This window comes from Physcomitrium patens, chromosome 25 (genome assembly GCF_059467195.1).
Source record: "Physcomitrium patens ecotype Gransden chromosome 25, ASM5946719v1, whole genome shotgun sequence".
NCBI lineage: Eukaryota > Viridiplantae > Streptophyta > Bryopsida > Funariales > Funariaceae > Physcomitrium > Physcomitrium patens.
The window spans coordinates 11,324,291-11,396,379 of record NC_143434.1 but is presented as its reverse complement, the minus strand read 5'-3'; the positions used below and the strand labels follow the sequence as shown (position 1 = coordinate 11,396,379).

The 72,089-nt window shown below is 31.0% G+C and overlaps 2 protein-coding genes across 4 annotated transcripts; both read right to left on the bottom strand.

Moving 5' to 3' along the window:
* Positions 1-28,281: 28,281 nt before the first annotated feature.
* Positions 28,282-32,879, bottom strand: LOC112277118 (secretory carrier-associated membrane protein 2). Of its 3 annotated transcripts, none has more exons than XM_024509115.3 (14): positions 32,745-32,879; positions 32,340-32,541; positions 31,940-31,999; positions 31,333-31,440; positions 31,102-31,164; positions 30,795-30,828; positions 30,434-30,556; positions 30,119-30,184; positions 29,900-29,993; positions 29,708-29,753; positions 29,335-29,402; positions 29,148-29,196; positions 28,954-29,019; positions 28,282-28,663 (listed from the first exon to the last, which is right to left on the bottom strand). In XM_024509115.3, exons 2-14 carry the CDS (start codon positions 32,394-32,396, stop codon positions 28,577-28,579), a joined length of 921 nt encoding a protein of 306 aa, XP_024364883.1. In that variant the 5' UTR covers positions 32,397-32,541; positions 32,745-32,879; the 3' UTR covers positions 28,282-28,576. The 3 variants fall into 3 exon arrangements, with proteins under 3 accessions (XP_024364883.1, XP_024364882.1, XP_024364884.1); XM_024509114.3 differs by having other exon boundaries at positions 32,340-32,519; XM_024509116.3 differs by having other exon boundaries at positions 32,340-32,486; positions 32,745-32,871.
* A 2,632-nt stretch (positions 32,880-35,511) lies between these two features.
* Positions 35,512-37,090, bottom strand: LOC112277300 (uncharacterized). Its single transcript, XM_024509435.3, has 2 exons — positions 36,486-37,090; positions 35,512-36,115 (listed from the first exon to the last, which is right to left on the bottom strand). Exons 1-2 carry the CDS (start codon positions 36,917-36,919, stop codon positions 36,112-36,114), a joined length of 438 nt encoding a protein of 145 aa, XP_024365203.1. The 5' UTR covers positions 36,920-37,090; the 3' UTR covers positions 35,512-36,111.
* Positions 37,091-72,089: the final 34,999 nt, after the last annotated feature.

The window sequence follows — 72,089 nt, the reverse complement described above, 5'->3', positions numbered from 1 at the left end:
TTTGAATTTGAATTTTTCTTCCTTTGATTTTACTTGGACCTACAATTCTTTTTTTATCATTCTCGTAGGAGATTTCTTATCCGTAATCGCTCCTGTCTTTCTTTTGCTTATCGATTAATTCTTTGATAATCTTTTCCTTCATGATTATCATTCATAATCTTTCATTCTTCTTTACAAAATCAATACTGCCTTGAATTATAACTTACATATTTGTAATCCTAAAACTGGTTTTTCTCACATTTTCATTCAACATATAATTCCATCTCCCATACAATCAATTTCTAATATTTTGTAGAATAGATATTAATTCATTTTTGAAAGATATTGATAAAATATATTAATAGTTTATATAATAAAAAATTCAGGAGGACGGATGAATGATTTAGTTCTTAAAAGCAGTTAATTATAGAATTACGATTAGAAACTAGAGAATCAAGAGAAAGTATATAGGAATTGTAGAAGTTAATTAAGGTGCCATCGATGTGATAGTGAGAGCCGGGGTAAGCTTGGTACTACCTCTTTTCTTTTGTTTGTTATTTTCTTTGAATAAGAGGATTGAAAGTTTCTGAATATTGTGAAGTGAATTATGGAATGGAAATGTGATTGGTATTATTTGAGAAGAAGAAAGATTGAATGCTGAAATTTAATTGTAGTTCAGCAAAGAGAATGAGTTTGTGTTTGTGTGAAACACTGTAATGTGAATGGTAGTTCTGTGTGAAGAATTCCAGTGATTGGAATGAAGGTAATTGTGTACTGAAAGCTGTGAGGGCGTAGTATTACAATTGGAGATTATGAAGGTGAATATATTGGTGGAAATAGCAGTTATTGGTATGACTAAATTGCTGTGAGGAAGAGACCGATAAGGTGAAGGAGGAGATTATAGTTTCCTTGTGTGTTTAGATATTAGAAATAGAGACAATACATTTAGGAGGTAATTGATTGTATGACCCTAACGTGCACCCTTAAGCAACTAGTCATTCCCCGTGTTCGAATCCTCCTATACGGATTTATTCCCATTAGATTAATTTAGAATAAGTAAAACGAGCAATCACATTTTGGCGCCACTGTCGGGGAGTGATAATAGCTTTGAGTGTTAGGAATTAATTACCAAACATGTGAAAAAATTGGCAATGGAAGACGATTTCAGTAGTGTTTGAAGCAAGATTATGGTTAATAAGAACGAGAGCATTGCATCGAGGAAAATAAATTAGTTGAAAAAAAGACAGGAAAGAGCGCAAGGAAGGAACTTACTTAGAGAGGAGCAAGAACGTAATCTTAAAAAGAAGTATCGACAGAATTGGATTAAACATGGTTACAAGCTTGTTGATGCATCCAAACATATCAAGAATCGAACTATTAATTCTGCAATCGTATGTACCATTAGAAAAATTATCAAGAATACTTGCAGAAAATTTTGTTAACATTCCAGTGGAAATCTTAAGGCCGTTAACAGAAAGAGAAGGAGGCGTAGAAGAATTTGGTACTCCATTGGGTATTTTTTCAGTAGGAGGTACCGCTGAAATGAACAATAGTGGCTCTTCAGATTGACACAAATTGGTTGCCAATAAAGATAACTATATTATATTTCAAAATCTGACATTTTCATCTGTAATTCAACCAATAAAACTAATTATAGAAAATAACAATAAATCGAGGAGCACTGAGAGCTCGGAAATTAGAATAAAAGAAAGCAGAGATTATTTTAAAATGGAGTTTAGTGAAACAAGAAATTCAATGGCGTCAGGAAGATCAACTGTTTCGATTGCAGTACAAATGGATACAATATGCGATCGTATGACTAGTGTCACGTCATAACCTACTTTTTGGGGATTTCCAGACGTGGATCTTGATTAATATTTATTTCAATTTTTTACACCATGTATAGCTAATAATGGCAGAACTGAAGATATTTGGTTACGATGGCTGCCAGCGACCTTAAAAGATACGGCGTTTGAATGGTACAACCGCCAACTAGTGGATCAATTTTCGAATTGGGAAGCATTGAAGAATGTATTTTTATCTCATTTTTGATTAATTGGTTTTGACGATCGCCTTTGAGAGAGGTTAATGAATAACAAAATGATCATAAAAGAGGCGATGGAATCGTACTATCGTCAAGTGGCTGATATACTCAATAAGTGGCCGAATCACCAAATACCTGAGGCATTTATCTTATCCATATTAATCAATGGTTTGCATCCACCAGAGCTAAAAATATTTGTAACGGAAGCTCAAACCGTTACGGTGGCTGCATCCTTTAATAGAGCCAAGGTTTGGGAAGAATGCCATTATGATCAATTTTTAACTGCAGGAGCCACGATGATTCCAGTTCAAGATAGATATCAAAATTTGACTTAGAACAAATCAGTAGATAGTTATCCACGGATGTTAGAAATAGGAGCCAATTCCAATACCAATATTCAAGGACCAATTAATGTCACCCCATTGCAAGCTATACCACTGAATGTGACAACAACATATGCTCCATATTTTTCGTATCAACAATAAGCGTTAACTACGGCAGAGATACCAATAATGCCAACCCTAAAAGATTCTAATGAAACCTTGTTATTAAATTTGATGAAGAAAATGGAGGAAATGGCTTTCAATATGGCCAAAGATAAGGAGAAGAGATAAAAGCCTATCAATACTAAGACCAATGTATGGTGCAGTAATTGTAAGGGCTACGGTCATTTTGTAACATAATGCCCTTCACCCTCACAAATAATGGGTCAATGTACATTTTGCGGAGGAAAGCACCTAACAGCAAATTGTTGGAATTAGCAAAGACAACAACAACAACAATTTAGTAATCAGACCATGATTCCACCAAGCTAGTGGAACGTCAATCAAGTACAAATAAAAAATACGTTTGGATGGAATAAAAATTGATTTAATCGATAAAATCGAGCATTCAATAACTTTCAAAGTTCCAATTTTAATCAGGGGTCTACATCAAATTCCCAGAACTATGATAAAAAGCAGCAGAAGTATCAACAATATGCTCCATTGACGTCATCAAACCAAGTTCCCTCAGTACCAACGGGACAACCAAGATCATTTTTTAACCCTACATGGAACAAACCTAGTAGGTATATACCAGTGGAGACACCCAATATGCCTGATGGGAGTGCAAGAAGACCACTTCATTGTTTTCGTTACAGACAGATTGGTCATTATGCCAATGAATGTCTCAATCTCAGAGCCAATGACGATTATGCACCAGTTTGTAGGAATTGCGAGCAATAGGGGCATACGTATCAGCAATGTACTACTCCATTCAATTTCAATAATCGGGATCAACAGATCCAAAGCCAAGAAAAAATTGAGGAAATAAATCGAGGTTCTCAAGTTTCTCCGATAAATTGGGTAGAATGTGTCGAAATCGTTCTTACCCAGAGTCAGCAAAAGAATATCTTACCTCACGGAGTTAAACTCAAACCAATGAAAAGAAAGAGGACATTGGGAATTACCCTAATATAGAATAAGTAGTTATTTTCAGAATGTAGATACCTAGTGTATAGTGTAAACAGGGATAGATAACTGCTGAAAAAGTGGTTCAGCTGGTAGAATAGATGAATAGTCAGAAAAAGTAGTTATCATCTGTAGTATAGGAGTTGGTATCTCGGGGTAGTATAAGGAGGATGGGAGAGGGGAAGAAAAGGCCAGACTATGAGAGTCATAAGCCGAGGGCCAGACTGTGAGAGTTGTGAGCCGAGGTAAGTTTGGTGCTACCTCTTTTCTTTTGTTTGTTATTTTCTTTGAATAAGAAGATTAAAAGTTTCTAAATATTGTGAAGTGAATTATAGAAATGTGATTGGTATTATTTGAGAAGAAGAAAGATTGAATGCTGAAATCTGATTGAGAATGAGTCTGTGTTTGTGTGAAACACTGTAATGTGAATGGCAGTTCTGTTTGAAGAATTCCAAAGATTGAAACTAGGGTAATTGTGTGCTGAAAGCTGTGAGGGCACAGTATTATAGTTAGAGATTATGAAGGTGAATATATTGGTAGAAATAGCAGTTATTGATATGACTGAATTACTGTAAGGAAGAGACTGATAAAGTGAAGGAGGAGATTATAGTTTCCTTGTGTATTCAGATATTGGAAATAGAGATGATACATTGAGGAGATAATTGATTGTGTGATCCTAACGTGAACGCTTAAGCAACTAGTCATTTTTCATGTTCGAATTTCCCTACACGGGTTTATTCTGGGAGATCTCTTCCGAAATAAGTAAAACGAGCAGTCACATTTTGGCGCCGCTGCCGGGAAGTGATAATAGCTTTGAGTGTTAGGAATTAATTACCAAAAGTGTGAAAAAATTGGCAATGGAAGACGATTTTAGTAGTGTTTGAAGAAAGAGTATGGTTATTAAGAATGAAAATTTAACAGCAAAGAGAATAAAGCAATCAAAGGAAAGAATAGAGCGATCATAAGCAAGAAATTTGTTGCGTAATGATCGAGATCACAAATTAAAAAAGAAGCATCGACAAAGTTGGATTAAGCTGTGGTTGCATGCCTGTCGGCATATTTGATCGTACCTAGAAGACGATCGACCTCTAATATTTCAGAAGTACATACCATTAAAGAAATTACCAAGAGCACTCGCGGGAAGCGCTACTAATAGGCCAGCAAACCTCTCGAAGCCATTAACGGAAAATGAAGAAGGCACAGAGGAATTAGATACCCCACTGGGTATCTTCTCAATTGGAAATACGTCCGATCCTAACAAGACTGGTTCTGAAGATCAGCAAAAATCACTTGCCAATAAAGACCAATTTAGAGTATATCAAAACATGTTGTTTTCATCTCATATTCAACCAATAAAATTATTTGGAGATAATAATAGTCAATCGAAAAGGCCCGAAAGTCCAAAAAAGACTTTTGCGAGAGAGAGTTCTTATTTTAATAAGAAATTGAGTGGAACACCGGCATCTTTAATGACGTCCGGAGAACCAACAGTTCCGATTGCAGTTCAAATGGGTGCAGTGGGCGATCGAACGACTAGCATCGTGCCATTATCTACTTTTCAAGATTTGCCAAGTGTGGATCCAGATCAACATTTGTCTCAATTCTTGACGGCAAGTGTAGCCAATAATGGAAGAACAAAAGACATTTGGTTGAGATGGCTGCCAGCGACATTGAAAGACATAGCATTTGAGTGGTATAACCGCCAACCTGTGGGACAATTTATCAATTGGATGGCATTGAAAAATACATTTTTAGCCCATTTTCGACCAATTGATTTTGAAGTACGTCTTAGAGAAAAACTAATGAATAGCAGAATGGTACCAGGAGAAGCAGTACAATCATATTATGGTCGTGTAGTGGATATACTTTGAAAATGGCCAAATAACCAAATGTCGAAATCATTTGTGTTGTCCATATTGGTTAATGGACTACATCCACCAGAATTAAAAAAGTTTGTAAAGGAGGCCCAATCAGCCACCATTGCATCATCTCTTGAGCGAGCAAAAGTATGGGAGGAATGTCACTATGACCAAAACTTAATAGTTGGATCTACGATGATTTCATCTCAAGGAGGTTATCAAATGATAAATTGGAATGATGCATCGGGAAGTTATCTGAGAAGGAATGATTATGGTACAATTCCACAAGGAATAGTGGATGTTGTTCCATTGCAAGTTGTACCACCATCATCATCACACCTGTATGTGCCTTATTCTGCATATCAGAAACCAATACCTATAAAGGAATTGCCAAATGCATTGGTATCAAGGGATCCTAATGAGTCATTGTTGTTAACATTGATGAAAAAAATGGATGAATTGGCTGTGAATCTGGCCAAGGATAAAGAAAAAAGCTATAAACCAACCAATATGCGTCCCAATGTCTGGTACAAAAATTGTAAGGGACAAAGTCATTTAGTAACAGAATGTCCTTCACCACCCCAAATGATTGTACAATATACCTTTTGCGGGGGCAAGCATATTACCACCAACTGTTGGAATTTATGGAAGCAACAACAACTCAGTAACGAGATAATGACTCAACCAACTTAATGAGATGTCAATCAAGTATAGACGAATAATAGGTTTGGTTGGAATGAAAATCAAGCGAATAAACAAAATAGGAATTATTCTAATTTCTTCAACTCTGAATTTCACCAAGAAGGTATATCCAATACTGACGGATTGGCGATGAACCAATCAGGATACCATCAATATCCACCCATGACGAAGCCAATGCCAGACTCTATAGTAACAATGGATCAATCATGATCCTTTCCTAATCTGACATGGAACAGACCTAGCCATTATATACCAATAGAGACATCCATTATCCCTGAAGGAAGAAACAAGAGACTACTTTGTTGCTATTGTTGAAGACAAATTAGTCATTATGCCAATGAATGTACTAATCCAAGAGCCAGTGATGACTATGCTCCAATATGTAGAAATTGTAAGCAGTCTGGTCATACTTATCAGCAGTGCAATGCACCCTTTAATTATAATAATCGGGACCAACAAATGCAAATAAGCCAAGCGATGGAGGACAAAGGCCTTGTTCAACGAGACTCACGAGTACATCGTGTCGAGGTCGTGAACACAGTGCTTACTAGAGGCCAACAAAAAGATAAGAATCTAATTCATGACATGGATGAACCAATCACAGGAGAGCAAGTAGCATCGTCTACGGGGCTAAATAAACCAATATCAGTATTGGAACGTATCCCAATATTGAGACCTCAACAGACTGAGGAACCCAATTCAGTCCCACGTACCAATTTGCTGGGACCATCAAGATCGATCCCAACTGACCAAGTACTAATACTTGTATAGCCCAATAAAAGATCTTACGCATTAAAGGAACCTTTAGTAGTAGACAAGTTAGTGAAGTTACCAATGGCAATCCCAATCGCTAAGAAGGAATTACTGCGGAATGGAGTAAAATTGAAACCAATGAAACGCAAAAGAGCATTGGGAATTACTCTCAATATGGAATCCTATGACATTCTGAGGGATTTGGATGTTATTCAGCCTTCAATTACAATGAAGCAACTTTTGGCTGTAGCACCGGAATGTCGATCTACATTGAATTCAGCGTTAATATGACGAAGATCTCGTACTAAAGAAATTCATGAAATTAGCTTAAATCTAGATCTGGGAGCACCAACAATCGATGTATTAATCGATGGCATTTTATTTCCAGGGGTACATGTCGATGGTGGCTCCAGTGTGAATTTAATGAACGCGGATATAATAGAGGACTTAGATCTAAAGCAATTGCTACCTACGACATTGGTATTACGAATGGCAGATCATAGCTGGATTAAACCAATGAGTATCTTACAGAGTGTTCAAACTATGATTGCCGGTATTGCATATGAAATCAAGTATATCGTCTTTCGGTTACAACGTTCGACTTTATTATATCCAATTTTATTGGGATGACCCTGGTTGTATCAAGCAAAGGCCAAGAACGATTGGGGTTGGAGTACTTTGATAATTGGCAAGGACAGAGACAAAATGGTGTTACAAATGTACCCAATACACTATCACAGGGAGTCTCAATTACCAGCATCTGAATTAATGTCGGACAATGAGCTTAGCTCCGATGACGACTCAGTAGCACCAATTACAGAGGCGCTCGTAGAAGCAGCACTACACCTTGGAATGGTATACCAATGTAGAGGTCCAGAGGAGTACTTGATATACCCGACGGTGTCATATTACGTGTTAATTTACTTGAGAACGCGTCAGGCGTCTGGCTGTAGGAAGTAGTATGGTGTTTGGCTAGTACTCAAGCAGTCTATCGAGTTCTTGACTATCCAAATACAATCTATATCAGATTACAATGTAAAAGCTTAATTCCAATATAAAACGCCTATATAACCCTATATAACTTCAATCTCTTTTGTTATTTTTATTTTATTTTATTTATTTTATGTTTTTTTATTTTATCTTTATCGTTAATTATTTTAATCTTAGACCGTGAACTTCGGCAAGCTGTGATCCTCAATCTGTCCTTCCGACTTGTTATGAAATATCTATCGCTAGTATCTCTGCAATCCCTTTCCAATGCTTAAGAAGTTTCAGTTCAACTCCGCTTACAGATTGTGAGGCTATGCTGCAATCTGCACTGATGTTCCTTGGCTTTCAGCAATGATTGCCACAATCTTTTCAAAACCCTATGAAAAAAAAACTCCAACTCTCTGTCTTTTCAAGCGTGAAGCTAGCTCTCCGACCTTTAAAATCCTGCTTCTCCCTTCTTAAATCCTAGCCTCTGAATTTCTTCAATCTTTTGTCTTGGATCTGAAATTGGCTCCACTGTCAAAGCTTTCTCGTTTATTTTTTACCTTTTAAAAGGTTCTTTTTTCAAAAACAACATTCCTTGAAACGGCATAGAAAATAGGACATCCTGAAATGGAATCGAAACCCCCATAATTGAGACCACATTGAGTTGTCCAACCAAATCAGGTCTTATATTGGCTAAGAGGCCCGTAGTAAGACCTGGATGTTTTCATAATTGGGTCAAATTGGTCCTTCGCGTCAGGCTCGCTCAGTCATCAATTTAGTCCTTTCAATTCTGTTGATCCCACTATTGGACTCGAACGAAGCATTTCGTTACTGGTAAGTATGCCCTGATCGACTGTGACGGGGTGTCTGAATTGGCCCCTGAATATTGGCACTAAAATTGGTCGTTGCTCCCAATATTCGAGGTAACTGAACAATAATAAAAGTCCCCTTTTTTTATATCTTCATGATATACTCGTATTACAACACGACATCCACCCCCTCTGAACCTGTGCATCTTCCGATATGTATCAATTAACTTGTGAACCTCTGTTAAAGAATCACAATCCTCTTTCATCCTTCCAATTGCATCAACTTTAGTCGGATCTGGTTTTCTTCCGTAAGATCCACATAAATGTCCAACAATCACAACCTCTTGTACTCCAAATACAGACTTCATACCCGATAATGTAAGATGAACTTCTCCAAGCCGAGTTAAAATCTTTTCACAATCTTGTATATGATCAACAACATATTTGTGACACCCTATTATCTAAAGTTTCATCTTTGTCTCCTTCTCTGCACCCTTTTATAGGAACATCATCCAAAAAAGACATAGTCTTCTTCATAATAAAATCTCTCAATACCTTATTCATCCCATTCATCATATGCGCAACTGAGTTGGTCGCGCCTTGAGGAAGAGTGCACATTCTAACCAATCTAAGTGGTGTCCTCATCGTTGTTATATTTCTACTTCCTTCAGCAAGTTGAAATTGATCATAACCTGAATACAAGTCACCCATTGGATAGATCGCCTTTCTTATAAACGCCTCAGTAAATTCATCCACAATAGGTCTAATTCTTGTATTCTTGACAGTTACTACATTCACCAGTTGCATATCTTGAATAAAACGTAGAGACTCATTCTTCTTAGGTATCATAAACCATTGACTAAAATACGGCACAAATAAGGGTTTCAATATTTTCATCTTCATCTTTTCCTTTAATAGTTCCATCAATGTAGGTAAATGTGCCCTCGTTACTGAAATCAGTCTTAGATTCCAAGGTACATATGATACAATGAAGATAACCATAGATGTTATAATATTCGGATCCACACACCTAATTTCATAAGATTCAAAGGCAAACGATCTACCTTGTTTAGCCAACATCTTTTTGAAGCAAGTAATTTCCTCCGACAATAAAGAACCATCAGAACCAATCTTCAATTTTTCAAAAGTCTCTTTAGTATACTAATGTCCAATAGCCATTGAATCTCTTAAACTTGCTTCTTTTGATGCTTCTCCCATTTGTTCCTTAAAATCTTTTGATAATGGTCCGGCAATAAGCTTTACCTTCTTATCTATCGTTTTATATCTCGTCTCTATAGTGACTTCTGGTGCTTGAAAAGATTCAAGTATGGTATAAATCTCTCTCGAATGAATCTCAACAATCTTATCATTATCCTCTAATCCAATAGATGTAATCAATTCCAATGAATCTTCCAGTCTATTTTCTTCATAAACACCTAAAATCCTCTCATCATCTTGCAATGTACCTAACTTGCGTAATTCTCCTTCAATATTATATAATCTTTTTCTTTCTTTTCTTTTAAAATCATCAACTTTTTTATACATAATATTTCCATTCTCTAAAATACCAATAAAACTTGCATCAAAGGTACCTTCATCTCGCGAGAGTACCTCCTCTTTTGTACCTCCATAATCTCGCTTTATAGTGGTACCTCTCCAAAATCCTTAAATCCTTCAACAATCTTTGGCAATGGTTTCTCCCTCAACCTATCTCGATTCCGTTCAGGGTTAAGAGGTACTATTAGAAATTGTACAGCTTTCCTCCCATCTTTGCTACGTATCCTTGCATAAGCAGAACCATCATCAAGTACTTTTGTTTCCATCCGTGTTTTCGTAATATAAGGTTGTCATAAAATCAATGGATAAGATGTTGTATCTTAAACAAAGAAATGTTGCTCCGTCGCAACATCCCCAATCCAAATTTTGACATCTGAATAAGCTCCATATAATTCGTCCCATGTGTTATTAGCTGCTCGTATTGCCCATCCATGTTCCATATCAATTGGCTATTTTTGCTTCTTATAAAGATCTTTAGACATAAGATTTATTTCAGAACCATGGTCTACTAAAGCAACAATTGGTTCTTCTATATCTCCTACTTTCATCAATACCTCAGTAGTTGCCCTTGCCCAATGCTTTTGAGTATAATGGCTCAAAGTTTCCATTTTCTTATCACTATAACCTTCAAAATGTACTCGTTGATTATATCCATTCTTTTCATTTGTTGGTTGCTTGTAACCAATATCAACCTCTTCTTCATCTTTATATATTCTTATATCAATAGCATGACTCATTTTGGCACTATTTGCTTAGGTATCCCTTTGTCTTTTATGCGGATCATGATGCCCTCAAATACATGATAAATAAACCTCAATTGAATGGATGAATTGCTCGATGAGTGTTACTTCTACAGGAATTCAACTTTACAATTAACGTTCGACCCAACAAGAAACATGCCAATGCGGATCACTTATCCCTTTTATCTAATATACTAGATAATGAGCCGATAAACGATGCTCTTTCGGATGCACAATTATTCGCTGTGGATGTCATTACACTCGAATATGGTGAATTGATCCAATATCTAACGTTTCAGATTTTTCTCATTTCTTATAATGAAAAACTAAAGAAGCGTCTAATTTTAAAAAATGCGCCGTATACCATGATTGGAAATGCCTTGTACAAACAAGGGCAGGACAGAATTTTATGCCGTTGCATCTTTCAAAGTGAAGTTCGTACAATTTTGGAAGGATGTCATTTGGATAGTTGTGGTGGACATTTTGCGGGAGACAGTACTACTCGCAAGGCTTTAATGGTTGGATATTGGTGGCCCACAATGTTTTCTGATGCGCACCAATTTGTTCGTCATTGTGATCCCTGTCAACGAATTAGTCGACCCACGGGTACTTCAGCGATGCCGTTAGTACCAATCTTGGCACAGGCACCATTTGAAAAATAGGGAATTGATTTTGTTGGACCCATTGCACCAGCATTGAGACATAGACAAAAGTAGTATATTTTAGTCGCCATAGACTATGTAACAAAATGGGTGGAGGTTATTGCTATCCGCAATGATAATGCCAATACGATGGCCACATTTCTATACTAGAATATTATTACTCGATTTGGGTGTCCAAAGGAATTGGTTAGCAATCGTGGCACCCATTTCATAAATACAACCATAGCAGCCTTGACAAACACATATGAAATCAAGCACAGGAAGAAAACACCATATCATCCTCGGGCCAATGGGCAGACGAAAAAGACCAATGGTATTCTATGTAAGATTTTAACCAAAATAATTTCGGGCGCAGGAACGGATTGGGATACTAAATTGTTTGCGATATTGTAGGCGTATCATACTGCATATAAAGTGACTACCAATTCCATACCATTCCAATTGGTGTATGGGCAAGAAGCAATATTATCCATTGAATTGGAAGTTCAGAGTTTGTGCATTGCGTTGGATGAACGTCTTGGAGATAAAGAATCACTTCAATATCAGTTGGCAGAGTTGAACAAATTGGATGAAATATGGGCTACAACTCTCTTCAACAAGGAAGCAACTCAAAAATGATGGAAGAGTTACTATAATAGTAAACTCCATCCGAAGAGTTTTATGCCCAATGATTTGGTATTGTTGTTTAATAGCAGGTTTAATCATTTTCCAGACAAATTTCAAGTTCGTTGGCACGGGCCATATTGTGTAATTGAAGGGTTTTTCAATGGGTTTATTCAATTGGAGGATTTTATGGATCAGTGATTCAGTACCCACATTAACGGGAACCGATTACGGTTATATCATACTTAAAATCCGGGAGGGGTTTTCAATTTCTGGAAGAGGTCACGTCGAATGTAGGTAGGATAGACCTAATTAAGTACGTTAGGGTGTAGAGGTGGCTGAAAGGATAGTTAGTAATTATTAATGTGTCAGATGGGATGGGGATGAGAACCAGACAATAAGGGTAACATGTTGTCGTTATCACCACTAGGTAAAAGAATAGGAGTGGCGCACCCATTTACGATCATTCTCAGGTGTCGCATTCTGTTATTGTTTCTTTTTGGTGTTACAATTTTGGATGTTTCGGAGTATTGGAGCGTAGTATTGATGGTTAGAGCTTGAAAGAGTGTGCGTCATGGCGATGGAGAGTGCAAAGAGAACTACGGACAGAGAGAAAAGTGGCCGAAATGTAAAAGCTAAACGTAATTTAGGACCACCATCCATAGTAATCGTTATCAATATGGAGCCTACGAAGCTGGAGATTTACTGGATGCCAAGGAAAATACGAGATTTTTAAAACGTACAAATGTTTCAATTTTTGCGAAAATGAGATAATTTACCTTCAATTAATGTGGCATTAGTGGAAGAATACATCGCAAACTATGACCCACATGATGGATCGAGCATAGTACAAGGGTGCGTTATCGGTATTGATGAGAAGATCCTCAAAAAAATATTGTTTCTTTCAGTTGGAGAGATTGCGGTGGGTACTGAGGAGTCTAGTGACTTCCGACCGGAAAGTTATTTCAAAAGTAGCATGTCATCGTTTGAGAAGAACCAAGGTTGGCGGACGGCTGAGGTAATTACACTAGAGCTCATGGAATGGTTGCGCTTCATGCTGAGGCATCTAGGATTGTATCGATACAACACATATATGTCAAAATGGTTAATGTTTGCAACAGTAGGGACGTTTGAAGGGACGGTGTTCAATTGGGTAGCTTATGTAGCGACCCGTATTCATGCGGAAATGGGAGCCCAGCACAAAATAGTGAAGTTTATAGCATTGCTATGTTCCAATTATGTGTATGCTGTGATCGCGTACACATTGCGGCAAACATCACCAATAGAGGAAAGTTCTGAACCAATACCAATGCCTCCGCAGCAAGAACGGAATTCGTTGGTATAGAATGTCAATACAATGAAGGTAATACATGAAATTAGGGAATCCAGTCATCCAGTGGTAGTGGAAACGGATCCGATTCGTTTGGTGGTGGAGGAAGAGAATGAAGTCCCGATGTTGTTAGATATCAATCAGTTAGCGTTTCTACAGGGCATATTGTTGGAAGGCGTACATCTTAAAAATTCTTTATTGAAGTGTATTTCGCAAATACATTGTATGGTACGAGCATTGGATATAGAGGGCAGTGGTAAACCGGAATTAGAGGCAAGCAAAAAGGTGATATCAGAGCAGACATGAAGAATTGAAGAGCAAGAACGGATTATCCAAGCGAATGCGGAATCCAAGCTGCTATTGGAGCGGCAAATTGGAAAACAACAGGAAGCTTGGGACAAAGAAAGAGTGCATGGTGGAGATCCACAGGCAAGAACTATTTCAGGCTCGCAGTCATTCAATTTTGGAACTGGAAGAAGTGAAGGGTCAGTTGGTAATAGAACGAGAAAAGACCGAGTTATTGGCGCAAGAGAAATTGGTATTGAGTGACCAATACAGATGTGAAACGGAGCGGTTAAGGGCTGAAATTGAGGCCTTGAATGTCGAGGTGACAAGATTGGCAGAGGATTTAGTCAATATTGGTCAAGCACAAGTATCGACATTGCCAGTTTCTGAAATTCTAGAAGAGAGGAGTCTTTTTCAGCACCAGTTGGAATTGAGAGATGCCCAGATCCTGAAATTGGAAGCTCAAGTCCGTAAATTGGATAAGTACAATGAAGATCTTTCAGCTCAGTTGAGGCAGGAACCGATGGAAGAATTGGAGTAGGATGAAGATTTGCAGTTGGAACTGGAATCGGTGGAACCAATAACAGATACAGCGGCAATTGATTAATTAGATAGGTCAGAAGGATCGTAATTTTTGTAGAGTTTTGTTAGATAATTTTTAAATAGGTATCAATTGAATATTTGTGAGGACGTTGCATAGTTAGGAGTGGAGCTATATAGAATAAGTAGTTATTTTTAGAATATAGATACCTAGTGTATAGTGTAAACAAGGATAGATAACTGTTGAAAAGGTGGTTCAGCTGGTAGAATGGATGAATAGTCAAGAAAAGTAGTTATCATCTGTAGTATAGGAGTTGGTATCTCGGGGTAGTATAAGGAGGATGGGAGAGGGGAAGAAAAGGCTAGACTGTGAGAGTCGTAAGTCGAGGGCCAGAATGTGAGAGTCATAAGCCGAGGGCCAGACTGTGAGAGTTGTGAGCCGAGGTAAGTTTGGTGCTACCTCTTTTCTTTTGTTTGTTATTTTCTTTGAATAAGAGGATTGAAAGTTTTTGAATATTGTGAAGTAAATTATGGAAATGTAATTGGTATTATTTGAGAAGAAGAAAGATTGAATGCTGAAATCTGATTGTAGTTCAGAAGAGAGAATGAGTCTGTGTTTGTATGCAACACTGTAATGTAAATGGCAGTTCTGTTTGAAGAATTCCAGAAATTGGAACGAGGGTAATTGTGTGTTGAAAGCTGTGAGGGCACAATATTATAGTTGGAGATTATGAGGGTGAATATATTGGTAGAAATAGCAGCTATTGGTATGACTGAATTGCTGTAAGGAAGAGACCGATAAAGTGAAGGAGGAGATTATAGTTTCCTTCTGTGTTCAGATATTGGAAATAGAGACGATATATTCAGGAAGTAATTGATTGTGTGACCCTAACATGAATGCTTAAGCAACTAGTCATTTTTTGTGTTCGAATCCCCCTACACGGGTTTATTCTGGGAGGTTTCTTCTGAAATAAGTAAAACGAGCAATCACACCTAAATATGGAATCCTATGATATTTTGAAGGATCTGGATGCTATTCGGCCTTCTATTACAATGAAGCAACTTTTGGCTGTAGCACCAAAATGTCGATCTACATTGAATTCAGCGCTAATACGATGAAGATCCCACAATAAAGAAATTCATGAAGTTAGCTTAAATCCAAATCCGAAAGCACCAACAATCGATGTATCAATCGATGGTGTTTTAATTCTAGGGGTAAAAGTTGATGGTAGCTTCAATATAAATTTAATGAATGTGGATACAACAGAGGACTTGGATCTAAAGCAATTACTACCTATGACATTGGTCTTGCGAATGGCAGATCATAGTCAGGTAAAGCCAATGGGAATCTTACGCAATATTGCCACTGTAATCATGGGATTGACATAAAAAATTGATTATATTGTATTTTGATTACAGAGTTCTATATTATTATATCCCATTTAATTGGACAGACCTTGGCTTTATCAAGCCAAAGCTAAGAACGATTAAGGCCGAGGCACATTGACAATTGGAAAAGGCCGTGACAAGATTGTTTTACAGATGTACTCGGTACAATATCATGGAGAATCTCAATTGCCAAAATCAGAATTTACATTGGACAACGAGAGTCAATCGATTGAGGAAGATGCTGATGTTATAGGTTCACCGCAATTTGGGGTAGGATAAAACACTTCAACAGTAAAGACAGGAGTCTACCAATGTGGAGGTCCCAGCGAATATTTACTACGTCAGGAGGATGCGACTAACTCGGATCATACTATTGCCAAATGAATGAACAATTCCGCAGTCAATAGAGTCAGCACATTGAAACCAGATTTGGGTGGTTCACATATGTCAAATAATACAAGATATTCAGATCAGGAGAAGATAATTAAATCAGAGGTTGTTGAAGACCCTATGTATCAATCCATTAACCTGGTACCAACGAAATGCCACAATTAATTAAAATATATGCCGGTATTATCCGTACAGAATTGGATGCTTGGAAATAATTTTTTGTCCATCACAAATCTACCTTTGCATGGTCGTATGCAAATTTGAAAGGGATTCCAATTGATGTGTGTGAGCACCAGATTATTTTGGAGGAAGGTGTTATGCCAATTCGTCAAAGACAACATCGGTTTAACCTAAAATATTTCCTTTTAGTGAAAGAGGAATTGGATAAACTTCTTGACGTGGGTTTTATTTATCCTGTTCTACATAGTGCATGGATGTCGCCAATCATGATGTTACTGAAGAAAAATGGAAAAATCACGATATGTCAGGATTTCTAGAAATTTTATGCGGCCACCAAGAAAGATTACTTTCCATTACCTTTCACAGGTAGTATGGATAACATGTTGTCATTATCACCAAGTAGTAAAAGAATAGGAGTAGGGCACGAGTTAAAGTCATTCTGTGGTGTTGTTTTGGGTTCGCTAGAGTGCCATTTTCTTGTATTTCTTGTATTTTTGAGAGTAGTAGTTCCAGTTAAGAGTTAACAATGAGGAGCCAGTCACAGGTATCGATTGAAGATATTCCAGAATGGATGAGTCAGCAACAACAACAATTGGAACTTTAGGATGTCTAGATCTTGAAATTGGAAGCTCAAGTCCATATACTGGGTGAGTATAATGAAGATCTCTCAAACCAATTGAGGAAGGAGTCGATGGACTAGAGAAAGAAGAAGAAGATTTGTAATTGGAACCAGATTTGGTCGAACCTACATTTGATAATGCAGCAAATGATTAATTAGGTGGACCAAAGAAACTAGTAACTTTGTGGAAATTTTTTAAGTAGTTTTTAGATAGGTATCAATTGAATGTTTGCAAGGATGCTGTACATATAGGAATGGAGCTATGTAGAATAGATATTAATTCATTTTTGAAAGATATTTGTAAAATATATTAATAGTCCATATAATAGGAAATTCATGAGGACAGATGAGTGATTTAATTCTTAAAAGTGGTTAATTATAGAATTATGGTTAGAATCTGGAGAATCAGGGGAAAGTATATAGGAGTTGTAGAAGTTAATTAAAGTGCCATCGCTGTGATAGTATAAGCCGGGGTAAGCTTGGTGCTACCTCTTTTCTTTTGTTTGTTATTTTCTTTGAATAAGAAGATTGAAAAATTTTGAATATTGTGAAGTGAATTATGGAAGAAAAATGTGATTAGTATTATTTGAGAAGAAGAAAGATTGAATGCTGAAATTTGATTGTAGTTTAGTAGAGAGAATGAGTCTGTGTTTGTGTGAAACATCGTAATTTGAATGGCAGTTCTGTGTAAAGAATTCTAGTGATTGGAATAAAGGTAATTGTGTACTGAAAGCTGTGAGGGCACAGTATCAATCTTTTCTATACTTGGCTTATGTCCATATGAACCACACATGTGTCCAACCACCAAAACTTCTTTTATTCCAAACATCGATTTTGTCCCAGATAAGCTCAAATGAACTTCTTTTAATCTTTTCAAAAACTTCTCACAATCTTCAATATGATCTACTACAAACTTTCTACATCACTTTGAGTTCAAAGTCTCATCTTTTCTTTCTTCTTCACATCTTAATTGGTACATCATTTAAGAAGAGTATTATTATTCTTGGAATAAAATCTCTTCATATCTTATGCATTTCATTCATCATATGTGCTACAAAATTTGTAGCCTCTTAAAGTAATGTGCACATTCTAACCAATCCTAATGGTGTCTTCATAGTTGTTAAATCCCTACTTTGTATTGCCAATTGAAATTGATCATAATCTGAATAAAGATCATCCATTGAGTAGAGAGTTCTTCCAATAAATGCTTCTACAAATTCATCTAATAATTAGACTTCAATCCATATTTTTAATAGTCACTTTATTTATAGATTGCATGTCTTGTATAAATCTCATTGTTCCATTTTTCTTCAGCATTGTAAACCATTGATTAGAATAAGGTGCCATAGATGGTTCCAAAATTCCCATTTTAACCTTTTCATTGAGTAAATCTACTAACTTAGATAAATGTGCTCTTGGTACTGGAATTGGTCGCAAATTCCATGGTTCATGAGGAATAGTAAAAATAATCATGGATGCTACAATACTTGGATCAACACATCCAATTTCATATGCTTCAAATGCAAAAGCCTTTCCATGACGTAAAAGTATATCTTTAAAATATTTTTCTTCACATTTTGTCAAAAATCCATTGCATCTAACATTTAATCCATCCAATATAACATCTATAAATTTATGCCCTATCTTCTTTGGATCCCTTAAATTTGGTTGTGTCGATGCTCCACTTATCTTTTCTTCACAATCTGATGGTAGTGGCAAAGCCACTAGTTTGACCTTTCTTGCTACTGATTTATACTTAGTTTCAACACATACTTCTTGGCGACTTAAATTTTTTATAAATCCTTGAATTTCATCATAAAATTCTTTAGAATACACATTAATAACTCTATTTTTTACTTGTAATCTACATTGTAATAGATAATTTAATTTCCCCATAGTATCTGCAAAACCTACTTCTTCATATGCTCTTGAAATAAATTCATTTTCATCCAATTTTCCATTTTTCTTTTAATTTTTGCTCAATATTTTTAATATAATATTTATCCATTCTTTTTATCTTATCAATAGTCTTAAAAGTCAATACACAATCTTGTGTCATCTCAATAAGTCCGATAGATAATATTTCTTCTTTTAAATTAAGCAGAAGCATTTCTTTCTCTAATCCATTGCAATCCCGCCTTATAATGATGTACAATAAAAATCCTCAAGGCCTTCAAATTTCTCATTTGATAATGGCTTCTCTCTCAACTTATCATGATTTTTTTCATGATTAGCACAAATAGTTAAAAATTGAACTACTTTCATCCCATCTTCGCTTCTTATTCTTACATAGACTCAACCACCACCTATTACTTTTGTTTCTATTCGTGTAGCAATAATATATGATTGTCCCAATATAATAGGATATATAGACATGTCTTGCACACAAAAATTCTATTCATAAATAACATCTCCTATTGTCATCTTGATATTTGGACATGCTCCATACAAAACTCCTTTTAAATTATTTGCTGCTCTTATCATCCACCCATGTTTAATATCAATAGGCCATTTTCTCTTGTTATACAATTCTTTTGACATCAAGTTGATTTCAAAACCATGATCAATCAATGTTACAACTGGTTCTTCTAAATTTCTCAATTTTATCAAAGTTTCCATAGTAGCCCTTGTCCAATGACTTCTAGAATAATAGCTAGAAGCTTAAATGAAATCTTTTTTTTTTACAAATCTTACTTGCAAGACATCTGTAAAGTTTTATATTTCATCTTCTTCATCTTCATTGCTTTCCATTGCTCTTATTCCTTGTGCATTTGATGTCATAGACTCTCCTACAAATTGTTATTTTTTCTTTATTGTATCAATAATAACTTAATGAAATTCATGCTTTGTAATTCTTAGAATTTCACCAATTGTGATTTCAACCTTTTCACTTAAAATCTGCTCCTCCAATACCTTCTTCAAATCTATAGGAGCTTCAATATCTGATTGTAAATTATAAGTAGGAGCCTTTATTTATTTTTTTCAATTTTCCTTTCTTTTGTGGAAATGTTCTCTGTTATCCTTTCATGTATAGGATTCTTTTTTTGTTGTGCTTTTTCTCTTCTTGTAGTTCTTTTTGAAGGCCCTTCATTATTTTCATTTGTCTTTCATTTTTCTTCTACTAATGCTTCATATTGACTCCTTGCAATATGAGCATGCACAAATAATCTATCTACTGGATCATCCCACCCAATAATTTGTCAAATGTTATTACCAACACGTTGTCATAATACGTGAAGTCTTGCTTGAGAATGCTCTGGGCATGTGGCTGTGGAAGGTAGAATGGAAATTATAACAACAAAATCTTAACTATAATAAAATACTAACTAAATTCTAATTAGATCATAATAGTGCTAAGCAAGCTTTAATCAAATTCAAAGAAACTTCAAAGAAATTTTAAAGAAACAATAAAAAATCTTCAAGAAATATAAGAATGATTACAAATATCACTTAAATACATCTCAATTCAATCTTAATTTAATTCTAGTTAAAATCCTATTGGACTTCATTCAAACTTCAAGCCAAAACTAATTTAATATTAAACCCTTAAAAAATCCTAATAAAATCCTAAATCCTAAATCAAACCCTAAATTCTAAACCAAATCCTAAATCCTAAATCAAACCTTAATCAAATCCTAAACCAAATTCTATCCAAATCCTAAATAAAATCCTAACCAAATCCTAAATCCTAAACCAAATCCTAAACAAATCTTAAATCAAATCCTAAACCAAATCCTAAATCTTAAATGAAATCCTAACCAAACTCTAAATCTTAAACTAAACTTTAACCAAATTCTAAATCCTAAACCAAACTCCAACCAAATCCTAAACCAAATCCTAAATGAAACCCTAATCGAAATCTAAACCCTAAATCAAATCCTAAACCAAATCCTAAACCAAATCCTAAACCAAATCCTAAACCAAATTCTAACCAAATCCTAAACCAAATCCTAAAGCCTAAATCAAACCCTAATCAAATCCTAAAATAAATCCTAGATGAAATCCTAACCAAACTCTAAATCCTAAATCAAACCCTAAACCCTAAATCCTAAACCCTAAATCAAATCCTAGTAATTTCTACAACAAATTTATATCTCAATTAGTAATGAATAAACCATCTATCTTAATTCAAAATTTGCATGATTTTTAACAATTAAGTTTATATAAAGTACAAAAAAAATTAAAAAAGATCGAAATTACCAAATAGACGTTAACTTCAAAAACATGCTTGGATATTGGCTAGCCTCCTTCTCCGACCTTGATACCAATCTCCCAGAGCCAATATCTCTTTTTTTCACTATTTGATTGATTTTAAAATTCTCATACATATAGGAAAATAAGCCTAATATCCTGTCACATAACTTTTACTTCAATTCAATAAGTAGATTGTAAGAAATCTTAAAAATCCTCACTGGACCTGAAATTCTACTTTCTTAGATCTTGACCAACTTAAACCTCAATAATCCTCAATTCAACCATTAGATCAAGCTAAGATTCACAATACATATTAAGCACAACTATGACCATTAATTCACAAAATTTCATCTATAGATCAATTACAAAACTCTTGAAATCACTAGAAACGTCAATACTATTTTATTTCACAAAATCCAAGTCATCCAAAAACAATCTTGACTTTGTAAAGCTCTTATAAAGTCATAACAACTCTTAATTGTCCAAAACCAATGCTCATAGAAACCTTATTCAATTTGCTATCAAATTCCACTCTTTGATTTGTAAAAGAACTCTAGAGTCATCATCGAGACTTGGTTTTGTGTCTCAGGGTCTGATTTCGACCCTGGTTCATAATCGACCCTCTCTGGATATCAATACCTAGTTTTTCTAAGTAAATTTTGCTAGAATTTACTCTTAACTTCCTTGTAAAGATGACTATATTATTTATTTTTCTAATATATTTTATTTTGCCTTATTTATGGTACTACAAAGTAAATAGAGGTCACCATTCTAAAAAGGCAACATTGGTACCTTTTAGTTTTACTACCTTTTTTACTATTAACTATATTTCTAAGATAATTTGCTCTAATACTTTGAACTAAGATCTCTTACATTATAATAATTTCCACACTCTTTCACCTATTAGTCATGTTACATCACGACACCGTTTGTATATTATGTAGATGATGATGCCCTTAAATACATGATTAATAAGCCTCAATTGAATGGACGCATTGCTCAATGGGTCTTATTCCTACAAGAGTTTAATTTTATGATTGTCATAAAACTTGAGAAGAAACATACAAATACTGATCATTTATCTTGATTGTCTAATATTCTCGACAACGAACCTGTCTCTAATGCTCTTTTCGACCCCAAATTATTTGTAGTGGATGTAATTTCTCCTGAGTATAGTGAAATCATTTTATTTTTGACCTTCCACACCTTTCCGCTAACTTTCATCAACAAGCTTAAGAAACAACTCATTCTGAAGAGTGTCCCATATATGATGATTTGCAATGCTTTATATAAATAAAGCAAAGATGGCATTTTAAGACAATGTATCTTTCCAAGTGAAGTACAATCGATACAAGAGGGTTGCCATTTAGATAGTTGTGGTGGTCATTTTGTGGAAGATAGTACTGCTCACAAGGCTTTAATCGTCGAATATTGGTGGCCCACAATGTTTTCTAATGCGCACCAATTTATTTGTCGTTGTGATTCCTATCAACAAATTGGTAAACCCACAGGCACTTTAGCAATGCCGTTAGTATCAATCTTGGCACATGCACCATTTAAAAAATGGAGTATTGATTTTGTTGGTCCCATCACACCAACATCAAAGCTTGGCCAGAAGTGGTATATTTTAGTTGCCATAGACTATGTAACAAAATGGACAAAGGCTATTGCTTCTCGCAATGATAATGCCAGTACGGTGGCCACTTTTCTATATGAGAATATTATAACTCAATTTGGATATCCAAAGGAATTGGTTAGCGATTACGCCACTCATTTCATAAATACTACCATAGCAGCCTTGACGAACACATATAAGATCAAGTATCAAAAAACCACTCGATATCATCTTCACGCTAATGGACAAATGGAAAAGATCAATGAAATTTTGTACAAGGTCTTGACTAAGATAATTTTGGGAACGAGTATCGATTAAGAGATCAAACTCTTTACGGCTTTGTAGGCATATTGTACTACATGTAAAGTAACTACCAACTCTACTCTGTTCCAACTAGTTTACAGGCAAGAAGCAATTTTATCCATCAAATTGGAGGTTCAAAGTTTATTGATTGCCTTGGATGAACGATTCAATGACAAAATATCATTACACTCTCGGTTGGCAAAATTAAAAGAATTGGATGAAATACAAGCTATAGCTCTTTTCAACATGGAAGCAACTCAAAAACGGAAGAAGAGTTATTATGATAGTAAACTGTGTCCGAAGAGTTTTATGCCCAATGATTTGGTATTGTTGTATAATAGCCGGTTTAATCATTTTTCGGACAAATTTCAAGTTTGTTGGCATGGGCCATATCACGTAGTTGAAGGTTTTTCCAATGGGTCTGTTCAATTGAAGGATTTTATGGGCCATCGATTCAGCACCCGTATTAATGAGAATCGATTATGATTATATAATATATAAAATCTGGGACGGATTTTTATTTTTTTAGAGGAGCTGACTTTGAATGGACTCAAGATAGACCTAATTATAATATAAGTGCATTAGGGTGTAGAGGCGACTGAAAGGATAGTTAGTAATTACTAATGTGTCAGATAAGAGAGAGGTGAGAAATGGACAATATGAGTAACATGTTGTCATTATCACCAAGTAGTAAGAAAATAGGAGTGGGGCACCAGTTAGAAGTGATTTTGTGGTGTCATTTTAGATTGTTTTTTTTGAGATTGCCATTTCTTGTATTCCTTGCATATTCAAGAGTAGTAGTTCCAGTTAAAAGCTTGACAGAGGGAGGGTCATGGCAATTGAAAGTGCAATGTGAGCTACAAACAAAGAGGACAGTGGCGAAAATGTGAGAGCTCAACGCGCATCAAAAACACCTTCTATGATAACTGTTACCAATATAGAATCGATAGAAGGATTAGAGGAGGAGGAAGATTTATAATTCGAACCAAAATCGATTGAATCAATAACAAATAATCCGGCAATTGATCAATTGGATGCGGCAATTGATCAATACTTTATTAATTATTGAGTTATACAATGGTGAATTGAAAGAGAATAATTGGAAATATTTGTAAAGAATGGATATGAATGGAAGGATTATAATACATTGAATATTGGAAATTGAGAGTGATTCATCAGAAGGAGTCTGTAGAATCTGGAATTTTGTGAAGAAGTATGTTGAGAAGGACAGTTAGTGGTAAAGGATTCCAGTGTTTGGATTATGGAATGATTATGTATTGTTTTTTAGGATAGTACGGGATTACACGTTGTTGTTATTAGTGATGGCGGAGTACTATTAGGAAGTGGAAAACATTGTGGTGTTCTTTGGTGTTTTCAGTGGTTTGGCATATAGTTAATTGTGTGATCCTAACAAGTAGAACTCATGTGCTTAGTCTTTCTTTGTGTTAGAATCTCCCTCTATAGGTTTATTTTGAAAAGAATTTATAGAATAAGTAAAACAATAATTACAATAATCCTATAGCAAATAAATTTGACAAATTCCTTATCTGAGCTACATACAATAATAAAGGTACAACTAGGTTCAAAACAAAAGAATTTTTTTACTATGAATTCAAGAACATCAAAGATCTATACAGATGTCTATTGTAAAGAATAATTTTAATTCTACATTAGCAACAAAATATAATTACTTTTTCATATTATTGAGACTAGCTACATTTGTGAAAAATTAGATTATCTTAGGCTTGAATCATTTCATATTTGAGAGCAAATCAATCTAGTTGCTTATTAATTATATCAACAAGAATCTATGATGATCAATTATATATTCCACGTATCTCTTCTTGAGCCATATAAGATAGTGAATATCTCAAAAAATAAATAAATGCCACCTCCTCCTATAAAAATAGATAATAATCAAGAATTTGAGGTAGAAGGAATTTTAGACTCAAGGCAGTGCCAAAATAGGTTGGAATATCTTATTTATTAGTACAAATATAATATAAATAAATACACATAGAAGCTAGCTAAGAATCTAATATATGCAAGAAAGAAAGTTGATATTTTTCATTCATAATATCCATCAAAATTAAGATGAAGAATATAAAATCTTTGCTATAAAAGAAATATAGTTCATAAAAGATTATATTTTGTTTTCTATTTGATTATAATTTATGTATATTTGTGGTACTAAAGAAATAGAGAATTAACAATCAATAGATTTAACTCAAAGATTATTATTTGTTGACTTACCAAATGAGATATTATGATTGTTACAACCTTCAAGACAATATAATCAAGATGAAGACTTTCAAGAATGATAAGTTCTTCCTAAAATAGATGGCAAGATATAATATTGTCATATAATAATATGACTATATGGTAAAAAATTAAAAAAATAGAATTTGAAATTAGATGGTAAAAAATTAGATTTAAAAAAAAAAAATTAGATAGTAAAAAAAAAAAAAAAAAAAAAAAAAAAAAAAAAAATGTAGATATTAGACTTGATTTAGGTGAAATTAAATAAATTTAGGTAAAATTTAGAAGCAATTCAATAGTTCAAGAAAGAGATATTGGCACTAGAAGTTCAACATTTAGATTAGAGTAGGAAGCTAGCCAACATCTAAGCAAAATCTAGGATTGATCTTTTATTTGATAAATTTAATCTTCTTCAAATTTTGTGTCCTTAATTTGATTTATTTTTCTTCTACCTTCCACAACCAGATGATTGGTGCATTCTCAAGTAAGGCTTCACGTTTTACAACAATGTATTAGATATCACAACCTAAGAAGAGATTCTCAATGTTTATTAATTTTATTAGAGGTAGGAATGACTCCTGATGGTCTTACAAATATTTTATTTAAAAGAAGTTACGAACACCTCAACAACAACCAAATAATAGGATAATCTTTTTACTACGGAATATGACATTATCGATGAGTGAGAGGACCTATCAACCACCTTTAAAAAGAATAAATATCAAAGTATGTGGCAAATATAATTTGCCATATTTTAGACTTCATCAACATATGATGACCACTCCTCATGGAACTTGTTTCTAGAAAGAGAGATAATATCATAGACATATATATTTACTTACATAAGAAATATATGTAGATTTGATATTATCTTATGGCATAGGCTCTTAGAAGATTCAAAGACACATATTTGAATTTATATATGTTTATGATTGATTGATAGATTAGAAATTTGGTCAACAAGTTAACCAAGTATCACATGTGTAGATAGCTTATAGTACAAGCTAACAATGTGGCAAACATTTAAAAAACTTGTCTTGCAAGTTAAGACATGTGTCTTGCAAATTAAACATGTATTTGAAGTCTTACAAGATGTTGCCATGTAGCTCTTAGTTGGATAGTATATGTGGAAAAAAGAATGAAGTCTTCTTCATTCTTATTAACAACTTTTTAGTCTTTAGTCTTGTTTCAAAACTTTTTAGTCTTCTTGCCTTTGGCAATAACCATTTTAGTTTAATATTATACCATCTTTGAGTGATTCTATAATCTTTTAAAGTGATACAAGAATGTATTGATCTTATAGTTCTTTGAGACTAATGTCCTTGACATTTAAATGTATCAAAAGTTATATTTCAATAGCAAAATATTCATATACATAGTAATAATAGTATGAAACAATGGTTTTTTAGGTATCATCTTACTGTTGTATCTTAGCCTCTTCAGTCATTAGATTTGAATACTAAAGAAAATCTTTGGTCCATTTTAAAAAAGAAATTAAATCAATATGATACACCTCTAAAAGGAATACTTGAATTATGATATTGTATAGAAGATACCTTCTCTTTTATTATTGTTGATGATTACAAGAGACTTTTAGAAACAATGTCCATACAATTAGCAATTGTATTGAAAGCCAAAAGAAAATAAACAAAGTAATGAAGAATTTCCATGTTGGACCTTTAAAATTATCCCAACATGGAGAGTAATTGTAGTATATTTTTTCTTTTTATTAAGTGCTTAAATTTTGTTGGAATTTTTGTAAAAAACTAATACATTGTATGTATTATTTTAATACATCTACTACATTCTATTCTATGAATTTTTCTTACTTACATTATTTTTTAAATGTATCTAGTATAAACATTGAAATAGTTTTGAAGGTCACTATATATTAAAATGAAGTTGGTAATGAAATATGCAGAGAGTGATTGCTAATCTTTGAGTAATAGTGTTGCTTAAAAAGAATTTGTAGATTCAATAATTGTTCTTTTTTTGATAAATTAATTAGAATTTTTTTATATTTAGAAATTATAAATTTCTACAAACAAAAATAGAATTTGATTTGCTATTGAAGAAGTAATAGACATATACCATTTATTTATTTTTTAATGTCATTAAGGATTTTTTTTTTTTTTTTTTTGTATTGTATAATTTAGTTTAGTTTTTTTTTTTAATTTATTTTTTTATTTGTAAATAGGTTTTTTTGAGATATTACTAAGTAGGTTTCTATCAATATCTATCAAAAACTCATTTACAAATTTGGATAATAGGCTTTTGTAAAAAAAATCTTTTTGATATATAAGTGATTGTATTTATAAAGTATTTCTAAGATCTAACCTTTTATTTTTGTAAATAAATGTTGATTGAAAGTTGTTTATAATTTATATTTTCTAAGTATTTATCCATGTACATATTCTTTGCAAAAAAAAAATTCTAGCAATTTAATATTACATGTTCCTACACAATATTGTAATTATTTGAAAGTTGCTAATAGGTTATAAGATACACATAATATAAACTTGTTTGGTAGATTTATTATACTTTTTATGTTAAATTTATTAGAAAACTTTTGATGATGAATTCTTTTTTGAAAAGATTTAATTCTTTTTTTTTAAATATGAAATTTAGTATTAAATAAGTAGTATAAATGTTTATTATATGTAACCCTTTTTCTACTATGCACCACATAAATTGCTCACTGGAATAAGAAGTCTACAGAAAGTCTCTTCAACCTGGCTGAGAACGAGTGGACCCTTAGAATGCTACATAATTTTGAGCTTCGTTTCAGTGCAATGACTTATCTGCTAAGGTCACGTGCACAAAAGATAATTGATCTGATTATGCACCAAGATGAACTTGAATGGTACAGCACTTGCCTGTTGGAACAGGACCTGGTGACTGTAAAGGTCAAATCACTTAACATTACCCATTCATTGGAAGCGTGAAGTACTCGTCAAACTAGTTATTGAACTAGTAGTTATCCAACTTATTAATGTGGCGAGAAAACTAAACATTCGTAGTTGATAACACAATGAGACCCCGCTGAGCGTAGAGTTAGCCGCTACCATTTCCAATACAAATTTCAAGAAATTCAGTTAGGGGAGTTTGAAGCTGAACCATATCAGCGTACGGAAATACAATTACGAACAGGTAAATAAAGCATTGGCTAATCACACTATTAGTTTTACCTTGTACTGTTCACTACAAAATCCTTAGATACACTGCAAAACTCCCCGCCAGTCAGTTTAATTTGATGGAAACATCTAATCAAGATCAATGACGAACTTACATCCAATATACACGAAATACTTCGGACCAGTCTACTTAGATGTGTCAAATCATATAGCAGCTCTGAAAGCACCACCTGCAGCTTCTCGCTTAAGTTGCGCTGCTTTACCGGAGCCTCTGAAGTAATCATACACTTCCTGGGAGACAGAAAACCACACATTTTCATTGGCTACACTGGAAACATAATTTTTAAAGTTACACCACTTCAACTTTTGAAACGAGAAAAAGCAAATCTCAAGCCATTCATGCTCTACAAAGAAGCTCATGAGTCATATGACAGTTCCCCTTCCGAAAAGGGGGATGGACTGAAAACGTAACATACCACATAATATCGTACACACAAACTGTCAGATATGACACTAATTAAGCGTCACATGGAAAGATCATGGGCTTTTCTTAAAATGTAGGAAGTATAGAGATAAATTACCTTAATAACCCAGATACTCAACAACAACTCAAGTGAGAAAAAGACGCAACCCAACACATAAAAAATCTGCGCAGAAAAATCGTGCAGTCAAGTTTCTGAATACTAGCATACAACTATTTACAGATTGTTCAAGATCATTTCAAATTGAAGGATCGCTATTAGAGCATCAAGTTCAAATTGAAGGGCAAACTCACAGCAACTAGAACGTTATCTCCAAATAAGCCGATGGCAGGCCACAGTCCCCTGTATTCATAAAGCCCAACTCATGCACTTGAGTAAAAATCTACGCTAACCTGACCTTCTCAAAGAAAAATATTTACAATTCCACCTGGTCATACAAATAAAAAGAAAATCTTTTTAAACGGATCCACGGAAACTCACGCAAGAGATTTTCCCTTAAAGAAAATTGGTGGAGCAACTGCAGCCAATCCAACGAAACCAATATGGAGCTATACAAAGTCAACACAATCACATGTTTAGAGCACTCATGATCAAAACTACATTCAAGCTAGAAAAAAAAAAAAAAAAAAAAAAAAAAAAAAATGCATAATTTCCGAAGACTCCCACACAAAATAATAAATAACAAAAAATTGAAAAATTAACATGCAACTTCGTTGCTCTAGGTAGGAGCACATAGTAATAGATAAAAATTGATCCACTTGATACATAGTATAGCTGGTCCTGTTCAAATATGCCCCTAAATAAAAAAAATAAAAAAAAAACCCTTACTCAGCAATTAATCGAAAACACTTACACAATAGAAGAGGAAGAACCAACCGAACTTCAGGGCACTGTCAGACCTGCCAGAGTATACTATCCATTAGAAATCAACTCTCGTGATGGATAGACCCCAACTGTGTAAAAATTATAATCAGACATAGTAATTGTGCATTATGAATCTTCACAACAATTTCAGATGAGATTCCTGAAGTCACGTATTGCTCACCTCATCGCACGATAAAGTGGCCTATACCACAAGAAGTAAGAACCAGGATAGCCAGCTAACACGAAGATTATACCCATAAGCCATATTAACACGTCTGCCAACACCAGAATATATCAGCTACAGACTTATCAAGCACGTCAAGTAGTATCACACACACATACACGTACGACAAGCATAAGACAAATATAAAGAGAAGATTTAAAAGCAAAGTTAACTCACCACCAGGTCCAGCAATCCAAGCTACTGTTGTGCAGATGAAGTTCCACAATAGGCAAAATAAAATTCCTAATGCAGTGACAAAAGCATGTCAATGGGAAGCGAAATGGGTTCATTTGGTAGCTTCATTTCAAATTAAATACATAAAAGGAATCCTATGATCTACGACCGTGCTCAAACTCATGTTTAAATCGTTATCAAATCTTCCCGAGATGAACCAGTTACAAATTTAAATCAAATTAAATCGATAGCAGGAAGATCCTTAGCAAGGAAAAACCAGGAACTGTTGCCTATCTGTACTGCGCCAAAGCTCCATACCTAACCAGCTCCAATAAGCGTGGTACTGTAGTTGCTGAGTATGTGCTGGTATGTCATTAGCAATGTCGTGATGAAGAATTGGAACAAACGGTGGCCAATTTTTGTCCTCAATGAGAATACCAGCTGACCAAAGCCCACCAAAAAGAAACAATCAATACCATCCTGCTTGATGTAGGGAACCATCCACATTAGACAGTGGCATGTCAAAATGCAGGTCCAAATTTAACATCAATTCTATTCAAGAACCCACATATAACAGAAGTTCATAACACGCAAAACTTTTTCAGCTCGCTATAAGATACATTCTGGTCATGCTACTGAAAATGGTGAACCAAAGTAGTATGGACAAGTCACTACCAACCTTTTGCTGCAGCTTCCTCTCTGCGTTTTAGCTCCTACGCAAGAGCAAAACCTCCGATTAGTAACTAAAAACCCCTGGCCAGTGCAACATTCTTCATAAAACTAACACAAACGAAATGAAAAAAATCAACATCTAAATCATTTACTGGACCCTACGATTCTTTTACAACTGTTGGGGGGTCAAGGTATTAAAAATATTTAATTCTTTTGAGGTGACTTTGGATAAATAAACTTGAACTAGGAGGCACCACACAAAAGTGCACATGTAACTAGCCTCCCTAACAGAACTATCACTGTCCATTTCGCACCTTCTCTCTTTTCTTTAGTTCTTCCTCCTTGGCCCTCAACTCTCTCTCCTTCTGCTTCAACTCCTGTCAAGAAGAAGGAAAACATCTGTTTCATTAGAACCATGTAAGATCATCCCTATACTGGAATAAAAAGTACTCTAGAAGTGTGAGGAAGCAACTAATTCTCAGTAAACTATCAGAAGGAGCATTAAATCAAGAAAATAATGTCGAGAATCACATGGTCAAACGTACTTTCGAACCACCAAGGGGTATATCTACTGTTGCTTCATTTGAAGCTACTGAGCCGGAAAAAATTGGCTCATGCGGAAGTGGTGACATTGTGGTAACCTGTGGCACATTCTGGACATGATACGGACCCAAATTAGCAAAGTACTTTCGCCAGAACATTACAACCTCGAGCCCACATTTGTCAGCGAAAAAAGACTCGTATTCAATGCTGAGCCGTTTATTATTGAAGATAGACAACTTCCAGCTTAACGATGACAATAATCTGAAGTAGAAAATGAATAAAGGTTCCGCACTGAAGCACGTCCTTGCAAAGGTTCTAATTAGGACAGAAGTCTTAATTAGTTATCCAGAGTTGAAAGCTGCCTCTCACTCTCACTGCAAAAAGTTTGGCTTAAGATTTCTAACAGTTTTTTATCAACAGACTTCATACACGCAGTGCATGATAATATTAAAAACAATCGAGAATCCTACTGTACAACAGATAAAAAAAATTATGTCATCATAAATACCAATCTAGGACGAGGGGCCGAACTGCCCCAAAACACGTGACCAAGAAATCAAGATGCTGTAGAAAACAATAAAAACTACTAAATACTGCAAAATTAATTACCTTGTCGAAAAAGCCCCCGCCATAAGATGATTTCCCGGCCTGAGCTCGCACCACTGGATCCTGCACAATGCCCACAAAGTTCAATCACATCTGCTCCCACCATATTCGCCACGACACTCTCAGTATCAACGCAAGTGTGGCTTAACAACTTCTTGATGTCAAGAACAATGTTGGCTGAACCTGCTGGCTCAACCAAAGGTTAACCTAATCCCCCAGAGAATTCATACATTAAAGAGTGGCTTACCGCGTTGCTAACTTCTTGGAAGATCTCAGAAAATTAGTGTCGAAGCATAAGGAAATCCAGTTCTGAAGCGGATTTTCTGAACCATCACAAACAACCATGTGCACAAAGAAAAGGTCCAAAGCCACAGACACACATACCAAGCTGCGTTTTACTTACAGAGAAGGGATTCACTTCGTCTTCGTCGAACGGATTACTATCATACCGTCCCGCCATCTCCACTCAGCAGCGATTTTTGGATGCAAAAAAATTGTCGCCACCAATTCACTCCGCAACGCCACACAATGCTCTCCCACTCTCCTACCCCTGCAAGTCCCGCAAGAAAAATGACTGGAAAACCTGCGCCAATATCCGTTTACAGCTGGTAAACCCACGATACACACAACACAAAAATCAAAAACCCTTTCAAAATTCCCACGCGCGACCACCCCCATCCGATCCAGCGAAATCACGACCTCACCAAATGCACCAAGGAAAAAGGGTCTAGTGTCTATTCCCAGGTAAAAATACGGGTATAAAAATTTCCCAAGGTATCCAAAAAAATTGCTGATCGAGAGAGCTTACACAGAGAAGTGCAGACGAAAACGCAGACGTAGACGCAGACGCAGAAAATACAAACGAAAACTGGAAGCCAAAACAAATGAGCGTTGCTGATCCCGCGCAGACTGTGCATTGAGCTCGCCGAGGGGCCCTGGAAACATACCGACCTACGTGTAACCTTTGGATGCACATCTCCGTTCTCATCCATCTACTGCAGTTCATCATATTGCGATTCTATTCATCTGTTGTTACCGTAGCAACCGCGAAAGTCTATCCATCCCTACGCGTTCACGCCGCCCGTTCCCCACGTCTGTTTCCACTCCAAATGCCTCGTGATCCCCGCGGGGTCGAATCCCTGCTCACACCTTGCGTTGCGTAATGACAATATGCAACCTTTTCCAGTAATGCCGCGTGGGTGCCCTTCTGTAATGAACCAAACTGGTTATAAAAATGCACTCCTAGAAGTGATAGGTTTTTACTCGTCTAATTTTTTTTTTATACTTTAAAAAAATTTACACTTTATTAGAATTCATAAATTAGTTGCATGGAATTGTTTATCAACACAGGGATAATGTTTTTTCAAGTAACCACTTTACCATGCCAAAACATTTTAATTTAGAAATGATTAGAAACATTTGAACATTGATTTTGATATGTATAATCAATTATAAAATGGTGAAGATGTGTAGATGTTTCAATGCAATGGTTTGACCAAGTAATCTTAGTAGTTTCAACTATGATGTAAGAAAGTATAAGTTTAAATATCATTACTATCCTGGATTATCGCATAAGTATGAAGGTAATATTCTCTCTTCACCCCAAATTACAAAATGGTCTCAATCAAGAGATTGTAATTAGTGGTGTAAAGTAGAAGAAGCAAAAAGAAGAAGAAAAAAATAAATAAAAAATAAAAAATACAACAACAACAACAACAACAACACAAAACAAGTGGAATAAGCACAATCAACAATTGCACTTACAAAATTAGTTACAATGTTTCACTAGATTTTTATCTAGTAAAAAAATAAAAATAAAAATAAAAAATAAAAATAAAAAATAAAAAATATATATATTTTTAAGTAGCTAATTTTTATCTTTCCAATGATATAAAAAAAAACATGTAAATCCATGTTATTATAAGTAAGTTATGATAGTTTAAAGATAGATAATAAAAAATTAAAAAATTAAAAAAATTATTTTCACATCAAAGATAACTTTCTTACGTGATTAAGAGTTTGAGCTTTATCAAGGCTCACAAGTAGTGCATATGAGTGTCCTAGAGAGGCCACAAGGCATCAAATATATCTTCTTACCTACATCTAAGGTGCTACAATCTATATAAAAATTGTGCACCTTCCTACAAAAACTAGAGTAGATGCTAGTCCTCCTATTATCTATTAGTAAACTAATGATTTTTACATTTTTAAACTCACCATGGTATTTAAAAACAATCAATTAGTTTAAGAACCTTGTAGAACCTTCAAATCTTTCTTTATTTCTTTAAAATGGCTCAAAAGGTGGTAAAACTTATTTTCACCATATTCTTGAAAATTACTCTAAAAATTCATAAATAATTATAAATAAATTATAAAAGTTCTCATATTACTTTTATGATACTGATATCAATTTAAAGCTGAATTTTTATCTTATTGATTTTTTATAGTGATAAAATAAATTTAAATCAACTATAATTTTTATATAAATAACTTAAAAGATATGAGGTTCTTTTTCATAATTCTATTAATTACTAAATAATATTTATAGATTTTTTATAAGTAATATATATAGATAAAAGGCCAATATAAGCATACTTCTCAATAACTAATGATTAATATTTAATAATAAGAAAAAATATTAAATTAACTAAGATAATTGTTTTTAAGACTTATTAAGATTCCATTTAATGACTTTATTTCTAATAAGACTCTTGTATTTTCTATGCACTTCTAAATTCTAATAAACATGTAAATAATCAATAATTTCTTTTAATTCTTATATTTTTATAATTAAATAACTTAAAATTATACTTTTAATAATTATACCAATTAAAATCTATTGGTGGAGCTCACAATTGAATAATCATTCTATTAATATTCATTAGATAATGTTTGATTTTTAAAATATAATATAAAATTATTTATAATCACATCTTTATTTAAAATATCATAATTTTTTAAAATTTTGAATACTATATATTTCTCATATAAAAAATGAATAACAATGGAAGAGGAAGAGGTCTCAGACTTAAGACAATGCGAAGATAGATTGAAAATCTTGTACATTAGTGTAGATATGATATTAATAAATGCACATAGAATCCATCTAAGAATCTTTCAAATATAATAGAAAAAATTGATATTTTTCATTGGCAACTTCTATTTAAATCACAATGAAAAGTCAAGAAATTCTCTACTGTAAAGAAAAATAAATTCAATGAAGATTACATTCCATGTTTTATCCTTATTTGAAGTTTCTTTATATTTGTGTCATTTTAGAGTTGAAGAATCAACAACCAGCAGATTCAATTTAATAACTATTATTTTTTAAGTTATTAAACAAGCTACTGAAATTGACTGAAACAATACTAAAATTATATATATAAGGTAGTGGTACTACAAAACCACCAAATTAGCCACTTACTCAACATAATTATTTTGTGTACTTTACTTATTTTTAATTTTTATTCCAATCAAAAAAATTATTCAACCAAATGATTTTAAAAACATTAAAGAAAGAAAATTTGATTCATTTAATAGACATTAAACAAAAGCAGCATGTGTTTGATAGAAAATTGTGGTGGCTATAGCAAGAATTTGTGGTATCATTTGTTATACTTTGTATATATATATACATACATACATTTGGCTGTCCTGGCACACACACTCTTATGTTGTTTTTAACAAATTACCAGTCATTGAATACACAAATCACATGCCCTTTTTTTGAATTTTTTTAAAAAAGAAATTGCAATTATTGTCTGTGTTTGTCAAACATCGACTTAATCATTTCCTTCAGGTTTTGAAGCAGCAATTCCACCGCATCATCTGCAGCTAAAACCCAGGGCGACAGAGGAGCATCCGAACAAAACCTCGGATGCCAGCAGAAATGGCACCGAAGGCTTGAGATCAAGACATGCAAAAGAGATGTAAAATGTGGGTGTGTGCAAGTCTGAACAGCAAGGGATCAGTTTGGTGTTTTCTCGGGATGTCTCCGAAGGTGGGTACGGACGATAAATGTTGAGGAATTCACACATTCACTGTCTTGAAGTCTCACATAGCACCCCACCCTCACAGCCACACTGCACTTCAGAAGGCCAGCATCGCACCATAGGATCGCCTCGATTGTGAGAACTGATGCTGTCTCTCTCTCGCTTTCTATATCTCTCAACAGGTTACCTGACCATTCAAAGGTGAAACTGTCAATAGGCTGGAATAACTTGGTGATCAACTCTCGTCTAATGGAGAAAGGTCATAAGAAAGTAGGTTTGTGACATTCTCAGTAATCGAAGAAGAGGTCACGAGACTCTTTTGAATATTACATCCAGAATAATGAGACGGTAGAAGTATCCAGGACTGCCGATGTTGGTGGTAATTGCTAAGTGGGATGTGGCGCCAACGTTTTAAAGTCCAGCGTTTTGTTGAGTGCTACATTAAAAGCTTCACCGACGTTACAGGTATGGTTCATGGCGAGGATTGTAACAGGCAAGGTTGTGAGCAAGATGGCGAAATCAGAGGGAGTGGGAAAGTAAGAGAATGGTGGTTGTACCCATGGCTTTCCCACATGCTAAGGAAGTAGGGTGCGGATCGAATAGCTGCCACCCAAAGCGCGAGGACAGCCAGATGTTTTCTTAACTGTTGCAGGGCCTCGTCATCGTCGTCGTCATCGTCGTGTCCTGAACCGAAAAACGAACTGCCGTCTCCTGATCTCCCGCTGCCCATGCCGAAAAACTTCATGGATAATAACCGCTGTCGCCACAACCTGAGCTTGTTGATTGCAGCCTTGAAATACAGACCCCTACGTCGAATCGCCCGAACTGCAACCCAAGTTTCCAGAATTGAAGTATCAGTTGTGTTTCGGGATGCTTTAACCTGACCGACTGATACATGTATAGCGAGAAAATCGAACACATGAGTATCGTAGCACAAGGTTGGTAGACTAGACACGAAGAAGCATGAAAAGGGGCCAGTCAAAGGATGCATCCTTTGGCTTCTGTGTATCGATCCAACAGCCACCGTGTCGGATATCCATTCCTGTACTCAGAACTAAGACATATCAATGCCACTGCAAGAGATCAGTGGCCGTATTGGCACTCCCTCTGATGTAAGTGCATTTCCCGCAAGGCTCTAAAATCCCAAACCTCTACATCGTCAACGAACACGACGCGTCATTGTTGCCGGATCGGTGTTTCAGTTTTCTAGACATGAACGATCAGGCGCTTGTGTTGCTTGATCAGAACCACCATCCCCACACTGGCAGTTACGTCTGTTACCAATCCCACCTGCACCGCCACATGTGTCTTTATTTTCAAGTTTGTTGATGAAGGTGTTCTGTCTCTCTTATGCACAAGCAGAGTGGCGATTTGCAACTCTTCACTAGTAAACAGAAGAAGAAGCAGTAGAAGTTGATGACAAACTTTTCACCTTCCTCTACTAACTCTTGAATCTCTCTTCCATTCTGAAAAGTCTTGTTAATTTCATGATGTTTACTTTAGTGTGCTGTAATATTGGGCAAGCAATTCATTGCAATGTATTGACCAGATTCAACCTTTGTAAATAAGAATTTGTTTGCAGATGTTTACTTCCAAAAGGGTTGCAGCTTTGTAAATGATTGTAAATGATGAAGTGTGTGTAGGTTTATGTAGCAAGTGTAAGAAGTCAGCTTACAATACACTTTACAAATGTAATTATTGGTGAATGAAGTGTGTAAATAAGAACTTTTGCAAAAGATAATGCAAGATTGATGGACATGAAATGCAAACAAATTGCTTGGGTCTTTCTTTATGTTGATTTAATATATAACATGGCCAAACATACTAGTGCTTAAAAAAACTTAATGTTGAAATTCATAGCTACAATTACTATCATATAATCTATTGATATTGTTGCATGATGGACACAAACTAGATATGCAGTGTGATCAACATTGGAAGAGAGAGATGTATTAGCAGAACAAGGGATATATATATATATATATATATATAATAGACATGAATTTTGAATAAGACTAATTTTTTATTAGGATAATATAAATTAATTTGGTGATGTAGAAAATTGATGACAAAGAAAAAGTATAAGAGTGATTTATCAATATTTTCTTTCAATTTATACTTCTTCACTTCTTAATGTCTTGATATAGGATTATTTCTATAGACACTCTAAAAAGATTGTAATTGTTAATGGAAGAATTCTCTATGATACACAACATATATACATATTTTAATTTAAGTATATTTTAATAAAACTCTCTCAATCTTTAATTGTCTTAACCTTCCAATTCCAAATTATTCTCTTTGGTTTATGATTAATTGATATGGTATTTCAAAGATTTTGCTAGCTTGTGTTTGGTGTTGCATTTTCATAGTGATTGATTTCTTTATCTTGTAAGGAGTATGAAGAATATAAGACAATCACAAGAGAAGTTCTTCAAGAAGTAGAAGGAAGAACACAAAGACTAAGAGATAAGGCAATAGGATTTAATAAACTTTGATCCTAAGGTTTCTTTTTTTTTGGAGTGTAGATGACATGTGTATAATAATTTTTATATAATATTGTGTTATAACATGATTATATGGTGAAAGATAAAAATATGAGTTTTATTATAAAAGAACCTACTAGAAAGATATATAATAAAACATGGATAAATGATAGAAAGCTAGTAAAATAGTATTAATGTTGCCTTTTATATAAAAAAAACTTTTATGTACTTTTAAGGCCACAAATAAAGCTAAAAAAATTAGATTCAGAAATTAAATCATATAAGTATTTTTAAGAATAAGTTAAGAATAAATTTTAATAAAACATTCTTCAAAATAGTACGAATTGATATCCAAAGAAGACCGGTTGTGAATCAAGGTTGAAATTAGACCTCGAGGCACAAAATTATACACCTATGGCAATTCTAGGATTCTTTGGTTGAACAAAGGATAAAATTTAAGTACAAACTTGTGAAAGATTTTTTAAAAGTTGATTTCTTGTAATTGAGTTTTTGAGGGCTTTTCAAAGTAAGAGATGTACTCAATAGTTTTGGATTTTGAAAAATAAAAAGAGGTTTTTAAATTTAAAAATTATGTGAATATCATAGCATATTTACAAATAAAATTTTGTGAGTTTTTCATTGTTCTTATCTTAAATATATTTAAAATTTTTAATTTTGATCTAATGGTTAGATTAAAGGATATAAGAGTTTTATTGGATTAGAATTTTATATATTTGAAATTTAGGGTCTATAAGGATTATTGCAATCATCTAAAAACTGTTTATTTAATTGAAGCAAAAATCAATGAGAGCAATTTAAACTTGTGAATATATACACTAGTTAATTTTTGAAGCAATTAAACAATTTATCAAGGAAAAATTGTTGTTGAAAGATCAATATCTAAATTGGAGAGAGAGGACAATCAATATCTAAGAGATTTAGGACTTTTTTCTTTCAATTAGTGATTTTAATTTTTTAAATATATATGTTAATTGCTTGTGAATTAAAATATAGGTGAAACTTTAGTTAAGATTAATGGTTCAATTAATATATATTGAAATTTTAAAATAGCTATAAAAATTTGTTAAGATTTCTTTAAGATTTTTTTGGGATTATTTAGGATTTAATTAGAGTTTGTTTAATATTTGAGTAGAATTGGTTTAAAATTTTATTTGGATTATTTTAGGATTTGATTAGGATTTAATTAGAATTTGATCAAAATTTTATTAGAATTTGTTTAGAGTTTTGTTAAAATTTGTTTGAGATTATTGAAATTTCATTCAGATTATTTAAGGCTATATTAAGATTTTATTAGGATTTATCTAGGACTTATATAGGATCTATTTAGAATTTCTATTTTTAATATTTCAAACGATTATTTTTTATTTTTTTTAATTATATATTTATTATTTTAAAAAATATATATTTTATTTTTAGGATTTTATTTTAATATTTTTTTATTTCTTTATTATTTTTTAAGATTAGTTTGACTTTTTAATATTTTTCTAGTAATTTCTTTTAAACTTCTTTTAAATTGGTTAAATTTTGATAATATTTATTAAGGTTTAATTAGAATTTATTCAAGATTCTATCAAACTTGTTAAGGTCTTGTTGTTGCATTTTTTTATTTATCTTCCACAACTAGGTACTTAATGCATTCTTAAGTTAGAATTTATGTTTTATATTAGTAATATATATGAATCTTAGGAATACATTAGATATAAGTTAGCTTAAGTATCAATAAAAAATCAAGGATTACAAAGGATACATATTTAGAAAGTTTGAAACAAGGCATGTGCTAGAAGATTTTATAAAGAATTAGGATTCTATGCTAGGTATCTATCATCTTTCTAGGGATTTGTATAGAATTCCTAAGATTAATTTATATGAATCTGTATCACTTGTTTAGTCTACATTTACATAGATAAGTAACTCTCTCTTGTCTTTGGTTTACATAATAAACTCCAAAGTCTAAGTTTCTTTTTAATTACCAAAGTATGTTTTTATTAGCTATTAAATATGCCATTTGTAAATTTTGCGTATAACAAAAGTACTCTACTACATACTAGACGTCCCATCTACTGATGGTGGTATATAAAAGGCCACTTATTAGGCTTTAATATATTTTAGAATTGATAGTTGAGATATTGGTTTCTTTTGTTAATTTGATTTTTGGATTCATGGAAATAATTAGAAGTTTACAATGTATATAGCTGAATCTTTCTAATAGCTATAAAATATATCTATACTAATGGAAGTAGATTCTTTATTTGTCATAATACAATTCTACTCTAAGATACATGCAAGTGTCTCTTAGATTAGTCATTTCATATTATGATATCATTTTTTCTTTGAATTTCTAAATATTTTGTTTATCATTCCTTATGATTATGATATCTATGATATAGAATAAAATAATAATAGATTTGTCTCTTTTATTTCAGAAATACATGTTCAGGTTATATTATCTTCTCTATAGTCCTTTGTCAATTAGGTATATAATGATCTTTCAATACCAGGCTCTTAGAGCTTGATATTAACCATATAATATCCTTTCCAACTTATACACCTTTTTTTTTCTACCATGTTTTTTAAATTCTAATGGAATTGTTATGTAAAGCTCTTTAATAATTTTTTCATTTAAGAAAGTTTTTTTTTAACATCTAAATAATTTAACTTCCAATTTTTTGTTGTAGCTAAAGCTATTACATATTTGATAGTTAACCATTGTATTACACAAGCAAAAAAAAAAATTAAAAATCAATTCTATCTTTTTTTGGAATCTTATGGCTATACTTTGAGCTTTCAATTTCTTTATTTTGCTATTCGAACCTAACTTTGCCTTAAATATCTATTTTATGGATATTAGAATTTGATCGTAATGTAAGTCAATTAAACTCCATATTTTATTTTTGCATACAAAATTTATTTCTTTATTTATAATATCTTGTTAGCTTAAATTTTAAATGGCTTTTGAATAGTTTTGAAGATCTAATTCTAATTTAGATAAAAATATAAAGAAATTCTAATAATAATTTATATTTGATTTTTGGTTTCTAATAGGATATTAATATAGCTTTTGTTTAATTTGATCTGGTGGTTTTTTTAGTGTGATGCTTAGAAGTTTTATTGTAAATGAATATAGACTAATACATGATCTATTACATGATCTTATTCTATATTGAAATAATTTTGACATGTAGCTTAATTTTAGGTTGTAATTTTTGGTTCTTCAAATATTTGAGGTTGCAATAAAGGTTTTGGAAATAGATTAGATTTCTTGGGTGGAAAATAAATTGATACTAACATATTTATATTTTAAAAGCTTTTTCATCAAAGACAATGTCTTGACTCAAATGTATCTTCTTGCAAATAAGATGAAATACTTAGTATAGTTTATTTTTCTTATTGTAGTCTAAAAAAAGTATCTAATAGTTTTATTTTTTAATTTTTTCTTTTGTTCTTTGTATACATGAAGGTAGGCCACTAAAGCAAAAGCCCACAAGTAATTTATATGTGGTTTAAACTTTGAATATTATCTTTTTGGTGTCTTATTGTAATTAATATAAGTGGGGCTTATATTTATGAATAAATTAATTGCATTGATCAATTCCATCCATAAAATGCCTAGACAATTATTAGTCGCTACCATCAATTTAGTCCTTTCAATAATAGTTTTTTTTATGTGCTCTCTAACATTGTTTTGTTGGAGAGCATAGGCCATTATAAGTAATTGTTTGATTCTATGATTTTTGGAGTATGTACTAAAGTTGGTAGATAAATATTTTCTATCTTGTTCTATTCTAAGATATATTTTTTTATTATTTTTCTTGATTTCTATCTTTATTTTGGATACTTTAAATTTTTCTAAATTTTTTGATTTATACTTCATAAAATAAATCCAAATTTTACAAAAATAGTCAAATATAAAAATAATATGATATTATGATCTATTTAGAAAAAGAATTCTAATTGGTCTAATATTTTTAATAAATAATAAAGACTTTCTTAGTATAGGTGGATATATTGCCTATGCTACAATTGCATGTTACTCTTTGATGTAACTACATTTATTACCGCTTTTATTTGTTTTTCATAAAACTTATAAAGTTGATTTGAGAGGTCTTGATTTTCAATTTAAAGTATTTTTTTCATTTAAATGTTATTAAAAATTAGATATTATTTATCTTTGAACACAATCATGTGTCCATTATCTACTAAGGCTCCCACAAATATGAGATTGTAATTTAAGACAAGAACCTATAAAATATTATTTAAGTTTATTGATCCAAAATTTGTAGATACAATAAATGAGCCTATAGCATCGGCTTGATGAAATTTTCTATTAGCTATTTTAACACTCTTGTTTGAATGTTGTTATTCTAAATAATAAATCTTCTAACTTTCTTTAATAAAGTGGCTATTAGTCTTTGAGGCAATATACTAGTTTGGTTTTGGTGATTGATAAGGTTGGCTTCTACTAATTGATTTCTTTATTATATATAAAAGTTGCCTTTAATATAGTAGGCTAAAATAAGATATTATCTAATATTTTGATATTTATAAATAATATACTAAATTTTCTATAAATATAAAAAATAACTCTATTATTTTTAAAAGGTCCTGCTTGAGATTGTGGCTTATAATATTAGACTCTCATTAGGTGGTTTAATGATGATGATCCTTGATCTTATATTATATTGTACAATTGACGAAAAGAACTACAATTTTGTAGAAAATTTTATTCAAATCCGTAACCCCTTTGTTCTTTGTCTTTAAAGTTATTGCTGTTTTTTTTCTTCTAAGTATTGATAGTATTGAAGCTAAACTACAAGTACTTTCTCTTATCTAAATTTCTACTCTTAAATAGTCATTTGATGTATCTTGATTAAAATTTTATCCACCACATTTTCAAAGCTTAGATTTGTCATATATATAATTCCTTAGATCACTATTTCATAGCTTCTATATAAACCATTAGGTAAGATGTTCATAAGTATTTTGTTCGTTATTATCTCTCCAAACCCACATAGTTAGTTTTGCATATTTATCCCATTAATAAGAAATACATTGATATCTCTACCTTCTTTCATCATTATATTATTTAACTTGCTAGTGAGTAATAATATATGTTGTTGTTTTCCAACTAAAAATATCTTATAAAGCATATCTCAAGAGTTGGAAAAAATTTTGTATTGAGATATTGTGCCTATCAAATTTTCTCTTATTGATATAATTAAGCTTGATTATGTGCTTTGTTTTGAGTCCCTTAGTCTAATTTCTTTATATAATACTTTTACTATGGTTGTAAAAAATTGAATTAGCAAGCTCTTTGATTCTATCAATTTCCATAAGCTTTTTTTTTTAATATTTCTTTCATCTTTAGCCTCCAAATATTGTAATTTTGCAGACCTATTGATTAATTTGACTTTCTTATCTTTCAATTTAAGATTTTTTTTCTAGCATCAATTATTGTAACTACATTTTTGTTAACAATATGTACTTAATATTTTCTATTTGTTTCTTTATTATATCTATTAAATAAGAAAATAGTACTCATCTTCTTTATTTATCATTACCTATCTTAGAGCAAACCATGCTCTGATACTATATTGCATGGTTGATATAGGATAGATATGCAAAGTGATCAATATTAAAAAAAAAGAGATATATTAGTAAAACCAAAGATACATATACATTATAGACATGAATATTAAATAAGACTAATTTTTTATTAGAATAATATAAATTAATTTAGTAATGTGATAAGATGATGACAAAGAGGAAGTATGAGGTTGATTCATCTATAGTTATAATATATTAAAAATATTTTTTATGTTTTAAGATTAATATTGAAAAATATTTTTAATGTATATTTAAAATAGTAATAATAATAATAATAATAATAATTTTATCTTTTTTATAATTATTTTAAAACTTATTATCAAAAATATAAATTTCAAACAAAAATAAAATCTATACACTTTTAGATTACTCAAAAAGAATAGATATTTATTCAAAAGTATTACAATATTAAAATTAGAATGACTATTAGTAAAGCCAAGAAGATTAGAGAGATTCTTAAAATAAGACTAAAAATAAAAAAAAAACATTGAAAAGATTGAAGAAGGCTTTACGCTTATTTAGACATATATACTATCTATCAAAATACTATATAGAAATATTTTATAGTACCTCAAACACATGTCCAACTTACAAGACATGTGTCTAACTTACAAGACAAGTTTCCTATATATACGCCATATATTCAACTTGTATTACAAGCCACCAACATGTGTAATATGTTGCTAAAGTTTTAGCCAGGTTTCTAACCTATCAATCAACTATAACCACATATAGAATCAAATCCTCATCTATGAAACTTGTAAGAAATTAGACCACAAGATATTATCAAATCTACCTATATTTATTTTCTATTTAATACTTTTTACCTAAATAATTATGTATATTAGTGACATTATTCCCATTCCCTTCTCCTTCTATGAATAAGTTTTATAAGGAATGATAATTATATGTTAAAGAAGTCAAAGATATAAAAAATCTTCTTTCCCACTTAATTTGATCTTTTTTTCCTTCAAAGATAGGTAATAAGTCATTTTAATAATTGATAGTATTGCATATCATGATAAAAAGATTACCATGATATTTGAACATTATTGAGGCTGTTATAATTTTTTTCAAATAAAATATTTGAAACATCATTAGGGGTGGTTTGTACCTCTAATAATATTATGAAACATTAGAAGTCTCTTTTAAGGTTGTGATACTAAATATTTTCTATTTTATCATCTATTTGAAGAAAAACATGAGATTCTTTAAGATCTTCATTTTTATTATATTGTCTTTAAGGTTGTGTCAATTTCAATGTATTGTTTAAGAACTTAGAAAACTCTCAAGTTTAATTTGTAAGTTGTTAATTTTCCATCTTTTTAGTGCCATAAATATATAAAAATTATAAATACATATAAAGAATAGAATATAAATTTTATTGAACTTTATTTTATCCATAGTAATAATTACTTGATTCTTCATCTTGATCTTGATTAATGTTGTTGATGAAAAGTATCAATCTTCTTTATTGTATATAGAAGATTCTTAATTCTCCTATGTGAATTTACTAACATCATATTTATGCCAATACATAAGATATTAAACTTATTTTGGTGCTTCCTTGAATCTAATTTTTTTTTGACTTCAAACTTTTTCTTTTTATTCACTTCTATATAAAGAAGTAATATTTTTCTTCTTTATATTATATCTATTTTCTCATATAACTCAATATCATGAATATATACTTACTATAATTTTTACGTAGATAATATAAATAGGTAGAAGTAGGTAAAATTAGATTAATTTTATAATACCTTCTAAAAAAACTTCTTAGAGGTTGTTTTGACTTTACATTTATTTGTAGTTGATTGATAGGTTAGAAACTTAATTAACAAACTAATTACATGCTACATATGTTGATAGCTTGTGGAATAAACTATTTATATGGCGCCCATATAGAAAACTTATCTTACAAGTTAAAATATCTGTCATGCAAAGTCAATACATTTTTGGAGGTCTTATAGAATATTGCCATGTAGATCTTAATAGATTGTATATATAGGGGCAAGAGTAAAGCCTTCTTTTCTCTTGCCAATTCTTTTGTTGATTCTAATCTAATTTTAAGAGTCTCAAATTTCCTTGTCTTTTATTAATAGCCATTTTAATTTCTTTTTTAATATACATACTTCCGTATTTCTATTTAGTCATATTTTTTTGAGAGAATCTTACTTATTTATTTATTTCCATTGAATTCTTATCCTTGACAAATTAAAAAGAATATACTTATAATATCAGAGCTTTACTTTTTTTTAATTAAGTGAAGATTATTCTTTTTTCTTCATAAGACTTAAGCATATTAGGAGTTGCAAGTTACCTTCTTTTAAGTTGATATTTTCCTTAATATTTTTTTATTTTATTTTAAAGTCTTTTCTTTTATTTGTTTTGATCAATATTAAACATCTTTCCTTCTTTAAGTATTATTATAGTAGAGCTTCTCAAAATAAAGAGTGTAATGGCATAAATGCAAGACTAATTAAGAAAGATAATGCTTGAGATGCATCAACTCAATTTATTACTACAAAGAGCAACAAAAATGGCAAAGAACAAAGATATAGAGATTATTGGAGTTGCTTCAATATTTGCACCATATCATATTCTTTCTCCTATATTGGAAAACCCTTCCTGTATTAGAAAACTAAGAGTTGCTTTGCCGAAGAAGTTCAATGGTATAAGATCTAAGTTTTGAGGATTTATCAATCAAGTATAACTTGTAATTGAACTTCAATTCCAAAACTATCCAACTCTAGGATTGCAAGTCAAATTCATTAGTACAATCTTTTCAAGTTTAGCATTATCATGGTTTTTATCTTTTCTTAAACAATAAAATCTAATATTTGATAATTTGGAAGTTTTTTTAGTGGAATTTTAATCCATGTATAGAGAACATGATGTAATTTGTATTGCAATCAATAAGATTTTGTAACAAGGCAATCAATTGATAATGTTATATGCTTCACAGTTTCAATAACTTACAACTAATATCAAGTAGGATAATATTGAGCTTGTTATCTAATTTTTCTATAGATTACAATATGAAATAAAAAAATTTATTCTTAACTTATCTAATCCTCAAATATAAAGTCAAGCAATCAACTTTTTGAATTTTGATTTGATAGTCATATAAGTGCAACTCAATGCTACCATAGTTCAATGATAGCACCAATACTTTTTCAACACATACATTTGAAAAGAGAGGATATGCAAATTGATGTAATACATTTCAAATTTCTTACTTAGCAAAAAAAAAGATTTGTTGTTATTAGGAAGAATTGTGCTTGTATTGTAGAGAATTTAAGTACACTATTCAATATTATGCAAAGAAGCAATACAACTGCAAAATAAGGAATATGATTTTCAAAGAAGATAATATGTCAAAAAATAAATTTATTCGGCCACAATAGATATCTTGCAGCTGGAACCTTGTACAATCTCTAATGAAGGTCCTATTTTCTCTTCAAAACCCTCTCTTTGTTTTATAATAAATATTATTTTAGGACCTAAATATCACAAAGTCTTTGCTTTGTTAGATTTAGGAGCCTTAGAATTTTTTTAGGTAAAAAATTTGCTAAAAGACATAGCAAACCTTTAGTGAAGAAAACTAAATATGTTGATGTAGAAGTCATAGGTGGTCGTCTATTGTCTTTAAGAAATATTATTCATGAAATATTTTTTATAAAAATAATAAATAATGTTCATAGTAGTTTTATAATATTTAATATTATTAAATCTTCCTCTAATCCAATCATTTTAGATTTATCATGGTTAAAAATATATAATTTAAAAATAAATTAGATTTTTTATAGTCTTGACTTTTTTAAAAATATAACTAAGAATAAAGTTGATCAAGTAGAAAGTCATTAGTCTAGTACAATTAAACTTATATTTATAGGTGTAAGAGCTTTTTTGAATACTACAAAAAAAAAAAAAATTAGCTTGTGTCATTTATGTTGCACCTATTTCTAATGGTAGAAAGACCTCAAGTGACATTGTAAGCCAATATAAAGATTTTAAAGATATATTTGAAAAAAAGAATGTAAATATTCTACTAAATCATTGTCTCTATGAATGCTCAATTAACCTTTAAGAAGGAGCTCAACCATTATTTGGACAAGTTTAGAGTTTATCACAAAATAAATTGATTCAATTCAAGGAGTATATTGAAGAAAATCAGGTGAAGAATTTTACATGCCATTCCAAATCTCTAATAAGAACTTTAATTTTATTTATAAAGAAAAAAGATAGATTATTGCAAATGTGTGTCAAATATCAAGGATTTAATAAAATCACCATCAAAAATAAGTATTTACTAACTTTGATATTTAAACTTTTTAATCAATTGAATCAAGTTAAGATCTATAGAAAAATAGATCTTTGAAGAGCATACAATCTGGTATGCATCAAAAAAGGAGATGAATAGAAGATTGCATTTCAAACAAGATATAAAAAATTTGAATACAACATCATACCTTATGGACTTACAAATGCACTAGCAACTTTTTAAGATTTAATAAATGATGTTTTTTGAGAGTTTTTAAATAGCTTTTTTTATCTATTACCTAGATGACATCTTAATTAATTCTAAGAACATAAAAATATATGAACTTCATATTTGTTATGTATTATAAAAATTAAGAAATACGAGACTCCATGCTAAGACAAAAAAATGTATATTTATGACAGACATATACATATATCTCAATAGTTACATATATGATTAGGTAGAAGTAAGAAAATATAAATTAATTTTATAATATCTTACGAAAAAGCTTCTTAAAAGCTTTATAGATGTAGTTTTGACTTTAGATGTATTTATAGGATAAAAACTTTGCCAACAAGTTAATCTTCTATTGGTAGCTTGTAGAATAAGTTAACTCTATGTAGTAGCTTATGGAATAAGCTAATTATGTGGTGTATATATAGATAACTTGCCTTACAAGTTAAGACATGTGGTTAGCAAAGTCAACACGTTTTGGAGGTCTTTTAGGACATTGCTACATAGCTCCTAGTTAAGAGTATATATGGAGGCAAGAGTGAAGCCTTCTTCACTCTTGTCAATGCCTTTATAGTCTTTAGTCTTATTTTAAGCCTTTTTAGTCCTTAGTATTATTTTAAGACTTTCTAGTCTTCTTATTTTTAGAAATAGTGATTCTATTTCAATATTATATCATCTTTGAGTGACTTTTAGTTCCTTTCAGTGACACTAGAATGTATTGAGGATTTTTTTTCTTTGAGATTCATATTCTTTATAATTTGATAAGAGTGCTAATATATTATTTCTGTCTTGTTTTAAAAATGAGTGGATTATTCCATTTCTATTGCTGTATTTTGAAGGTTGCGGACTATCCACTTTTAACAAAAATATCTTGTTCTCTTACACTGATCTTTTTCTTAAAGAAAGTAGATTATCCCTCTATGTGGAAATTTTTATTAGAGGTTGCAAATTACCCTCTTCTAATTTAACTTTTTGGACTTGTTTGAGTTGTCTATAGAAAGAAAGATTATAGATGCTACTCTTGGTGAAAGTGAGAATAGATTTGCAACTATTGCAGATCTTCACGAGTTTGTCAATATTCTTAGTATGGAAATTTCACACATTATCAATGTCAACTATGGGATCACTACTTCTATACTTAGAGAAGAAGTCCAGAGCCTACATGAAGAAGTTATGCAGTCGAGGGAAACAAGTCAATCAGCCTCACAACCAAATTCATGAGATCTTGCTTCTACAAGCTCAAAAGAAGCAAGAATTAGTATGCCTAAGAAGTTTGATGGAACAAGATCAAAATTTTGAGATTTTTTACAATAACTTAAGTTCTACTTATAGTTACATCCTTTCCAATATGTGGATGGATTTATTCAAGTCGGCTTTATAAATGGACTTCTATCTGGAAGTGCTCTTTTTTTATTTGTATCTTTGATAGAAAAGAATTCACAACTTCTTTATGATTTAAATTCATTCTTGAAAGTATTTATGGCTAAATTTAGAAAAAATGATCAAGAATAAGTAACAGAGATCAAACTCTTATTTTTACAATAAAGATCACAATTAGCCACCACATATGCTGCTCTATTCCAAAACCTTGCTTGTGATATGGATTGGAATGACAAATCACTTATGAATCAATTTTGATACGGATTGAAGCATAACATCAAAGATTTTTTTATTAACAATGTCAAAAGTAAAATCATTAAAATAATTTATTGCTCAAGCCATTGCATGCAATAATCAATCATTTGAAAGGTGTCAAAAGTAAAGATTTGACTCGAGAGGAATAAGTCAAGTAATTGAGCTAGCTCCCAAGTTTTTTGAAACATATTCATCAACTCCGAAACCAATGCAAATTGATACAATACATTTTAAATTTTTCACAGAGCAAGAAAAGACTCGACGTCACTAAGTGGGTCTTGCCTTTTGGACTCACAAATGTACCAACCACTTTTCAACATCTTATGAATGATATTTTTCATGAATTCCTAGATAATTTTGTCGTTTGTTATATGCCAAAATAGTTTGAAATATCTTATTCATTGGCACATATATGATATTAGTGAATACACATGGAAGCCATCAAAGAATCTTACAAATGCAACAAAAAGAGTTGAAGTCTTTCATTAATAAATTCCATCAAAACTAAGATGAAGAATAAAAAATCTTTGCTATAAAAAAAATAAGATCAAAGAAAGATAATATTCTACCTTCTATCTTTTTTGTAGCTTCTATGTATTTTTGATGCTAAGGAGATGAAGAATCAACAATCAACAAATTCAATTCAAGCGCTTTTATTTATAAACTTACTAGATGAGACATTGCAATTGTTACAACCTTCAAGACAACAAAATCAAGATAAAGATCCTCAAGAATGACATGTCTTTCCTCAAATAGATGGCTAGATACAACATGTTTTATATCAAGATCTTGGAAGAGACTTCCAATCTTTGATAATTTTATTAGAAGTAAAAAAAACTCCTAACGGTGTTCCAAATGTTTTATTTGAAGGAAGTTATAGAGGCCTGAACAACAATCAAATAACAAGATAGTCTTCTCACCTTGATAAAAGAGACTATCGATGGGAGAGAAAGCCTATCAACCATCTTCAAAGAAAGCAAAGATCAAAGTATGTGGCAAATACAATTTGCCGCATCTTAGACTTCTTCAACATATGAAGACTGTTCTTTGTGGAACTTGTCCATAAAAGAAGGGATAATGTCATAGACATATATATTTATTCCAATAGTTACTAATATGATTGGATAGAAGTAGGTAAATATAAATTAATTTCATAATGTCTTCTGAAAAAGCTTCTTAGAAGCTTCATAGATGCAGTTTTGATTTTAGATGTATTTACATAATAAAAACTTGGCCAACAAATTAATTTTCTATTGGAGATTATGGAATAAGTTAACTTTGTATAATAGCTTGTAGAACAAGCTATCTATGTGATGCATACATAGACAACTTGCCTTGCAAATTAAGACATATGGCTAGCAAAGTCAACATGATTTGGAGGTCCTATAGGACATCACCATATACCTCCTAGTTAAGAGTATATATGGAAGTAAGAGTGAAGCCTTCTTCACTCTTGTTAACAAATTTTTAGTCCTTAGTCTTATTTCAAGACTTTCTAATCTTCTTGTTTTTGGCAATAGTCATTCTAATTTAATATTATATCAGCTTTGAGTGACTTTCTAGTTTTTTTTTTAGTGACATCAGAGTATATTGAAGATTTTCTTTCTTCAAGATTCATGTCCTTGACATTATTTCATACTACTCAAATTAACTTTTTAAGATACATCATTTCAAAAAATAGACTTATGATATATCTTAAGAAAGTTCAAACTATTATAGATTAAAAGATCCCAAAAATGGTAAGACATGTCTAATATTTTTTGAAATTTGCCAAATATTACTAGATCTTTATCAAAAACTTATCTCAAGTTGCAATTCCATTCACATGTTTGACTTATAAAGATAAACTTCAATGGAATCAAGAAACAAAAATAATATTTGAAGTTTTGAAGACATTTATTTTTCCACTAGTCTTGTATTGCATCAACTTTTTTAAGTTACTTTTTATCGAAACAGATACATCAAACTTTACTTTAGGTGTTGTCTTATTACAAATAGAAACAAATGATAAAATTCATCTAATAGCTTTTTATTTAAGAAAATTTTGAGCAATCGAGATCAACTACAAGTTTCACAATAAAGAACTTCTTACAATTATGGATTCATTTTAAGAATGGAGCCATTATCCAAAAGGTGCTTGTAATCTAGCCATTATTTATATTCACCACAAGAATCTTGAATACTTTATATTATAATATATTTTGAATTGTCACCAAACTTGTTAGAGCATGTCTTTGTTAAAATTTGATTTTAAGATCACTTATTGACTCAAAAAACAACAACGTTTGTTAAATATTCTTTCTAGAAGATCTTATCTTGTACCAAAAAAAAGACACATCTTTTCATCAATACAAAATAATTCTCTTAAAGCTGGAGTACTTTTATCTTTGAGTAATAAAATCAATATTGACTATGGATTCAACTCTTACCAAAGAATCTCAATCAAATATGTCTTTTAATTTTCTTTTTTATGATATCAAGAATCCTTCTTTTGAGTCTTACAATGCTTTTAAGTTTGAATTCAAAAACAATCTATTCTATTTTGAAGGACGCCTATATATTCCAGAAAAAGAACCATGTTCAATTGTTCTTCAAGCATGTCATGACTTTTCAACAGCCAAACATTTTGGGTACCTTAAGTCTTTAGAACTTATATCTATAGATTTTTGGTATTCACAAATGTGGAAGGCAATCAAAGACTTTGTCTAGTCATATAATGTTTGTTTAAGGTCAAAAACTCCTTATGAATGATCTTATAGACTTTTTCAATCCTTATTCATTCTAAAACAACCATTTTCTACTATTTCTATGGATTTTATTACAGATCTTCTAATCTCAAGTTCTTATGATTTTATATTTATAATAATAAATTATTTCACTAAGATTGCATATTTTGTAACATGTACAAAAACTATCATAAGTGAAGAAATAGCCAAACTTTTCTTTGACAATATCTATAGCTATCATGGATTACTTAATGATATTAAATCAGATAGAAGAACTCAATTTGTATGAAGATTTTAAAGAATAATTTTTAAGATTCTAAAAATAGACATAAAACCATCTTCAACTTTCCATCCTCAAATTAATGGACAAATAGAATATATAAATCAAGTTTTGAAGCAGTATTTGAGATATACCATCAATTATCAATAAGATGATTGAACAATTCTTTTGCCACTAATAGAGTTTGTTTATAATAATATGATATATTTTTCTAGGCAACAAACATCTTTCTTTGTTGATGGTAGATATTATTCATAATTTGATATTTTTGACTATTCAAAAGTTGATAATCCTACGGCAAAAGATTTAGCAAATCATTTATTAAAGTTACATACAACAATAAAGGCACGACTTGAAGATGCTTAAAAACAACAAAAGAAGAATATAAATGCTTATTATAAAAAACAACCTCATTTCTATGTTGGTGGTAATGTATCATTATTACATTATAATATTAAAGCTATTTGCCATTATAACAAATTGGATAATTGTAGACTTAAATCATTTTCAATTTGTGAATAATTCAATCAATTTGCTTATCAATTACATCTATTATAGTCTATGAAAATCCATCTTGTATTTCATTTATCTCTTTTAGAGCCATATAAGATACTGAATATCTTAGAAAGAAGACAAAAACCACTTCTACGTTTAGAAATGGATAATAATCAAAAATTCAAGGAAGAAGAATTCTTAATCTTCTATTGTCACAAATATTTATAGATATTCTAATAAATACCTACATAACTAGATAGAAGAAGGTAAAGTTGGGTTAATTTCATAATACTTGTTAGAGAAGGTTTCTAAAAGCTCTAGAGAGGTTGCTTTGACTTAACATGTATTTGTAGTTGATTAGGATGTTAAAAACTTAGTCAATAATTTAATCATGTATTGGTAGCTTGTGGAATAAGCTAATTATATGGCACACATATAAAAAACTTGCTTTGCAAGTTAAGATATGTGTCTTGCAAAGTCAACATATTTTAGAGGTTTTATAGGAGATCACCACATAGCTCATGGTTAAAAGTATATATGGAGGCAAGAATGAAGCATTCTTTACTTTTATCAAATCTTTTTTAGTCTTAAGTCTTGTTTCAATTCTTTCAAAACTTTTTATTTTAGGCAATAGGAAGTACTTACTTTTGGTTTGCACCTTCAATAGAAAATGATTTATAACTCTTTTATGACTTGAATTCATTCTTAGAAGTGTTTACAGCCACATTTAGAAAAAGTGATAAAAAAAGAGTAGTAGAGACAAAGTTCTTATTTTTATGGCAAAAATTATGATCAACCACCATATATGCTATTAAAATCTAAAAAATTGCTTGCAACATGGACTGGAATAACAAAGCCCTTATCTATCAATTTCATTGAGAAATAAAGGATAATGTCAAAGATTTATTACTAATAATATCAAAGGTAAAATCTTTAGAATAATTTATCACTAAAGTGATTGTATGCAATAATCAATAAGTTCAAAAATATAAAAAATTAGGACATAACTAATGAAGAATAAATCAAATAATGATGGCAGCTCTCAAATTTTCAGAAACTTATTCATTAATGCTACAACCAATGCAAATTGATATTGTAAACTTTAAATCCCTCACAAAGTAAAAAAAAGACTCGTCAATGTAAAGATTTCTTGTGCTTAATTACAAGAGAAGTTGAAAACATTGCTCATCATTATCAAAAGAAACAACACAATCAAAAAATGATAAGTATGGTTGCCAGAAAATAAAATGTATTAAAAAATGAATTTCTCCAATTACAACAAGAATCGTGTGGATCAAATCTTGCATAACTCCTAATAAAGGTCTTATTCTCTTCTCAAATCCTTCACCTTATTTTATAATAGAAGTTTATTTAGGATCAAAAAATCAAAAAGTCTTAATTTATTAGATTCAGGAGCCTCAGCTATTTTCATAGACAAAGATTTTGTCAAAAAATAAGAGATATTGTTAGTCAAAAAAATAAATTTATATATATAAAAGTCATAAATAGTCGTTTGTTATCTTTTGAACATATCATATATGAGACTTTTCTTATAGATGTAGCAATTAAAGATCATAATAATATGATAATATTTGATGTAATAAGATCTTTATTTAATCCAATTATTTTAGGATTATCTTGATTAAAAAAATATAATCTTCAAATAGATTGGATTTCTTGTAACCTAAATTTTTTTGATAGTTTAATCCAAAATTTCATTAGTGAAGTAAAAATACATAAGTCTAGTACATTCAAATCCTTATTAGTAGGTGCAAAAGCTTTTATGCATGCTACAAAAGAAGGATTATCTTTTGTTTTATATGCCATACTTATTTCTGATGGCAAAAAGACGTCAAGTGGTATTCTTAGCCAATATCAAGATTTTTAAGATGTTTTTCAAAAGAAGAATGTAGATATTCTTCTAGAACATTGTTCTTACATTTATTCTATTGATATTCTTGAAAGAGCTCAATCATTATTTGGATCAATCTATAGCCTATTATAAAATGAATTAGTTGCGTTTAAGGAGTACATTGATAAGAACTTGGCTAAGAATTTCATATGTCATTTTAAATCTCTAGCTAGGACTCTTATCTTATTTGTGAAGAAAAAGAAAGATCTTTGTGGATATGTATGGACAATCAAGGACTCAACAAGATCACCATTAAAAATAGATATCCTCTATCTTTGATTTCAAGACTTCTTGATCAATTGAATCAAGTAAAGATCTATACAAAAATAGATCTACAAGGAGCATATAATTATGTATGTATTAAAGGAGGAGATGAATAGGAAATTACAATTTGAATTGGATATGGATATTTTAAATATAGTGTCATGCCTTTTGGACTCACAAATGCACCAATTTCTTTTCAACATCTAATAAATGATGTCTTTCTTGAATTTTTTGATGATTTTATTTTTTTCTGTTTAGATGACATCTTAATCTATTCTAAAAACACAAAAGAATATGAAGTTCATGTTTGTCATGTATTACAAAAATTTAGAGATACAAGATTATATGCAAAGTTTTAAAAATGTATATTCTACACTACTTAACTTGACTTCTTAGGATACATCATTTCCAATGAAGGACTAATGATGGATCCAAAGAAGGTCTAGACTATCATAGATTGAAAGACTCTAAGAATAATAAGAAATATACAATATTTTTTCAACTTTGGCAATTACTATCCGATCTTTATCAAGATTTTTTCTCAAATTATAGCTTTACTTATACATTTGACTTATAAAAGCAAACTTGAGTAGAGTAAAGAAGCTAAAACATCATTTGATGCTTTAAAAAAGGAGTTTTATTTTATTAAAATTTTATATCATATTGACTTCTCCAAGGATTTTTTTATAGAAATACATGCATTAGACTTAGCCTTGGATGCAATATTATTACAAATAGGAGTAGATGACAAAATCCATCTAATAGTTTGTCATTCCAAAATATTTTCAGCAATCAAGATCAATTATGAGATCTACAACAAAGAGCTCCTTGTAATTATGGATTCATTTCAAAAATGGTGTCATTACTTAGAAGACACTTCAAGTCTAGTCACTAGATATATATATAGAGAGATCACAAGAACCTCAAGTATTTCATGTCAACACCTATTTTAGATTGTCGCCAAGCTCATTGGAGCATGTCCTTATCAAGATTTGATTTCAAAATTACTTATCGACCTAAAAAACAATAAGGTTTATCGGATGCCTTTTCTAGACTTTATTATCTTGTACCAAAAGAAGAAGATACATCTTTTTATTAACAAAAAATGATTCTCTTGAAGCTAAAATATTTTCACCTTTGAGCAACAAAATCAATATTGACTATTGATTCAATCTTTATCAAGAAAATTCAGTAAAGTATGTCCCTAATCTTTTTGATTGTGATATTAAGAATAATTCTTCTAAGTCTCATGAGACTTCTAAGTTCAAGTTTAAGAACAACCTACTCTATTTTGAGGGACAATTATATATTCGAGAAGGTGGGACACAATTATGTATTCTTCAAACTTGTCATGACTTTCCAATAGCCAAATATTTTAGATACAACAAGATTTTGGAGCTAATATCAAGAGATTTTTGGTAGCCTCAAATGTGAAAAGTATTCAAAGTCTTTATACAATCATGTGATATTTATTCAAGATTTAAAACTATTTGCCATTGATCTTATGGACTTCTTCAACCATTACCTATTCTAAAACAACCATGGTCTTTGATTTCTATAGATTTTATCATAGATCTTCTAATCTCATGTTTATATGATTCTATATTTGTGGTAGTGGATCATTTTACCAAGATGGCATATTTTGTATCATGTACAAAATCTATCATATGTGAAGAAATAGCTAAGCTTTTTTTTAACAACATCTATCACTATTACAGATTGCTTAAAGATATTATATCAAATAAAAGGTACTAAATTTATATCAAGATTTTGGAGAATCCTTTTCAAGTTTTTGAAGGTGGATATAAAGCTCTCTTTAGCTTTTCATTCTCAAACTGATGGGCAAATAAAATGGATGAATCAAGTTTTGGAGTACTTGAGGTGTACCATCAACTATCATTAAGATGATTTGACAACTCTTTTACTATTGGCAAAGTTTGCATATAATAATTTAGTACATTCTTCTACTCAACAAACATCTTTTTTTTCCAATTATGGTTATCATCCACAACTTGATACTTTTGACTTTTAAATAGTTAATAATTGTGTGACAAAAGATTTGACAAATCATTTTTTAAAGCTAGATGCAATAGTAAAGGCGCAATAAGAAGGAGCTTAAGAAAAACAAAAAATTAATGTAAATGCCTATCACAAAGAACAACCATAATTCAATGTAGGTGATAAGGTATAATTACTTTGTGACAATGTCAAGACTACTCATTCTTGTATTAAGTTTAACTATTATAGGCTTGATCTTTTTTTATTAGTGAACAAATAAATCCTACTCTTTATCGATTATATCTATCGGAGTCTATAAAGATACATCCTATAGTTCACGTTGTTGGGGTAGAGAAAATTTTCGTGAAGAAAGCGCTGGGCCATTAAATACTTAATTAAATCTAAGATATAAAAGTGTCAAGTTTATATAAATAATATATTCTTTTTTAGGATAATTACATCAAAACATAAGTCCAAGTACCAAGAAAACATGCAAATGTATGATAAAGTATCTTAAAACCTTATATATCCTTATAAAAAATGTTTCCTAAACTTTAACAGCTCATATCTCATGCTTGGACTATCTAAACAATCCTTAATTTTTTATGAATTATTGATACACTTTCAAAATCTACCACAAAAAAATTACATTACACATTACGGATCTTGAGATATCACCATAATTCTAACAGTAGCTTTAAATCCTAGCTTACATATACATATATGCTAATTTCTTCATATCTCACAAAATAAGTACTCAAATACCATAAATCTTTGATTTATAACTTTTTAACTTAATAACTCACACCTATGGAAATTTTGAGCCAAAAATTCGTCTAGAAACTCAAGATATGGCTCCAACCATTACTATCAACAAAATAACTCACTTACTGCCTTTGAATTACATGTGTTGTCTTCAATGTCCTATAACTCCTTCATGTAGACTTAAAATTTATCAAAAATATATATAAAGTATAACCAAGAAAGTTTTCTCTTCAACTCTAGTCGCCAATCTTTCATTGCTTTCCGTACGTATATGTTATGCTTCAATGAGTGACAATAGATACAAATTTGACACCTTAACTTTGAACACCTATATCTCCTTCATTAAAACTTGAAATTACACAAACTCTTCACCCAAATTATATGCAAAATCTAGAACTTGCTGACCTTAGCCTCCAAAGCTCGAATGATCTCAAAAGAGAAATCCTAATCCCTAATAAGGCCTTGGGCAGCCTCCTTGAAGCCCATTGGGCATGGCCTTCGACCGATAGGAATGAAGATCTCTATTTCTTACCTTCATCCAACCATGCCTTGCTTTCATCCCTCTCAATAAGCCTCGTAATAGTTTAGACTTTCATCTTTAAACTCCAACCTTCCCTTAAGTTTTATACTAAATATCTAAATCTTACATAATATAAACACTATGATCAAAATTGATAAATTCCCAAATAAATTTTTCTATATCAATTCTCTTTAAATTTATTTATTAACCACTCTAATCTACATCAAGACTTATAAACATATTATATTTTTTAATTAATTTTTACATACTATAAGCAATTACAATATGACAACATTGTTGTGTTGCAGTTTGGCTACGATGTGAAAATATTGTATTTATATGTTTGATATGTAATTTACTAAGTAATATGATAATAGATTTTAATTAGTTTTAGAATGTGATTAGATTACTATTTTGAAAAGAAGTTATTTAAAATAATTATTATTAGAATTTACATAATTTTATTTTCTTTTGATAGTGGCTTTTAAGAATAATTTTGATTGAAAGTGACTTTTATATTTCTGAAGTCACCTTTGTTAAACTTTGGTGACCCTTAAAGTTTTATTTTGGTTCTTTTATTTGATTTTTAAGACATATATTATGTAAATTTTTCAAGAAAAAAGGTTGGAGAAGGGTCTTGATAGTAAAGAAGAGAAGTTATGGCATCCATATGGACAAATGGAGATGGATAATGAAAATCTTCATTCCTATCAGTCAAAAGTCATGACCAATTATCAAGGACATAAATTAAAAGATGATGCATAAACTAATGAAATCCATATCAAAGAAAGAGTAACAAAATAAAAATAAAGAAATACATATATTAAAAAAAAAATAGAATGACTTATTGCCAAAAGACAAGAAAACTTGAGACTCTTGAAACTAAACTAAAAGCAAGTAAAGAGTTGACAATAGTGAAAAGGACTTCATTCTTGTCTCTATATATACTATCTAACTAAGGGATATATGGCAATGTTCTATAAGACCTCCAATATGTGTTGAATTTGTAGGACACATGCCTTGAATTACAAGATAAGTTTTTTTACATGTGGGCCACATAGTTAGCTTGGTCTTCAAGCTAACAACATGTATGGCACATGGCCAACTTGTTGACCATTTTCTTAATCCAAAAAGTCAATTATAGACACCTATGAAGTCCAAGCAGCATCTATGAAGCTTCTAGGAAGGCTCTTTGGAAGATATTATAGAATTGACTTACTTTTATCTACTTCTATTTACTTCTATTTATTTATACAGGTAATTACTGGCTTACATGAATATGTCCGTGATATTATCCCCTCTTTGAGAATGAATTCTAAGAAAAGCAGTCATTATATGTTGAAGAAATCTATAATGCGACAAATTATATTTGTCACATACTTAGATCTTTATTCTCTTCGAAGATGGTTGATAGGGCCTCTAAACCATCAATACTATCTCATACCTGGACAAGACAACCACATTGTTATTTAATCGTGGTTGAAGCCTTCATAACTTCTCTCAAATAAAATATTTAGAACATAGTCAGGAATTGTTCCTACTTGCAATAAAAATACCAAACATTAGCAGTCTCTTCTAAGGCCGTGATATCATATGCATTGTATCTTTCCATCTATTCGAGAAAAAATATTTTGTTCTTGAAGATCTCCATCTTGATTCCGTTGTCTTGAAGGTTGTGACAATTGTAATGTCTCATCCAATAGGTCAGCAAACAAAGGCTCTTCAGTCAAATCTACTAGTTGTTGCTTCTCCATCTCCTTAGTATCACAACTATAAAGAAGCTATAAACAAAGATTAAAAGTAGAATGTTATATTGCTTAGATCTTGTTTCTTCTATAGGGAAGGTTTTTATCTTGATTTTGATGGACGTCATCGATAAAAAGCCTCCATTGCCTTTGTTGCATTTGCAAGATTCTTTACTCACTCCTATGTTCATTCACTAATATCATATCTGTGCAAATGGAGAAGAAATCGCTCAATCAAGTCTTGAGATAAGAAAGACCAAGTTTGTATATATATATATATATATATATATATATATATATGGATATATAATTTTAGGTGCTATTACACTAAATATAAATCTTAAGTTTTCCAAAACACCCAAAATATGATAAAATCTCTAAATCCTTAAATATCCTTATGGAGTATTATTTTTGAACTTTAAAAACTTATATCTTTCAATCAGATTATTCAAACATACTCAAATTTTAAATGAAATACTGATGTACTTCTAACAACTACCACAACAAATTTCAATTGCAAATTCATTGCAAATCTTAAGATATCACCTAAATCCTAACAATAACTTCAAACTCTAGTTTTTATACACCTACATACAATTTTCTTCATATCTCACAAATTAAATATTCAAATGCCACAAATTTTGAATGTGTAGCTTTTTAAGACAATAATCTAGCTTTTCTAAAAGGTTTTAGCCAAAATTTCATACAGAAACTCAAGATATGGCTCCAACCATTACTATAAATAATATCACTTACTTACTACTTTTGATTTGGATGCACTGATTTGAACTCTCTATAATTTCTTCATCAAAAATCCAAATTTATCAAATAGTATATAAAAAGTGTACTTGAAGAAGTATTCTCTTAAACCTTAATTGCCGATTCTTTGTTGTTCTTTGTAAATGTATTTTATGCCCCAAAGAGTGACACTAGGTATGAAATTGACACCTTAACTTTGAGTGCCAAAAACTCCTTCATTAAAACTCCAAATCACATAAAATTTGCATCCAATCCGTATCCAAAACCCTAAACTTGCTGATCCTAGCCTCCAAAGCTCAAATGACTTCGAAAAAAAAACCTTAATCCCTAATAAGACCTCAGGCAGCCTCCTTGAAGTCCATTGGACATAGCCTTCGACCAATAGAAATGAAGATCTCCATTCTTTGCCTTCATCTAACCATGCTTTGCTTTCATCCCTCCCAATAAGCCTCCTATTAGTTAAGATTTTTTTCTTTAAGCTCTAATTTCCTCTCAAGGCTTCATACTAAATATTTAGTTCATATAATTTTTTTAAATGCTATAATAAAAATAGATAAAACTCAAAATAAATTTTTTTATATCTACTCTCTTTAAATTAATTTATTAACCATTCTAACATATACCAAGACTTATGAACATATTATATGTCCTAATTAATTTTTACATACTATAAGTAATTATAATACGACATTGATAGATATAAATGATACGCAATTGGATTGATTTGTGTAGAAATAGAAAATGGTCCAAGTCTACGATAGTCCAATTTGTCAAAAGTATAAGTGGTCTTAATATTGTAACGAAGTAACCATACCTTGTCATCCATTTGGAATGATAGTTGTTCCTTTTAATAGACATCTACATTGATCTTTCGTTGTTCTTGAGCTTCTTTTAATTGCGCCTTCATTGTTGCATGTAACTCCGATAAATGATTTGTTAAATCTTCAACTGCAAGATTATCAGCTTTTGAAAAGTCAAAAATATCAAGTCATGGATGATAACCATAATTGGCAAAGAAAGGTGTTTGTTTTGTAAAAAAATGTCCCATATTATTATAAGCAAACTCTGCCAATTACAAAAGGATTATCCAATCATCTTGTTGGTAGTTGATGGTACATCTTAAATACTATTCTAAAACTTGATTAACATGCTTTGTTTGTCCATCAATATGAGGATGGAATGCTGAAGATAGTTTTATATCCACTTTTAGAATCTTTAAAGCAGTTCGCCAAAATCTTGATACAAATTGAGTTCTTCTATTGGATATAATATCCTTGGATAATCCATGATAGCGATAGATATTGTCAAAAAAGAGTTTAGCTGATTCTTTACCTGTGATAGATTTTGTATATAGTACAAAATATGCCATCTTAATAAAATGATCTACTATCATGAATATAGAATTATAAGAATATGAGATTGGAAGATCCATGATAAAATCCATAGAAACAAAAGACCATGGTTGTTCTGGAATAGGTAATGGTTGAAAAAGTCCGTAAGGTCAATGATGAGGAATTTTTGATCCTGAACAATTGTCACATGATTGAACAAAGTCTTTCACACCCTTCCACATTTGTTACCACCAAAAATCTCTAGATGTAAGCTTCAAAGTCTTATTGTATCCAAAATATCATGTTCTTGAAAAGTTGTGATGTGCTTGAAGAACACATAATCGTGCTTCTCCTTTTAGAACATATAATCGACCTTCAAAATAGATTAGGTTATTTTTGAACTCAAACTTAGAAGTATATTGGGACTTAAAAGAAAGATTCTTGATATTGTGAACAAGAAGATCAGAAGACATATTTGATTACATTAGTTTCACAAGGTTCGAATCAACAATCAATATTGATTTTCTTACTCAAAGATGAAAATGCCCTAACTTCAAGAAAATTATTCTTTGTTAATCAAAAGATGCATCTGCTTCTTTTGATATAACATAAGAACATTTAGAAAGGGCATCTGACAAACCTTGTTATTTTTCGAATTAATATGTCATCTTCAAATCAAATCTTGATAAAGACATACTCCAATGGACTTGGTGACGATTTAAAATACATGCTAACATAAAGTACTTGAGATTCTTATGATCTATATATACAGTGACTAGAGTAGAAGTGCCTTCTAGATCATGACGCTATTCTAGGAATGAATCCATGATTACAAGAAGTTCTTTGTTGTGGATTTCATAATTAATCTTGGTTGCTAAAAATTTTATGAAATAAAAAGCTTCTAAGTGAAGTTTATCATCTGTTTTCATTTGTGATAATATTGCATTCAAAGCAAAGTTTGATGCATGTATTCCCATAAAAAATATCTTAAAAAAGTTGACGCGATATAAGATTGGTGCTAAAATAAAGGTTGACTTCAAAGTTTCAAAAGATGCTTCAGCTTTTTTGCTCCACTCAAGTTTTTCTTTGCAAATCAAACGTGTAAGTGGAGTTGCAACTTAAGAGAAGTCTTTGATGAAGATCCAATAATAATTGGTAAAGCCCAAAAATTATTGGACATCTCTTACCATTTTTAAAATCTTTTAATTCATAATCATTTAAATTTTCTTAGGATCCATCATAAATTCATCATTTGAAATGATGTATCCTAAGAAGTTGACTTGAGTAGTATGGAATATATACTTTTCTATCTTGGCATAGAGTCCCACATCTCTTAATTTTTGTAACACACAACAAACATGAAGTTCATATTTATCTATTTTCTTAAAATAGATCAAGATATCATCCAAATAATAGATAATAAATTCATCTATAAACTATCAAAAAATATCATTCATTAGATGTTGAAAAGCTGCTGGTACATTTGTAAGTCCAAAAGGCATGATATTATATTCAAAATACCCATATCTAGTTCAAAACGGAGTCTTTCATTCATCTTCTTCTTTAATATGTATTACATTGTATTCTCTTCATAGATCAATTTTTGTGTAGATCCTAGCTTAATTTAATTGATCATGAAGTCTAGATATCAAAGATAGAGGATACCTATTTTTGATGGTGATCTTGTTGAGTCTTTGATAATCAACACACATCTGCAATGATCCATCTTTCTTTTTTACAAATAAGATTGGAGCTCGTACTGGTGATTTGGAATGGTGTATGAAATTCTTTCCTAGTTTCTTTTTAACATATTTGTTGAGTTTAACTAATTTATTTTGTGATAAACTATAGATTGGTCCAAATGGCAATTGTGCTCCTTCTTGAAGGTCAATTGATCAATCATAGGGACGATGTTCTAGAAGAGTATTTACATTCTTCTTCTCAAATACATCTTGAAATTCTTGATATTAGTTAGGAATGCCATTTGAAGTCTTCGCATCATTAAAAATAGGTGTGGAATAAATAACACAAGGTAATCCTTCTTTTGTAGCATGCAAAAAAGCTCTTACACCTATAGACATAGGTTTAATTGTACTAGATTTATGACTTTCTACTGGATTAATTTTATTCTTAATTATGCTTTTAGAAAAGTTAAGGCTATAAGAAATCCAATCTATATAAGAATTATACTTTTTAAACCATGATAAATCTAAAATAACTAGATTAAAGGGAGATTTAATTATATTAAAGATTATGCAACTACCATGACCATTTATTGTTATATCTATAGGAAATATTTCATGAATAACATCTTCAAAAGACAATAGACGACCATCTATGACTTCTACATGAACAAGTTTGGTTTTTTGTACTAACGGTATCTTATGACTTTTAACAAATTCTACATCTAAAAAACAAGCTGAGGCTTCTGAATCTATCAAGACAAAGGCTTTATAATTATTAGGTCCTAAATGCACATCTATTATAAAATAAAGAGAGGATATTTTTGAGGAGAAAATAGAAGGATTGTGCTTATATTGTGGAGAACCTAAATACACTGCTCAACATTATCCAAAGAAACAACATCATAAAATGAGGAGCACATCTATCAAAAAAGACAATGTGTCAAAAAATAATTTTGTCCAGCTACAATAAAGACCATGCAGCTAGAATCTTATACAACTTGTAATGAACTTGTACCATCAAACTTCTTAGACAAAGCAAATCTTCATTCTCTAACACTTAAAGGATGTTCCATTATAGGTGGAGGGATATGATTTGGTAGAGATATTGAAGCAGCTCTAATCATCTCTATATCCTCACTTCCTGCCATTCTTGTTGATCATTGTGGTGGTAAGCTAAGTTGATGCATTGCAAGCATCAACTTTCTCAATTGCTGATACATTTTTGCTATTGTACTCTTCATTTTAAGAAGCTCTACGATAATAACACTCAGAAAAATATCTAATACCACTTAAGACAAGTAGAAGAAAGGACTTGAGGACATAGAAAATATTAAGAACAATATCAGTTTAGAAGAGGTTAATCCGTAACTTCTAATATGCTTATGTCTTATCATAAGGAAGGGATAATCCACACATAATCAAGGGAAGACAAAGCTCTAATATTGTAAGTGTATTCTTTTCAATCTGTCAAAGATATGAACTAAAAGATGATGTATAAATCAATGAAATCTATGTCAAAGAAACAATAAAAAAATAGAAATAAGGAAGTATATATATTAAAAAGAAATTGGAATGGCTTATTGCCAAAAGACAAGAAAACTTGAGACTCTTGAAACTAGACTAGAAGCAAGAAAAGAGTTGATAAGAGTGAAGATGGCTTTACTTTTGTCTCTATATATATTATCTAACTAGGGGCTACATGGCAATATTCTATAGGTCCTGCAACATGTGTTGACTTTGTAGGACACATGCTTTGACTTACAATGCAAGTTTTTCTACGTGTAGGTAACAAAGTTAGCTTGGTCTTCAAGCTAACAACATGTGTGATACATGGCCAACTTATTAATCACTTTTTTAATCCAAAAGTCAATTATAGATACCTATAAAATCAAAGTAGTATCTATGAAGCTTCTATAAAGCTTTTATAGAAGATATTATAGAATTAACTTATTTTTACTTACTTCTACTTACTTCTACTTATTTATACAAGTAATTACTAGCTTACATGTATATGTCCGTGACACTAATGGACTTCAAGGAGGCTATTTGAGGCCATATTAGAAATTATGATTACTTTTTTAGATGGATTCAAATATTAAAGGCTAAAATTGGTAAGTTTAGATTTTTAGCTATGGTTTTGGTATAAATATTGAGTCATTTGGAATTTTCATGAAGGAGATATAGGCACTCAAAGTCAAGGTATTGATTTTGTACCTATTGTCACTCTTTTGGATATAACACATGCATACAAAAAGAAATAGAAGATCGGTAATTAAAATTATAAATAAAACTTTTTTAGCTACACTTAACATATATTGCTTGATGAATTCTAAGCTGAAATGAGAGAGATATTAGAAGTTGAAGTCAATGCTTGGAATCTAAGGAGTAGTAAGTGATTGGAATTGCAAGTGGTTGTGTTTGAACTATATCTTGTGCATTTTGATAAGATTTTGGTTAAAATATATTAAAAATAGGTATTTTTATGTTATTAAATTTTTTACATAAGCTTTGTGGTATTTGAGTTTTGGATTTGTGAGATATGAAGAAAATAATTTTTGTAAGCTTATAAATTAGGATTTGAAGCACTTGCTAGGATTTTTAAGATGCTAGATGAACGGTATCAAATTTATGGTTGAATTATTTTATAGTAGTGCTTAAGGATAAATTCTATATTATCTATAAATTTGACAAAAATTGAATGATTGAATCAAGAGATTTGAATTTCTAAAATTCAAAAAGAAGAAATCTATTATAGAAAAAAAAAAATGAAGGGGTTTAATTACAATTTGAGTATTTTATATAAAGTAAAGGAATTTTTTGGAAGTCAAGACTTTATATATATATATATTGAAGATGGATATATAAAGCTATGGTTAAATTTTGATATAAAGATGAGTATTTGAGAGGAGATTATGGATTTTCTTTGAAATTATTGAAAATCTAACTTACCAGCAAATGGTTAATTATGATTTGGTATAACTCTGAATGTTAGGAAATTTTTAGATATCTTAGAAAGTCTTATGTATAAACCTTCTTATATATAAAATATTTTACTAGTGTGATATCTTTTTGATATTGTAGTAATTATTTGTCTTCTACTTTAAAGGTTAAATAACTTATTGGAGCATGGCTGACAAGTTAAAATTAAACTCTCTACAGTTAGGTACCTAGAGTATTTCCAGATAGAAAAATCATGTAGTACAACATCATTTCTTTTCTTGAGCCATATAAGATAGTGAATATCTCGAGAAGAAGACAAATGCCACTTCTTCCTATAAAAGTGGATAATAATAAAGAATTTGAAGTAGAAGAAGTCTTAGATTCAAGGCATCACCGAAATAGATTAAAATATATTTTTTATTGGTATAGATATGGTATTAGTGAACACACATGGAAGCTAATAAAGAATCTTATAAATGCAACAAATAAAGTTGAAGCTTTTCATCGATAACAGTTATCAAAACTAAGATGAAGAATAGTAAATCTTTACTATAAAAGAAATAAGATCCAAAAAATGTAGCATTCTACCTTCTACCCTTTTTTGTAGCTTTTGTATAATTATAATATTAAAGAGATGGAGAACCAATAACTAGTAGATTCAACTCAAGAACTTTTATTTGGGGACTTACTAGATGAAACATTGTAATTGTCACAACCTTCAAGATGATGAAATCAAGTTTGAAATCCTCAAGAACCACATGTCTTTAATTGAATAGATGGCAAGATACAACATATTTGATATCACGACCAAGGAGGAGTCATTTGATGTTTGGTGATTTTATTAAAGGTAGAAATGACTCTTGACAGTGTTTCAAATATTTTATTTGAAGGAAGTTACAAAGACCTCAACAACGATGAAATAATAGGATAGTTTGTTCGCCTTGATATTTGATATTATTGATGGTTGAGAGGATCTATCAACTATCTTTGAAGGAACAAAGATCAAAGTATGTAGCAAATATAATTTGCCGCATCTTAGATTTCCTGAACATATGAAGACTATTCTTCATGGAATTCATTCCTAAAAAGGGAGATAATATTATGCATATATATAGATACTCTAGTAATTATCTATATGATTAAGTAGAAGTAAGTAAATTTCATAATACCTTATAGATAAGCTTCCTAGAAGCTTTATAGACACTATTTTGAATTAACATATATTTGTAGTTGATTGATAGGCTAAAAACTTAATTAATAAGTTAATCACATGTTGATAACTTGTAGAATAAGCTAACTATGTGGTACATATATAGAAAACTTGCCTTGCAAATTAAGATATGTGTCTTACAATATCAACATGTATTGGAGGTCTTATATGACATTGTTAAGTAGTCTTAATTAAGAGTATATATAGAGGCAAGAGTGAAGCCTGCTTCATTCTTGTCAATGCCTTTTTAGTCCTTAGTCTTGCTTCAAGACTTTTTAGTCTTCTTGTTTTTGGCAATAGCCATTCTAGTTTAATATTATATCATCTTTGAGTGACTTTCTAGTTCTTTTAAGTGACACAAGAGCATATTGAGGATTTTCTTTCTTCAAGATTCATATCCTTGACATCTACATTTTTTCTTTTTATATAGTTTCTATACATTTGTAGCGTTAATGAGATAAAGAATCAATAGCCAATGTAGTCAATTGAAAAACTATCATTCATTGACTTATTGAATGAAACATTACAATTATCATAACCTTCAAGACAACATAATAGACATGAAGATCTTTAAGAATGATATGTTCTTCCTTCAATAGATGGCAAGATATAACACATTTGATATCATGACTTGAGTATAGACTTTCAATATTTGATGATTTTATTGGAGGTAAGTACGATTCTTGATTGAGTTAAAAATATTTTGTTTGAAAGTAGTTACAAAGCGTTTAACAATGATCAAATCATAGGATGGGCTTCCTATCCTGAAATGGAACATTATCAATGGTTGAGTGGACCTATCAACTATCCTCAAAGGAAGCAAAGATCAAAATACATAGCAAATATAATTTTTCCTATCTTTGACTTTCTCAATATATGATCACTCCTCCTTATAGAACTTGTTTCTAAATGAGGGAGTAATGTCATGGATATATATCTATATATATATATATATATATATATATATATATATATATATAATTATTAACTAAATAATATGAATAGGTAGAAGTTGGTAAAATTAGAATAATTTCGTAATATCTTTTAGAGAAGTTTCTTAAAATCTACATAGATGTTGTTTGACTTTACATGTGTTTGTAGTTGATTAGTAGGTTAGAGACTTGATTAACAAGCTAATCATGTGCTACATGTGTTAGTAGCTTATAGAACAAGTTAATCACGTGCTACATATTTTAATAGCTTGTAGAACAAGCTAATTATGTGGTGCCCATATAGAAAACTTGCCTTGCAAGTTAAGATATATGTCATGCAAAGTCAACACATTTTTGGAGGTCCTATAGAATGTCAACGCATAGATCTTAAGTAGATAGTATATATAGAAGCAAGAGTGAAGTTTTTTTCATTCTTATGAACTCCTTTGTTGGTTCTAGTCTAGTTTCAAGAGTCTTTGGTTTCCTTGTCTTTTGGCAATAGCCATTTTAGTTTTCTTTTTAATATATATACTTCTATATTTTTATTTTGTCATATTTCTTTGAAAGAGTCTTACTTGTTTATTTGCTTTCATCAAGTTCTTATCCTTAACACTTAAGAAGAGACATGTGAAATACAAAATGAATCTTCGTACACTCTAGAAGATATAATTAAGTTTTTTAAAGTACATATATATATATATATATATATATTAAAAGATTGACTTATATTATTTAGATAATTTATATTTGACTTACAATTTCATAAATTCACATGTAAATAGATTTTAAGATTTTAGCTTATACAATATTTTGAATTCTTTTTATTGAAATTTCTTATAAGTACTTAAAATCCTTCCATTCTAACAACTATTAAGTAATATAAAAAAATCAATTTTAAGTATATATATATATATATATATATGACATCAAAGATTTGTAACTGAAAATATAATATAAAGTCAATATCTATACATAAATAGAAGTAAGTAGAAATATATCAAGTGGATAAAATATTTCTTAATAAATATTTTAAAAACTTCTTAAATGCAAATTAGATTTATAAGTGTGATGTCTAACAAGAGTAACTTCTCTAAGAAGTTTGTTTTACTTTGAAGAAGCCACAATAGCAACAACTTGTAACTTATATACTTAGCTTATAAGCCTTGTGGTCTTTAAAAAAAGCTTCTATTTAGATTTCTTAATAAATAATACAAACAAGGATAAAAATTGTTGAAATATTTAATATTATGAGTAATTTTCTTGTATTACAATCTTAATTTAAGATTTTTTGATTTAATTATTTTTAATAATGAATATTAACATATATACATTATTTAATACATGAATTTATATATATGTTTTTTTTAGATTTATGTCTCCAATATATGAAAAATATACAAATTCCTACAAATACTAAATTATATTACCACCTTTGCTTCATGTATATTCTAAAAACAATGTTTTGAAGGTTCTTAAGTTATCTAGAAGCACAAAAAATAAAGAATTGAGTGATATCTAATTTCAACAAATTAATCACAAATCCATGCAATTGTTTTTTATTTTAAAACACTTGAGATTTTATTTTTATAAATAAATAAATAAATATATATATATATATATATATATTATTTTTATGACACATAAGCCTAAAAATTTAACATATTATATTTAATACGAATATTGGTTTAAAAGTATGATATATATAAATATACTATAAAATAAAACTTGAATAAAATTTAAATCAAACAACAAGTTTATTTTGATCTGTTTTAATATACCTACATATTGTAGTGGAAGACCATGTCAAAATTTAGTAAAACATCCTTATATGAGTGGGTCATTTTTAAGAAGATGGAACAACTAATGAGTGGTCTATAAAGAATTCGGATCCAAAATAGGGCTGAGCATTAGACGACCCATCAAAACTCCTTATATTGACCTCATACAGGGACACCATTTGAAGATCAACAGTAGTTAGGTTACGTGGATTAGGTTGTTACAACACACTCTGCTGTGTAGTCCGCCTTGAGTAGAGAATGTTTATTTGATCTAAAGTAACAAAAAAAAACAAAAAAAACAAAAAATAAAATGACTGCGAACAAGGTGTCAGCCACCGTCCACGAGGCATCCATAGCTGTGAATAAAATCGTGCCACGCAACACCCTCCTGCCCACGTGGCCGATAGAGAGCGAGGGACCCGCCAAAATCCAACTTAAGTGCCCCTTAGGCCGCACAAGGACAGCTCAGAACCACTCATTGAGTGCCAGGTTGGCCAAACGGATTCGCAATCCGAGGTGGCAGAGTTCTCACACCTGCCCATAACCGAACCTCTTCTGCTTCAGACACGTCTCCACC

What these genes read in the sequence shown, in the direction of transcription:
- LOC112277118 (XM_024509115.3), bottom strand. Translation starts at nt 32,396, where the DNA reads ATGGCGGGACGGTATGATAGTAATCCGTTCGACGAAGACGAAGTGAAT. An exon ending in TTGGATTGCTGGACCTGGTG is followed by an intron (nt 29,994 to 30,118) that starts GTGAGTTAACTT and finishes TGGTGTTGGCAG; the next exon opens with ACGTGTTAATATGGCTTATG. An exon ending in GGTTCTTCCTCTTCTATTGT is followed by an intron (nt 29,403 to 29,707) that starts GTAAGTGTTTTC and finishes GACTTTGTATAG; the next exon opens with CTCCATATTGGTTTCGTTGG.
- LOC112277300 (XM_024509435.3), bottom strand. Translation starts at nt 36,919, where the DNA reads ATGCATCCTTTGACTGGCCCCTTTTCATGCTTCTTCGTGTCTAGTCTA.